The sequence below is a fragment of the Lissotriton vulgaris genome, chromosome 8 (genome assembly GCF_964263255.1).
Source record: "Lissotriton vulgaris chromosome 8, aLisVul1.2, whole genome shotgun sequence".
NCBI lineage: Eukaryota > Metazoa > Chordata > Amphibia > Caudata > Salamandridae > Lissotriton > Lissotriton vulgaris.
The window spans coordinates 376,923,844-376,995,932 of NC_141696.1; positions in this window are offsets into that span (position 1 = coordinate 376,923,844).

The following is a 72,089-nucleotide window of genomic DNA, read 5'->3' on the forward strand; positions in this document are numbered from 1 at the left end:
CCCATAGCACAATGGAAAAAGGGGATGTCTAGTACGCCTTGACAAATTAGTAGGCATGGAGGCTTGGAATAACTAATAATAATTAGAATATGACCAGTTCACTTAGTCTCTTTGCACCTTCCCCTTTCCTGCATCACTAAGACATGATTATTCCTGCAGCACTCTCTTGCAGGGTCTATGCATCTTTAAGGGACCTATTGGTAGCAGAGAGATAATAGGAACATGTAAAAAGCGATAAAAATATTATGCCAAACTGTCTTCTCTTTTGTATAACCGTGTAGTGTGTTTTTTTTTCTTTGGTGGGTTTTTTATGCTTTGTAATTGGAAATGTGTTGAAATGTGTTTGGATATAGTGTGCTGTAACACTTGGTATAACATTTATTTGTATAAGAAAAACCTTTTTAAATAAAATTAAAAAATAAAATTATGTTTGGATCGTAGGAGTGCCGGAGAAAGTGCAGGGGACAAGCATGGATCTCTTTGTAGAAGAGTTGTTGGCTAAAACTGTTCTCCAGGTTAACCCTTCAAAGTTCTTTTCAGTGGAGCAGGCACATAAATTCCATCTTGTGGAGAAGTGCGGCTCAATGTGGAGAAGTGTGGCTCAATGATTGGAGCGGCAGACCCTGATGCAGAGGTCTAGCCCGGGACCAGGGTTCAATTCCCCGCCTCGGCGGGCCTTGGGCTCAAAATTCCACGGACCTGATCATTCTCGCCTCGGTGCCTATTCCAGTCATGGAGTCCTACTCTGCAACTCTGGGCAATAGCTTGCTTAATCTCCACAACGGCCCCCACAATGCTATGAATGCTTGGCCTCCACCTTGGGGGTGACCAGGAGTGGACGCCTCACAGGGAAAGCCAGGATGGGTTCAACAGCGGTATTTGTACATGCGCCTTGAGACCCTTGCGGGTGAGTAGTGCGCTATACAAGTATCAATTTACATTTACATTTTACATTTACATTACCTACTGCAACCTGGGGTGAGTCCGAGCCGGATCATTGCATGGCTGAGGAACACAGATGTCATTCTCCGGGCAGCAAGGAAGCATGGTCCCTGGACAATTGAAGGCCATGAGGTGTGTTCATACCCAGATTACACTAATTTGGTTCAGCAACAGAGAGGGGTGTTGGTGCCTGTTAAGAGGGTGTTGTGCCAGCTAGAAATCTAGTATGGCCTCCTCTACCCAGCAAAACTGTAGGTGGTACATGAGTGGCGGACTTACTTCTTGGCCACAGGGCTGTAGGCTTGCATGATGCTTGAGGTGCGGTATCTCTGGTCGAGCTCTCCACCTGGGACAGAGAGTGAGAAAGGTTGGAAGAGGGTGCAGTTGAGACGAAGGAACAATAGGAGTCCCGGTGTGGATACACTAACCAAAGAACAGGTGGAGACGGAGCAAGAGCAAACTGTCAAAGAGGTCCAGGGTTGCAGGGATGTTCTCAACAATAATAGATAGATACCTCTTGTCTCGGAGATGAAGGGTAGCACCTCAGAACAAACTGAGACTGAATTAGAGACAGATGATGACCACCTGCCCTCTGTGACACCAATGACGTCTGACCACATGTGTTTAGAGTGTCTCTGATTGGTGACAAGATCTGATTAGAACAACAACGGCTCTTGGGTAGGGCAATCGTGGTGGGCTTCTTGCTTCAGACTAGAGGCTGCCTACAGTGGATAATTGAATAATGGATGAAGCTGCACGAGAGACCAGGAGCTACGCCTCTGAGACAGTAGCATCAGTTTTGATTTAATATGATTTTTGTTTGAGGTTTATACGTACCGTGAATTGAAGGTGGCGGTTAGTTTTACAATAACTACACTGCAAGGTAAGGAGGGGGTAGGTCTAGGGGTACTCCACAACACTTTGACACAACATTTTTTTTTTTTTTTTTTTAAATCTTATATAGCGCGCAGCTACCCTAGGGCATCCCGGCGCTTCAAGACAACATCGGATGGTAAAAGGAACAGCATCGAGGCGTTAAGCTGGAAACAGGAAGGTTTTAAGACCCTTGCGGAAACGCAGTGTGCAGGGCTCAGCTCGGAGTTTTTGGGGAAGCGAGTTCCAGAGCTTTGCCGTGTTAAATGAAAATCTTCTCCCACCAGTGCGGGCCTTTTTGACTCTGGGCACCATCAAGAGATGTTTTGTGTCTGACCGCAGCGTTCTGCCAGCTTTGTAGGGAGTCACTAGATTTTTTAAAATAAGGGGACCTTTGCCTGCAAGAATTTTATGAGCGGTACAGAGTGCTTTAAAAGTCACTCTCTCCGCACGGGGAGCCAATGCAGCGCCTTCAATGCTGGTTTCGCAGATTGTGTCCTCGGAATGTCCGTGAGCAGCCTTGCCGCTGCATTTTGGACCTGTTGAAGAGTCTTAAAGGTTGATTCAGGGGCGCCTAAGAAGATGGCGTTGCAATAATCGAGTCTAGATGTTATGAGACCCTGAATCAGCAGCTTCCTCGATGTTACCGGAAGTAGGGGGAAGATTTTCCGAGCGGACCTGAGCAGGGCATAGCATACTCCTGCTGTTTTCTTGGCTTGGGTGCGGAAAGACAAGTCTGGTTCCAGCCAGACTCCAAGGCTTTTGATCGCATCCTTGGGGGCCGGGGGATCGCCCATACATCCCGGCCAACTAAGCGGCGGGAGAAGGGTAGTTTTACTCCCCAGCAGCAGTATTTCCGTTTTTGAGCCGTTTAACTTAAGGGAGGAATCTCCCATCCAAGTGTGAACATCTGCCAAGCAGGAGTTCAAGATGTCAGGATTGTCGGCCAGATGTGATAAGGAAACCACTAGCTGCGTATCATCAGCGTAGCTGACGATTTTGATGTCGTATGGGGATACTACGTCCTCCAGGGGGGCCATATATACATTAAATAATGTAGGGCTCAATGACGAGCCCTGTGGCACTCCACACTGGAGGGGAATGGATTTGGATCTCTCGGGGCCATCCCACACCTGGTAGGAACGATTCGAAAGAAAAGATCTCAGCCACTGCAGGGCCGCCCCGGAGACCCCTACCTCAGCCAGCCGTCGGATCAACACCTGATGGTTCACAGTGTCGAACGCCGCGCTTAGGTCCAGGAGGATCACCGCCACTGACCCTCCTGAGTCAAGGATGCATCTTGCCTCCTCGACTACTGCCAAGAGGGCCGTGTCTGTGCCCTGCCCTGGGCGGAATCCAGTTTGTGATGGTCGAAGGAGTCCATTCGACTCCAAAAAGGCTGACAACTGCCTGTTGACCAATCGTTCAGCAACTTTGCCGAGGCCCGGCAACATGGGTCGGAAGAGGTCTCAGATCAGTCACCTACTGAGGAATTGTCTCTTATGGGGGAGTGACTTACCATGACTAAGATTCAAGCACTGGCACTGCTAACCTGTAATGTTAATGGGCTGGGTAAAAAGTTCAAGAGGAGTTAGTTTGACGTGTATCTGCAGAAGACACATCTTATTGGTGAACAGCATTGTAGCATGGGGAGGGGAAGTTACAAGCAGATAGGACACCTACAGGACTCCTCAAGCTTTAGGGGTGTTGATTCTGATTAGGAAGAAACTCCAGTTTCATGTGATGGATACACCAGGGTGTTACACTGTAGTCCTGGCAGAATACAAGGGAGAAGTACTGTTACTGATCAATGTCTATGCCCCCCCGGCCTTCATTCAGCAACATTACAGCATGTGGGTGCTGTTCTATTGGAAGCTTCCTCGGCACTGAAGATGGTAGGTAGATATTTCAGTTTGGTATTTAAAACGCATTTGGACAGGCTGAGCTCCAGGGTAGAAAGGGAAGCCACTAAGGGGAAATTAGGATTCACGTGGGCTCAGGGATTATGCGATGTTTGGGTGACTCCCCACACTGACTAGAGGAAATATTTGTTTTACTCCGGAGCACACAACATGTTCTTGAGACTTGATTAGTTTTTTTACTGCAAGTGACTCACTCCTTAAATTTAGCGCAACTACATATCTAGCTTATGGAATCACTCGCTGCTATGAGTGACACTGTCCACTAACATTCAAAGACCCAGGGGGATGTGGAAAATGGAGACATGGCGTCTATCTAACGTACAGGCGGTCAAATGCTTAGACAAAACATTTTTCATATATATTATTATAAAATAAAGCACCTGTGAGTAGCCTAGTCACGTTATGAGAGGCTTACAAGGCCATGATCAGGGGAGTCATGCTCACCGGGGAAATAGTGGATCGATGGAAAAGACGGGCTAGATTGACTACCTTGAAGGGAGAGGGAATATGTGGAGGCCCTATCTCCCCCTGGCAAGGAGGCCATGGATCTAAAGAGAGCAGAGCTTCAGGTAGGGGCTAACTCTGAGGCCAAATGTTACACCTCACAAAACAAAACAGAATATATGAACGGAGAACAAGGCACACAAATTGTTAGAATGGATTGGAGGTAAGGAAATGCAAAGTACTGCGGTTAGAGCGTTATGCATGGACATTGGGGACACAGTGAGGGGCAGTAGGGAGATAGTTGATGGATTCTCTAGATATTATGACACCTTTTACAATACCCACTTGTGGGCCCGTGAACAGGAAGTGTTGAACATTATTAATGACTGTCCTTTGAGATAATTGGACAGGGAGCAGGCAAGAGTTCTAGAGGCCGACATGGTGCAGGAAGTTTCCTCTTCCGTGGGCCAACTGCAATATGGGAAAGCCCCGGGACCGAATGGGTTCCCGGTTGAACTGTTTTGAAAATGGCCCTGTTGCATGCGGCCATTGTAAAGGCGTTCCAAGAGGAAGAGCTACCAGATGACATGCGGTCAGACACAGTAGTACTTATTAGTACTTATCCAAAAGGCAGGGAAGTCCAGAGTTAGATGTGAATCGTACCTGTGCATATTACTGGTGAACACTGATGTTAAGATTCTACCAAACTACTAGCGACCAGGCTTAGAGCGGTGGTGGTAAAGTTGGTACACCCGGACCAGAATGGGTTTATGCCTGGCCACTCGATCAGGCGGAACATGAGATGTCTACATAACAACCTAGTGGTTCCTTAAAGATATATTTTTTCATATCATATGTTTTACATTTTTAATACAAGGCTAAATTTGTGCATTACACTTTTGACCTCTTTCAATGTACTTTTAAACTTGCACTAGGCACTTTAATGAACTTGAATGTCTAAATAAAGTATTTTTCATTCAAACTTTGCATATCTGAAGATTAAGTCTAACAATTTATTCTGCCCGCAGATCAAGCTTTAAATTATATGGGAACAGATTTCTGGTTTCACCCTAAGACAAATTGTGGAAAAAAAATCCCCATATCCTTCTTCTCTGGATATTCTCGTCCACTGTGCTTCTGAAACACCTGTAACGATCTTTCATAGTACTCATGAACTGTTTCTTTTGGCTCTTGGGTAGTTCTTTTCATTTTAACCCAATCCATATCTTTGGGTGAAAAGTCTACCTTTCACAAAGGTAATCAAAGCCTCAAATTTCTCCATCACCACAGAAGATGGTGCATTTGTTCTAACATTCCTTACTGGTTCCTTTTTTGGCCATTGAGCGGCTGTTTATATTCAGCCCATAAATCAGCAGGTACCACAATTTCGAAAAATGTTTTCAAATCTGTCCATAACATTTTTACAATTTTTATAAACCTTTCCACTTGTGCATACCACAGCACTGGCTTGTCTCTTAATTTTGGAAAATGATTTATAAATGCTGCCAAATCACCTCGACTCCATGGAACTTGTACATACATTCATACTGCAATTTCTCTGAGTGGGTATGCTGACTTTTCTCTCATTCTCCACATCTTGCTTTCCTGCTATAGCTGCTTCTCTCTCTTTTTTTCATGTTTCTTTGTCAATTTGATTTCTAATTTCTCAGTCTCGCTCCACCTTCGAATGCATTTAACTAGCTCCATACTGTGTAAATGCATTCCTAAAATTTGCATGTTCTCTATTGCTGGATCATTTAGTTGGCTTGGCTTATTTGTAAGTGACATATTTGTTAAGTTAAGCAATTTATTATGCACTAAGGTGTCACATGGCTAGGTTAGGCCCGGGAAGAAATGCTGCAATTTTTACGTATACACATTTCTTAAATTGCCTTCATTTCGACACAATGGCTTTTGACACAAATTTGCTTGTATGACAGTGCAGGATTACTTTCTCTGAAACAAGATTGCTTAAAATTTCACTTCGTAAGTACACTATCACATCACCTTGAACATTTATTACAAGACCTAGACAAATATTATGCAAATGTTTGTTATTGGTCCATGAAAATGTCTTCACCATATGATATCAAAACTCTGAACTGTGCCCTTCTGAAAAATCAACAATGGTTAACTCACAATCACCTTATGCAAAATACACTCTATACAGATTTTCTCCTGATTGCCCCCCACAATCTCCCTGCCCTCATCCAAGAATGGCTCAAACAACTAATGGCTCTCAACTACGCTCCACATGTTGTTGACTCCACTAGATCATTAGGCATAACACTGAACAAATACCTGAACATGCAAGGCCACATCTGTGCAACCACTAGAGGAGCCAATCACCAATTCAACAAATTAAGGAAAATCAAACTGTTCCTGCCTCCCAATGATACGCAGGTAACAGTCCAATACCTAGTTATCTCCTGTTTAAATTATGGAAGTGTGACCCTGGCAGGGCAACCAAAAACTGGCCCTTTAAGGGCTACTCTGAACTCTGCTGTCACTCATCACGGGATCAAGAAAACGTGATCACATCACCCCAGATCTAATACAACTCAATTAGCTCTCTCTCAAATCAAAGATTCAGTTCAAGAAAGCCTGTTTGACTCAATAAGTGCTTCATTATAACACCCCACTTTACCTGGCAAAAAAGTGTGAACTATCTGGTGTGAATCGTTCCCTAAGAAGTTCTAACACTCTACTGTTGAAACCACAAAAATTCTAAAAGAAGAGAACTTCTCCGGTCTAGCCCCGAGAATATGGTACTCTCTTCCACCGAAAACCAGATCTAATCCTTCGACCTCCTCATTCAATAAAGAAGTCAAACGAGTACAACAACAACAATAGACTTGAAGGCACCTTGCACTAGCAAAAACGGAACGGAGAGTTTTCAAACCCTAAGCACCCAGAGACTTGCCGGTCAGAAACCTTCCGCCCAGTGACCAGAGCACCCTCGTCGAAACGTCCGCCCTGCTGCTGCATCCAGGCTGAGTCCTCCTGCTGCCGCACTGCAAATCCATCAGCGGCAGCAGTAGAGAGAAACTCGCCTTCCCAGGGGGCCGTGACAGCGCGCAGAGGAGCGCATCATCTACAAGCGCCAGGCGGCGCTACAAAACGGGGGCAAGCCCGGCCATCCAGGCACCTTGCACTAGCAAAAACGGAACGGAGAGTTTTCAAACCCTAAGCACCCAGAGACTTGCCGGTCAGAAACCTTCCGCCCAGTGACCAGAGCACCCTCGTCGAAACGTCCGCCCTGCTGCTGCATCCAGGCTGAGTCCTCCTGCTGCCGCACTGCAAATCCATCAGCGGCAGCAGTAGAGAGAAACTCGCCTTCCCAGGGGGCTGTGACAGCGCGCAGAGGAGCGCATCATCTACAAGCGCCAGGCGGCGCTACAAAACGGGGGCAAGCCCGGCCATCCAGGCACCTTGCACTAGCAAAAACGGAACGGAGAGTTTTCAAACCCTAAGCACCCAGAGACTTACCGGTCAGAAACCTTCCGCCCAGTGACCAGAGCACCCTCGTCGAAACGTCCGCCCTGCTGCTGCATCCAGGCTGAGTCCTCCTGCTGCCGCACTGCAAATCCATCAGCGGCAGCAGTAGAGAGAAACTCGCCTTCCCAGGGGGCCGTGACAGCGCGCAGAGGAGCGCATCATCTACAAGCGCCAGGCGGCGCTACAAAACGGGGGCAAGCCCGCAACGCGGGACGCGAGCGGGACGCCCGGACGAAGCCCGGACAAAGGGCGGGCCGTCTGTGGCCGTCCGAGGACGTAGAGGTCGGGTTGGGTCCCACCCCTTAACATCTAAGCCATCCAAACAAGTAGGATATTGATTTTTCTTTATATCATTCGCTATTATCTATCTTGTCCTACTGTACATTTTGGGAATACCAGTAGACATTCACTGTCTGTCATTTGAGATCTACAAGTAACTATACCTAACTGTTACAACCTAACAACTTACAATATGACCACGAGAGGCAGCAGAAGTAAGACAGCTGCGGGAGCAGCGGCTGTTCTAGGGCCAATAGACAGCTTCATAACCAGAACACATGACGCCATTGACCTTAGCATCTCACTTCTACAGCGAAGAGTATCACAAGATCTGAGTATCGCCAAACGCTCCTCTCTAGGAAACATCAAATTTGCTACAACTCCTGGCAAATCTAACACAACCAACTCAGAAACCATCCAGGAAACTCAAAATAACCCCTGCATACTGACAAATGAGGTTGATCTTTCTGTGTCAGACACCTCTACTAATTGTGACTTAAGCACAGACCTAGAGAGATCCCCAGCGCTTAATGTGGCTTTAACACCTGAAATTGTGGATGATACACAAGTAAATGATTTAACTCGTACACAAGGGGGAGCAATTCCGAAATTAACTAACCAACTGACTTCAGCTGCCCCTGGGCCTCAAAAGAATAATCATCGTGGGAGACAGCAGAAAAGAAAGAAGACATCCAATCAAATACATCAACCCTCAGGGATCTCACATACAAACGTAGGAGAGGAACATAGGGACAAGCAAGAAACCACCATAGGCAGCGATCACCTGATTGAGCGAATAGGGGACCTTCTCAGTATATACCTGTCACCAGTCGAAACTAGACTTGCTTGACTGGAAAAACAAATTGGAGAACTAATATCCCTAAACACTAAACTCGTACCTACTGTGCCTCAAAACACTATAGCACCCCGAAATTCTAAAACAAATAGTAGTAAAGCAAATATCTCCCAACCAAAACCGAACCTTACTTCAGCAACTGTCCCGAAACAGAACCCCCCTAGCAATAATTTAACAGCTGCAAATAAACCTCCAACATCCAACAGCATGTCTGCTACCCCTAATACGAACATCCAACCAACTAACCAGCTAGCGAATTCCCATGTACCACCTCAACAAGGATCACAGGTATCTACGCAATCTAATCACATGGCCGCAAACATTCAACAGCCAAAGATACCGTATGAACAACCATACAGGTCACGACAAATCCCTAAACGCATTACCCTCCCCCCTGAATGTGGAGCCTACGTAATCGTATTGGTAAACGTACCAACACTCAAACAAGAACAGAGTGAAACTACATCATCCCTGAAAAACAAAATAATACATTGGTTAAGTCTAAACTGTAACTTTCCAATAGAATGCGCCGGGGAAATCTCCCACACTCAAAGAGTAGGCTGGATAGGCCCCCTACGGAAAAAATTCGAGGGGGACTGTGTAGCGATTACTTTTAGAAATCCTCAGTGGGCCGAAAAGACACTAGCCAAAGCTCCCCCACCATCTACATGGGAATTTAATACAACTCTTCTCCCATTGGGCTACTTCTACAGGCACTTACTAAATACAAACAATAACATCTTGCCTAACCCTATGAATGCGTTCCCAAAAGACCCCTTTCCTTCCGATTCTTTTCTTTCCACTCCATTCCAGAATCCTAAATTTCTTTATCCAATAGGATCGGTACAGTGGCACCAGAGTCAAACACTCATACCTCCTGCTATTCATCCCTATCTCTCTGAAATCTCTTATCGAGAGAATGGAGACAACCGATGGAGGCAGGCGGCCTTACCGCTAGCCACTCCTTATAATATTCCGACCTACAACAGGTTTAATGCTCTTTCTGGGTTAGATATTAACGACTGACTCCCCGACTTGCACTCGAACAGAGACCTCTCACAACCCTCTAATACAGAGATGACTCTACCATCTATAACATGTATTTTCCCTGAAAAAAAGCCAACCCAGTCTACTTTAACTCCTGATACAGCTAACTGTCCAATAACAAAACATCATAAGATAGATGCTTTGGTAACGGAGCTACCGGCCTCCGCTACCCAGGAGGCTGTAGATCTGACACCTGATATAAGCAATGCTGCTAACTCCTCATCAAATACCGTGCAGATCCATTTCATATTTTGGAATATTGCAGGCCTTTCCGCAAAAAAGACAAACCCTGATTTCCTGAGACAGATCAATTTGAGCGGTTGTATCTGCCTTCAGGAAACTTGGGCTATAACCCCAATACACATGGTGGGCTTTAAAACTTATTGGTCACCTGCAAAGAAATCAATCTCTGGCAGAAACAGTGGAGGCTTGGTTACCTATATTACAAACACCCTTCCTGTGGATGAGGTACTCCCCCTAAGACTCGATGTGAACTTTCAGATCATAGTAATAAAGGTCACTAAACAAAGACTTTATCTAATTGTCAATTTCTATAATAATCTATCTGAGGTAGATATGATTTCTCTTCTCCCAGAGATTTCGGCAATTCTACAAGAACAACGTACAAAATATATTAAACAGACATTCACGGTAATCTGGGGAGGAGATTTCAATCTTCACCTATGTACTATTGCAATAACAATAAATGTGGGATCAGTAACGAGGCTGACGTAAATCTCACGCATTTCACGCACTCTAATGTGGGGGAAATAATGACTGAACTCATGGCTGAATTAGATCTCAGCTTCGCTAACGAAATAAAAACTCCACCTGTCTCTTTCCAGCCCACATTTAATGGAAGAGGTCTAACAAGCCTTATAGACTTTATACTAATCACAACATCCGCAGGACGTGCCATAGAAGAATTTGAGGTCCTTAAAAATCCTTTGAGTGACCATTTTCCAATAGCTATGGGTCTTGCTGAAATAAAAATAAATAAATCATATGATACCATGACCGCCTTAAACCAACGTGAGCTAGCATTAGGCTCCTTGAACGGCTATACACTGAAGTGGGGTAGTATTGATAAGGAAACAACAACCAGAAAAATAGTCACACACAATCAAGTTGACATTATAAACTGCCTGGACCCCACTACACAACCAAGGGAAGTCATAAAGAGCTTCCTGGTAATCCTAAAAAGTATACAAAAGGAACTAACCAGGACGTACAAACTAAACCCTAACACAAAGAAAGGCTGGTTCAACACAGCATGCACAAAAGCATCTTCATCTTTAAAGGAAGCCCTGAATAGTGACCATAGGGACAAAGCCAAAATTAGCAGACTTAGAAAGGAGTATACGGTTGCCCTAAATAATAGGAAAAAAGAATTAAAAGCCGAACTATGGTTCCGCCTTACCCAAAGCTCAGAACTAAAAGACAGTACTACGTTCTGGCAAGTAGTCCGTTCCCCATTTTTAACAGATAAAGACAATTCCCCCTCTATTGATGTCGCAATAAGCGACCAAGAATGGGTGAGACACTTTACAAAAGTCTTCTCTAAAGACCAGATAGAAGACATAGACCAACCTGAACCTACGTTACACATCATTTACCCAATAAATCTTCAGCTCTCTCATGAAGAGGTTCAAAAAGCTTTAAAATCCTCAAAAACAGCCAAAGCCCCTGGACCGGACGGCGTTCCCGTCGATATTTTCAAACACCTCCCAGATTTATGGACTCCCCTATTAACCAACGTCCTCAATGCCACTACTGAAGTGGGCCTTCTAGATTCTTGGAGAACATCGACGTTGGTACCAATATTCAAAAAAGGAGATCGAAACAGTCCATCATGCTACAGACCGATCTCCCTCCTGGACTCGCTAGGAAAGATGGTAGGAAGAATACTCCTTGAGCGTCTCCAGGAATGGGCCACTGACCATAGAATCATTTCAGACCTACAATATGGTTTCCGGGAGGGGCTAGGAACCGTTGACCAGGCCCTAAATCTGTCTTTATTGGCGGGCAAATATGTGGAAGCTAAAGGCTCTACTCTTCACATGGTATATGTAGATCTCTCCGCAGCGTTTGATTGCGTGGCACATTCAACGCTGTGGAGCATCATCTTGAAGATGGGAGCTCCTACTCCAATAGTGGACTTTCTTCGAGAATTGTACACAGGTACTACAGGCAGGGTAAGATTCGGGTGAGAGGCGAGCTCACGGACACCTTTAGGGTGGAAAAGGGGGTCAGGCAGGGGTGTGTACTGGCCCCCTTTCTATTCACCCTTTATACGAATGGCTTGGAGGCTGCCATGCTCCAAGGCAGCAAAGATCTTCCTTTGATAGCACGTCGGCAGATACCAGCGCTCCTATATGCCGACGATGCTGTCATTTTAGCAAGAACGCCAATTGAACTACAACAGGCTTTGAATAGATACTCCATCTTCATGGCAAGCCTGAATCTGAAGCTAAACGTAAAAAAAACTTACACAATGCATGCAGGGGAGAAAAGAAACGCAAAAAATAGGAAACTGTATGTACAGGGTGAACATGTGGATAGGACTACAACCTATCCCTACTTAGGGATTGTTATTGATGAAAAATTCAACTGGAATCCAGCTGTCATCGCAAGGAAACTGTCATTTCTTCGAGAGACATCATCTCTAAAAAGCTTCTCACAAAGACTGGGGCAGCGACCACCTAAAGAACTGTTACAAATTTATAACTCAAAATGCATAAGTACGGCAACATACGGGGCGGGGATATGGGGTTTTGCAAATGTGGACTCAATACAAAAAATTGAGAACTCTTTTTTGAGATATCTGCTGGCGGTACCAAAAAGTTGTTCGACCTTTGCCTGCCACACAGAGCTTGGCATTGACTACGTCACTGACATTATAAAACTACAGCCAATAATGCTGTGGCGTAGAATATGGGTCACTGAGCAGTGTCAATTGACTAGGGCGATCATCCAAGACATCCTAAAACTGGATCAATGTAAGAAAATCAAATGGCTGTCCTACGTCAAAGCGCTACTAACAGATTTAGGTTACAGGAAGTATTTTGATCATCCACTATTGATAAAAGAAATCCCAAAAAAGAACTTAAAAAGGGAATGTCTTCTTTATCTGGGTCAGGTACGATTACTATCGGAGATCCACAAACCATCTGTCCAACACTCATTACTAGCGCAGACTGTGTTTAATGCAGAACCCTATTTGAACTTCAAACTAACACAATATGAAAAAATGCTGCTCACCCGTTTCAGATTTGATCTCTTTCATTTAATGGTCGCATTTCCAAAGCAAAATGTCTGGTCATCTACATTTTCTATGTGCCCCTGTGATCTGCAGTCCCCACAAACAACTATCCACACACTGTTATTTTGTAAGTTTTTTACTGAACCGCGTAAACGTTGGATATTGCCCATCCTGAAATTCTGGGGCCTACGACAGTGTCGTCCTGCATACCTGGCACTTCAGTACCTTGAAAACGTAAATTATGCCAAAGCGATTGCACTTTTTCTCAAGTTTTGTATACGTCATCGTACAAATCTCTGAGCATAAACTATACCGCTGCTTTGCACAACTGAAAGAAAGCTAGCTAACAGGAAAACAGTAGGTTAATTTAAAACTGAAAAGCTTACATAAACTGAGATGTTGCTGCTCGCTTTAGTTACTTTTTAACAAACGCATTTTTTAATGATTTTATATCTTGTAATACTTGTATTTTACTCATTGTGAACTTTTATGGTGTTTTTCTTAAAACTACCGAATAAAGTTATTATTGAATTGAATTGAATTGACTTGAAGCCACTCAAACTGACTAATTCTTGTTTGCAGCCCTGGCCTCCCATTCTACTATGCAGTTTTATGACTTTATATCTACTATGTTGCTTGTTTTTCTGTTTTGCATTTTTATATGTTTAACCTCTTATATGTACAGTATTCACTATTTACAAATTTACTTGTTTAACTTGTCTTCTTCTCTATACAGGACTCATATACACTGACGGGTCATTTCACGCTATATAAAAGTTCTAAAATAAATAAACATGCTATTACAAAGACAATAAACAATGTCAGCCTTGCTGAAGCCTCAACACAGACGCATGGATGTGGTTATAAATACACATGCATTTCCATGCGCAAATTAGAGGAGCACTCTGCTGTCATTGCGAAGTCGTCGCTGTGTCGGAGTCTCAGCCCATCTGTTTTCTGTTTATCCTCTGCGAGGAGGGATGTCCAACTTGTGACCAAGACGGAGACCTGCATACCTTGCCTTCAGGTAATGGGAACTTAGATCATCCAGTAGGGGATTCTTGGTAGAACACCCATCCTAGGCAACTAAGTTAGTGAGCACATTGTAGGAGTACACTATACTCAGTATTTACATTTTAGTATATATAAACTGTTTTCGCACAATGGTGGAATCATTTATACTTTTCGCTGTACTTATATTGCTAATCACTTGCATCTGCTTCTGTGTTTTGATTATTGCAGTACATATATTTTATACAAGAATCACAATGGTTAAATAAATATTGAAAACACCCCTTTGTGTGTTTCTTGTGTATCTCTCTGAGCGAGCGCAAGTGACTGAGAAAAATGGTTCTAGATCTTTTACTACAAATCCTTGGGGAGTCAGGATGGCATGTTCTAAGGTTCCCCAAACCATTTGTCACCTTGCCAGGTTTAAGGGTACTTATGGTGGCACTGTGAGCTAGCAGGTCTATATGTCAACATATTCTGAGGGGGTGCATGGAATCAGTCTGGCAGCATCCCAAAGTTTCTGTTGTCCAACAAACGAACAGTTCCTACTGATAAAGTAGAAAGCATATGACAAAGGCTGCAGTTAGCATAACCTCCTTACACGGGTAAATTAACTCCTTCCGCTAATATTTTTCAATGTATTCAAATTCCAAACACCCCCTTAATATTTCTTCCAACTCCACTTTTAATTTAGAAATGTTTAAAGACTTTTCTTTTTTAGTATCTGTCCTTTCTTGTGCCTCTGGGCTTTCTACTTTTTCTTACTTCTGCTGCTTCTTCCAACCAAGCTGGAAGATATCCCTTTTCAGTTGAGCCAATATCACTAGGGGCCATAGGGGTTGTAAAAATGAACGTTCTCCTATCTATTAAAGCTTCCACTGTTAGCGGAGGCTTCCACACAACAATTTGAGAAGTGTACAAAGTCGGAGAAAATCCTGTGGTAGGTACACCTCTAGCGGCTTGTGGAATTTCGGGCCTTAAATCCATATTTGAAGGAGCAATTGCATTGACTCTAGCCACTGATTGGACATTTACAGGTTATTTGGGCTGTGCTACAAACTGTGGATATATTAGTCAAAGTCTGGACTGTACCTTTAGGCCGAGTCACAACTGGTGGAATAACTTGAAGTATCTGTACGGGTAGTTTAGTCTCGGTGACACCTGGATCTACACGAGCAGTTGCCACTTTACCCCTTGTACTGGCACTTGATCCTCTGGTAACAGTAGGGTGGCATATGGTTGAGGTCTCGAGGATAACATCTGCTCTAAAATCTCATCTCGTGAGTCAGTATCTGTCTCTTTCTTTTCTTTCTTCTTGAGATCCCTCTTTTGTCCTGTCTTATTTGCTCCTGTAGTAATAGCTGGATACAATCAAGCTCCCTCTATTACAGACTTTCTCCATCTATGCTGTTCTTTGTCCCATTTAAGCATGGGCGAATTTTGCGAATCTCGCGTTCGCGAATTTTGCGGATTTGCGAACTCGCAATCCGCAAAATCCGCGAATTCTCACGAATTTGCGGATTTTTTTTGTGTGTTTGCGCGGGTTTCTGCCAGTTCGCGAGGGTTTTGTACAATTTCGCAAATTGCGAACTTACCTGTCGGGTCGCAAGTTTTGCAAACTTGTTGTTTCTACGTGTCCAGCCTGTTTGGGACACTCTTCTTCATCACTGCCACTCTCTGTCACCACTGCCACTCTCTGACTACTCATGCCACCCTCTGGCCCACCCATGCCACCCTCTGTTTCATCACAGCACCCTCTGGTTGTCCAGTCAGTGTACATTATTGTGGCAACGCAAGCACACCTTCCCTGCCTCAAGTGACCTGAATTAATTTGGGGCTGATTAATGTGTCACAGAATATTTTTTTAGCTGGCACCTGCTTCCTTAGTGCTTCCTGATTAGTGATCTTTTGCACTTGCTAAGTGCTTTCATTGTTGCAAAATTAGTTACAACACCTGCCCTGCCCCAATTGAAAATAATGAATTAGGGGCTGATTAATGGATTTGAACTTCCAGCCTGGCTCCTGCTTGTCTCCCTTAGCTGTAATTCAGGACCTTTGTGGCATATGTGTAACTATTCTGAGGTTCAGAGCAGGGTCACATAATAGTTGCAACTGGCAACTGAACTCTGGAGGGGCCCCTTAGGAAGCACTACAGGAAATGGCTACTAATGATGAGCCTGAACTTTTGAACCTGGTAAGTAGTTTCAGTTTTGCTAAGATCGTATTTCTGCAATTTTGCACTTATTTGCGGGGCGCGAAGTTGTACTGGGAAGCCGCGAACTCACGCGAACAGTGCGAGCAAAATCCGCTGCTCGCGGATTTGCGGATTTTGCGGGAGATTCGTGAATCTCGCGGATTGCGAATTTACCGAAAATCTGCAAAATCCGCGAGCGAAACGGATTTTCCGCCCATACTTAGTCCCATTGTGCATCTGCATGGTTACACACTGCTCTCTTTGACCTTCTCGGTTCTTTTTCGCTTTCTTTGTCCCTTGCAATTCTCTCACATACACTCAAAGCTTCATATTTGGTACGTCTCGGTGTTGGCTTCATTTCGTACAATTTTCCTTTCAGACTGTCAAGAATTCTGGTATTAAATGTTCCATATCGAGGGAAGCTCAATGCACCTTCTTTCTCAGTGATCTTACTCCTTTTGCAACACCAAATACAAGTGCTTAAACCATGCTTAGATCCCACAATGTAGGCAGACGTTCCTTCAGGAGGTGCCTCTTCTCCTTTTGGTACTAGAGGTATAACATCTCCCTTTACAAAATTATTGATTTCTTTAAAACATTTCATTTTCACAATTCAATGAGAACAAGGCAATTTTCAACTTAATGTTATTGTTCCATTCAATATATGTCAAATTTCAATAAACCTATCCTATTACTGCTGTCAATTTCTCAAATTTAAAAAATCAAATTAGTATTGTCCAATTCCAGAGCAAAACTCCTACATCACCAACCAATCCCAGAGTGAAAGTACACCAACAAACCAACCAATCCCAGTATGAAACAAAATGACGTATAACCTCAATCTTTACAGCGTTTCACCTTCCTTTACAATTTCCTCTCACATTTTCAACAATATTCTTCAATAACACGACAAAACATATTCTTGGTTACTGTACTCAAGAAAGGAAAGTATTACAATCACTCAGGAATATTTTCCAAAATACGGAACTCGTACCCCGCGATTTTTGTCAAAATAAAATTGGGGGGGGGGCCTTGGGGGTCCTTGTGGGACCCCCTGAGAAGGCTTAGGGGGTCAGGGTGTTTCTACCCTGCCCCCTTTTTGCGCTCTACATGTTTGTTTTTCTGCTTTCTTGTGCCCCAGTCTACCGAGGCACAAGATGGCTGCCAACACTTTCTGGTTTGGAGTGTTGACAGACAATTAGAATTCAGCTCGTGCTCGGGAAGGTACAGAGTACAGTAAGCTTACCGTATGCACCTCTAAATATACTTATGATTTTACTTTTGATTTTCTCAGGAACTACTGAACGGATTTACATCATTTAACAAAAGGCCCATCTGCGAACAGAACTCCACCTTTTTGCCAACTTTAGTGTAATTCCGTTCAGCCGTTCGGGCTATAGCCCCGACTAAAGTTCCTTTGGAAAATTGCATGGGGAAAACACATTTTGGGACCCCCTTTTTTCTCAGGCCCCGCTTCACAAATCACCCCCAAACTTTCAGGGAAGGAGCGGAGCAGGCCATTTTCTTGGAGAAATTCGCGAAGATTCGTCCACCGGCGGCAAAGTTATTCCAAATAGAATGTTACAGATTTCCTATGGAAACTAGGTTTTAACTATAACTACCTACTGGCGACCGCCAGTAGGTAATATATATATATATATATATATATATATATATATATATATATATATATATATATATATATATATATATATATATATATATATATATATATATATATATATATATATATATATATATATATATATATATATATATATATATATATATATATATATATATATATATATATATATTCACTGAAAAAACCATAGGTTATAGACCATATATAGTTAGGAATTAGCATTTACAAAACCTTATTTTACTCACACAAAACCATTGAAATTCGCATATATAGTTAGTTGCACTAACTATATATCGCACACCCGCAATCCACTGCTGATCATGTCACATATTACATCATTCATGACATGGTCAGTGACATCACTGATGACATCACTGATGACATCTCAAATGACATCACTGATGAAATCACTGATGACATCTCAAATGACATCACTGATGACATCACTGATGACATCTCATTTGACATTACTGATCACATCACTTATGACATCATTCATGTGATAATACGATGAACCTCTTCGGACTCTAATATAACCTTAGATACACTCAGTGTAAACAGACACTCACAGACTGTCACTCATCCATGGAGGTACTCACACACCTAGTCAGTCATGCAAAGAATCAATCACACCTCCATTTCCTCAACTATACAGTTATACACACCTTACTTATTCAAACATATACTAACACATATTTACTCTCTTATACAATCCCTGATACAAGTTCACAATGATACATACAGCCACTCACACATTCACTGGCTCTTATGCACAGTTATTTATATATGTCAACTCTCACATGTACTGTGTTTTACATATGTACTTACTTTGACATGTAGCACTGAGATATCCATTCACTCACCAATACACTCATGCACACAGTCAACCGCCCATACAGCTGTTTCCACATGCACTTTTGAACCCATACATCTAGTGAATCAACTGCTCACACATCTATGCACAGAGTCATACACCTCCCAGCCATCCACACACACACTCAGTCTCCCATACAAATACTTGGGCAACCAATCAATAGCCCATATAGTTACTCATATAACTACTGATCAACACATGCACCAGTTTACAGAACAACAGACATAATGATGCACAAATTAAGACAGTTTAGTCACTAACCCATGCACTCAGTGAGACACATTTAATCACTCACTCATACAGTCAGTCATGCACCTACTAAATCCTTCATCCAGACACTTATACATCCACTCATTCTTCAATATGTAAGACATATTTTAACTTTACAGAAACATACAGTCACTGGATGTTGTCATCAGTGATGTCATCAGTGATGTCATTTGAGATGTCATCAGTGATGTCATCAGTGATGTCCCTGACCATGTCATGAATGATGTAATATGTGACATGATCAGCAGTGGATTGAGGGTGCGCGATATATAGTTAGTGCAGCTAACTATATATGCGAATTTCAATGGTTTTGTGTGAGTAAAATAAGGTTTTGTAAATGCTAATTCCTAACTATATATGGTCTATAACCTATAGTTTTTTCAGTGAATTTCAATGGTTTTTTGATAGCAAATATCAAAAGCTGTAAAATGTATTCTTCTTTTAAAGGAAAAATATATTTTATATGTATTTAATATATTTTTTTTATGTATATAAATTTTTTGAGGGAACGAATTTATCAACTATCATGCTGAAGAAGAGTGTGGGGAAAAAAACCAAAGAGGAAAGAACAATCAGTTCAAAAATACAATTGCTTTAAAGCATGAAGTGCTTTTCCACACATTTACATTTAAATAACCCATATTAGAACATACAAAATATCTACAGAGGAGACGGTGTACATTGAATTTTAGACTCTTCATTGGTACCTACATGTTGGTACTTACATCACCCACAGAACACAACAGCTCTATTCAGAGCTACCCTACATCAAAGCACTCTAAAATATTATTTTACTATTTCCCTTGGTTTTCCCCTTGTTACGCTTTCCGGAACGCTACCCGGTGCGCGGACCGGGCGCTAACCGTGCGAAAATTTGAAAAAAAGGGTATTTTTTTTACATATATGGGCCTCCTCAGCCACCCTCAGAAAACCTAGGGGGTCAGGATATGTCTCCCGTGCCCCCTTATACCCATTCCCAACATTGTTTATCCTCCATCTTGTGACTAAATTCGTCCGAAACACAAGATGGCGGACTCCCGTTACGCTACCGGTGAGCTTACCCGGTTCGCGTACCGGGTAGCGCTTCCACCGCGAAAAATCGAAAAAAAAAATATTTTATTTTTTTGCACCGCGGGGCCCTTTAATAGCCCCCACATCAATCCTAGGGGGTCAGGAGCGGTCTACCTTGCCCCCTTTCATTCATTTCCCCCTTTGTTTATTTCCACCTCTTGTCTCTCGATCCTACCGAGAGACAAGATGGCGGCCGCTCCGGACTGTTTAGAATGTTGACAGTCACCAGAGAGCCAATCCGCTTCTCCTCGCGAAGTTCAGTTACGCGTCTGGTACGCGAACCGGGGCGCTAACCGGGACGCTGTCACAGATGTATATATTTTTTTGAACGTTAATTTCTCAAAATCCACTGGAGCACATATCTTGAGACCTCGCAAAGGCACATCGGGCAAACAGTCTCTACAATTTTGCCAAGTTTCATAGAAATCCATTCCCCTGTTCGAGCTAAAAGTGAGTTCAACCGCCCCATGGAAAACTCAATGTTAAAAACACGTTTTGGGACCCCCCTTTTTTCTCGGCCCCCGCTTGACGAAACCCCCCCCAAACTTTCAGGGGACGCTCAGAAACAAAATGTGCCATTTTTCCTGAAAATTTCAGCCAATTCCATCCATCAACGCCAAAGTTATTCAACATAGAATTTTCAGAAATCCCTATTAAAAAAAATCCTAACTATATATACCTACTTGCGACCGCCAGTAGGTAATATATACCTATATATATGTATATATATATATATGAAGAAAAGACCACTCATTGCTCAGTGATCCAAGGACACAGCGGGGATTGTTGAAGGAGCCCTTTATTCACTGAAGGTTGGGCAGCATAATGCCTTTCGGCGTTTCCGCCTTCCTCAGACGCCGCTCACAACTAGTAAGGTGCCTTTTACCTCCTTGAGAATTCTACGGTGCTCCCTATGTAGAAAGCACAGCTGACCCTGCTTGATTGAATACAGCTGCAGTCAAGTCTGAGACTACAGCTCCCAGCATGCAGTATCCTGGTAAGTGAAAAGGCAGGGTTCACATTGAGCGCTGTGAATACCGTGTTAAGGGGGGGCCATGTAGCGGCAGGCATCTTCCAATAATTGCAATGTCCGGGTTCCCTCAAGTCCCCACACGCCCCATCCGCGATTGCAGGACACGTCGGGCCATAGAGAAATCTGTGTTCAGTCTTCTCCCCCGTGTAGTTCACGGTCCGCACCCGGCAGAATAACCCTGTGTGGCCCGGTCTCGTGGAGGTCCTGGGTATTCAATACCTTGAAAGAGCAGAGTTTGGTTCCAGAAAGCTCCCAGGGCACTTGAAAGGGCGGGTCCTAGTACCGCGTTCTTCTGGCTTCACGCGGAAAATATGAAGAAAAGACCACTCATTGCTCAGTGATCCAAGGACACAGCGGGGATTGTTGAAGGAGCCCTTTATTCACTGAAGGTTGCGCAGCATAATGCATTTCGGCGTTTCCGCCTTCCTCAGACGCCGCTCACAACTAGTAAGGTGCCTTTTACCTCCTTGAGAATTCTACGGTGCTCCCTATGTAGAAAGCACAGCTGACCCTGCTTGATTGGATACAGCTGCAGTCAAGTCTGAGACTCCAGCTCCCAGCATGCAGTATCCTGGTAAGTGCAAAGGCAGGGTTCACATTGAGCGCTGTGAGTACCGTGTCAAGGGGGGCCATGTAGCGGCAGGCATCTTCCAATAATTGCAATGTCCGGGTTCCCTCAAGTCCCCACACGCCCCATCCGCGATTGCAGGACACGTCGGGCCATAGAGAAATCTGTGTTCAGTCTTCTCCCCCGTGTAGTTCACGGTCCGCACCCGGGAGAAAAACCCTGTGTGCCCGGTCTCGTGGAGGTCCTGGGTATTCAATACCTTGAAAGAGCAGAGTTTGGTGCCAGAAAGCTCCCAGGGCACTTGAAAGGGCGGGTCCTAGTACCGCATCCTTCTGGCTTCACGTGGAAAATATGAAGAAAAGACCACTCATTGCTCAGTGATCCAAGGACACAGCGGGGATTGTTGAAGGAGCCCTTTATTCACTGAAGGTTGTGCAGCATAATGCATTTCGGCGTTTCCGCCTTCCTCAGATGCCGCTCACAACTAGTAAGGTGCCTTTTACCTCCTTGAGAATTCTACGGTGCTCCCTATGTAGAAAGCACAGCTGACCCTGCTTGATTGGATACAGCTGCAGTCAAGTCTGAGACTACAGCTCCCAGCATGCAGTATCCTGGTAAGTGCAAAGGCAGGGTTCACATTGAGCGCTGTGAATACCATGTCAAGGGGGGCCATGTAGCGGCAGGCATCTTCCAATAATTGCAATGTCCGGGTTCCCTCAAGTCCCCACACGCCCCATCCGCAATTGCAGGACACGTCGGGCCATAGAGAAATCTGTGTTCAGTCTTCTCCCCCGTGTAGTTCACGGTCCGCACCCGGCAGAAAAACCCTGTGTGGCCCGGTCTCGTGGAGGTCCTGGGTATTCAATACCTTGAAAGAGCAGAGTTTGGTGCCAGAAAGCTCCCAGGGCACTTGAAAGGGCGGGTCCTAGTACCGCGTTCTTCTGGCTTCACGGGGAAAATATGAAGAAAAGACCACTCATTGCTCAGTGATCCAAGGACACAGCGGGGATTGTTGAAGGAGCCCTTTATTCACTGAGGGTTGCGCAGCATAATGCATTTCAGCGTTTCCGCCTTCCTCAGACGCCACTCACAACTAGTAAGGTGCCTTTTACCTCCTTGAGAATTCTACGGTGCTCCCTATGTAGAAAGCACAGCTGACCCTGCTTGATTGGATACAGCTGCAGTCAAGTTTGAGACTACAGCTCCCAGCATGCAGTATCCTGGTAAGTGCAAAGGCAGGGTTCACATTGAGCGCTGTGAATACCGTGTCAAGGGGGGCCATGTAGCGGCAGGCATCTTCCAATAATTGCAATGTCCGGGTTCCCTCAAGTCCCCACACGCCCCATCCGCGATTGCAGGACACGTCAGGCCATAGAGAAATCTGTGTTCAGTCTTCTCCCCCGTGTAGTTCACGGTCCGCACCCGGCAGAAAAACCCTGTGTGGCCCGGTCTCGTGGAGGTCCTGGGTATTCAATACCTTGAAAGAGCAGAGTTTGGTGCCAGAAAGCTCCCAGGTCACTTGAAAGGGCGGGTCCTAGTACCACGTTCTTCTGGCTTCACGCGGAAAATATGAAGAAAAGACCACTCATTGCTCAGTGATCCAAGGACACAGCGGGGATTGTTGAAGGAGCCCTTTATTCACTGAAGGTTGCGCAGCATAATGCATTTCGGCGTTTCCGCCTTCCTCACACGCCGCTCACAACTAGTAAGGTGCCTTTTACCTCCTATATATAGATAACATTTCTATGGCAAAATGAAACCCCTCATTTTGTTCCTTTTCAAATTAAATGTATTAAGTGTTACCACTTTATTCCAATCAAGATGACTTCAGGTGTGCCATACTTTTGTCATAAGTAAGACTGTTAGCGTTCTAGTTGTTCTTTAGAACACTCTGGGACATTCTGTCATTGGGCTATAGTTGGGCTACATCTGGCTGATATTTGGACTACATTTGGGCTCTTTTGTCTCTGGTGGCCATCTTGGGAGACTGCATATCTGAATTTTTTTAATGAAATATAAGAGGATTTGAGAAGTCACTCAAAATGTGCCCTAATTTTTCTTTCTTCAGCACTAATCATAATTTCTATGGCAAAATGAACCCTCTCATTTTGTTCCTTTGCAAATTAAATGTTTTAACTGTTAACACTTTATTCCAATCAAGATGACTTCAGGTGTGCCATACTTTTGTCATAAGTAAGACTGTTAGCGCTCTAGTTGTTCTTTAGAACACTCTGGGACATTCTGTCACTGGGCTATAGTTGGGCTACATCTGGCTGATATTTGGGCTACATTTGTTTTTTTTTGTCTCTGGTGGCCATCTTTGGGCTACATTGAGCTACATTGGGCTACATTTGGGATCTAACATATATATAGCCCAATGTACCCCAATATATATTTTTCAAAGTTAATTTTCGTAAAAACCACTGGAGCATATATCTTGAGACATAGCAAAGGCACATCGGGCTACCAGTCCCAACAATTTTGCCAAGTTTTGTGGAAATCCATTCAGCCGTTCGAGCTAAAAGTGAGTCCAACCGCCCTATGGAAAACATAATGTTAAAAACACGTTTTGGGACCCCCCTTTTTTCTCGGCCCCGCTTGACGAAACCCCTCCAAACTTTCAGGGGACGCTCAGAAACAAAATGTGCCATTTTCCTGAAAATTTCAGCCAATTCCGTCCATCAACGCCAAAGTTATTCAACATAGAATTTTCAGAAATCCCTATTCAAAAAAAATCCTATATATATATATATAACCCCCCCCAGCAGTGCACTGAGAGGCGCATTTGCAGAGTGGTAAAAGAAGGGGGCATGGCCTCCGACCACCTCTCAGCAATCCCACTGTGGACCCTCAGCTGGAAAGGGGACTTCATACACCAACCGGGAGCATAATGGAAAAAGGGGGCATGCTCTCCAGGGGGGTTGATGGCTTTGGTATTTTTGATTCTTTTTAAGAAGGGGGGCTGCGTGCCCCCACTTCCCTGGACCATTTGGCGCCCAAGGGACCCCATACCCTGGGGCCAGCCCCTTTTTTCATTTTTTACATAAAAATATGGGAGGGGGCTGTGGGTCCCATTCCCAGGCTGATTTCTGCCCCGGGTACCAACTCCCCCTCCTTATTCTTTTTTTTTCTTTAAAGGGAGGGGGGCATTGGCCCCCCTCCCGTACCATTTTTGGTTTGGGCACCCCATCCATGGGGCCAGGATTCTTTGTTGGGGACCACGGGGGGAGCCTGAAGGCCCCCACAGTCCCTGCCGGCGTCATGCCTCCTGCAGAAGCCGGCATTGCTTTTACACACAGGTAGATGCTGCTGACATGCCGCTCCCTTTGTGTAAAAGCAAAGTGTGCTTCGCTTTGAACAAGCAAGAGCATTTCCAAAATGTTCTCACTTGTTCAAATCAGAGCACACTGTTTTCTATAGCAGGGTGGGAGCGGTGCTCCGTCCATGCCTTAGCAAACGGCAGTGTACCGGGGTGGGCACCCCAGGACTTTGCTGAAGACCGACCTGAGGGTTGGTGGTCCCCAGAGCCATCTAGGGAACCTGGAGGAGGCCTGTGCAGTCCCCCTCCTTTGTTCAGTTTTGCCCCGGGAGGTGGTGATCCTTGGGGCTTGGGGTCCACAACAGAACCTCCTAATTAATGCACTTGTGCCCGCATTATTAAAAAAAACAAAGTGTGTGCCCCGGGGCGGTGGTGGTCCCCGGGGCTGAGGGCAAGTTCAGTGGGCTCACCTGCATTCACAATGAAAAGTGGCCTAGGGAGGTGGCAGTTCTTGAGGCTTAGATAAGCCTAGGAGGGGGGCCCAGGCACCTCCCTCCTTAATTTGCCATTTGCCCCCGGGACCTAGCCCACCCAAGGTTTATTTTAAAACAAGTGTGGGAGTCTTTGCTTGCTTTTTTAAAAATGTTGTCACAGATTCGTGGATCTGCGGCAAAATAAAAAAATAAAAATGCTTTTTACCACTGTCAGGCTCCATCAGAGATCCCTCCACCATATATGGTGGGGTCAGGATATTCCTACCCCACCCCCTTTCCTTTTTTTAAAACTTTAGGTCGAGTCCCAAAATGGCTACCAACACTTCCTTGTTGAAGTGTTGGCAGCCAATCAGATTATAGCGGGATTCGCAAGTCCCTGCAAGGACTTGTGTCCCCTGATGTATATATTTTTTAATGATAGTTATTTCAAAAACGGATTTATATCAAATCACAAAAACCAGGCTTTTTGAACCAAGATTTAGATTTCTGCCAAATTTGGTGTAATTCTATTCAGCAGTTTGGGCTGTAGTCGTGTTAAAAAAAATGAAAAACACACATTGACTTAACATAGGGAAATGCGTTTTGCGACCTCCCTTTTTTCGCAGAGATTCCTCAAGCGGCACCAACGTTTTTTTTTATGGAAACTTTGGTCCTAACTATAGCTACCTACTTGCGACCGGCAGTAAGTATTATATATATTTACATACTGAAACTGCTGGGTAATATATATTACCTAGTGGCGGTCGCCATATATATTATCCAGCAATGGAAGTTGCCAATTTGTAGTTATAGGTATGACAATGTTTCATATGAAAAGCATTTCTGGTTTGCCTATAACTTGGGCTCCATCTGGCAAACTTCACAAAACGTTCTAAAAACAGGCTCATCCATCTCAGCTCTATCCTGCTCGAAAGTTTTGGGTTCAGGTGGAGGGTCCTTAAATGCGTTTTCCCCATTCATTTTTCCATAGGAAAACTGAACAGTGATACTGCAAAAACTGCTAAATGGAATTACAACAAAGTTCAATTCTGTGCTATAGTAGAACCACAAAGACATACATTTTGTGTACAAAAACTTCAGAATCTTTATTATAATTTTTTTTTGTTTAAAAAAGTATTCGATACATTATAAGACATGAATTCATCACAAATGATTAAAAACAATATCCGTCTATTCATTTGTGCCTAGATTTCGGTGTTTTTTTTGGTCAAATTCATAGGCAAAAAGATACACAGATCAACACACTTTCCAGGACATCAATTGCAATAAGAAATAATAATAAAATATACACAATTAATACATCCCCAACGGGGTAGTCGAAGCGTTTTGGTGGTTGTGGCAATAAGCCCCACCTTCCTCAGGACAATTCTGATGTACACATATATCTCTTAAAATATCCCTTTCTGCACAGGACATCTATGTGAAGTAAAACTTCTTTGGCGGCTTATTAAAGTCTTGCTCTTTTATTTTTAGGCAAGGTACTTAATTTTGCTTGCGGTATATATCCTTTTTCATTTCTGGCAGTTACGTTCAATTCTGCCCTTAGGTAATCAAGATTTGGGTATACATCGGTGGAGGCGTGATATAACTAGCAACACGAGCCCCCTGCAAGAAGGACAATTGAAGGAAGTCCAATTCGCAGCAGAAGTAACATGGGTTTAACCACATCAGGAACTCAGACCTGATACCAAAAGAGTTGGAATCAGCAAAATTTCAATGCAAAAAACGGTCAACTAAGAATACCAATTCCTGAAAGAACTCAAGAAAAATAAAATAAATAAATTCAAAATCATTGTGACAACCTAACAGAAGACTACACCGATGTAAACGTCTGATTACCCTAACTAAGGGCAGAATTGAACGTAACTGCCAGAAATGAAAAAGGATATATACCGCAAGCAAAATTAAGTACCTTGCCTAAAAATAAAAGAGCAAGACTTTAATAAGCCGCCAAAGAAGTTTTACTTCACATAGATGTCCTGTGCAGAAAGGGATATTTTAAGAGATATATGTGTACATCAGAATTGTCCTGAGGAAGGTGGGGCTTATTGCCACAACCACCGAAACGCTTCGACTACCCCGTTGGGGATGTATTAATTGTGTATATTTTATTATTTTTTCTTATTGCAATTGATGTCTTGGAAAGTGTGTTGATCTGTGTATCTTTTTGCCTATGAATTTGACCCAAAAAAATACCGAAATCTAGGCACAAATGAATAGACGGATATTGTTTTTAATCATTTGTGATGAATTCATGTCTTATAATGTATCGAATACTTTTTTAAACAAAAAAAATTTATAATAAAGATTCTGAAGTTTTTGTACACAAAATGTATGTCTTTGTGGTTCTACTATAGCACAGAATTGATGAATAGGCTGAGTGACAATATAGTGAGATGAGTGAATGACTTGGTTCCCCATTTGAATCAAAAACCCAGGGAACACTCAATTCCTTTTTTGCATTATTACCCTGTTCCTGTGGGTGTGACCAAAAGGGTACTCTCTTTCTTTTTTAACTATTACAACAAAGTTGACAGAAAGGTATGTCTTGGTCCAGAAAGTATGCTTTTTGTGATTTGGTTTAAATCAGTTCAGTAGTTTTGGAGAAATTAAAGTTGAAAAAATATTGATAGTTCACTCCACAGAGGATCTATGGAGCCGACAGATCTCAAGATAACTTCTGGCTTACCACGACAAATGTTCATGTGAAGGAGCAGGAGCATATTGCAATGTTATCCTCCTGCGAGCTAAGCTTATAGAAGTTGCAAACTGGAGAAGACAGCTTTCTTATTATGCCAAAGCCTAAAGAACTGGATGTAACGCTAGCTGATTGTGTCTTTGTTTGCCTTTCTGTAGGGCGTGTTGCAATTGTTGTAGGGTTGATGGTGGTCGCATATTTCTGGGCTCTTGCAGATATGGAAGCCGGCAGTGTTGGTGGAACCATATGCCTCTGAACAGGTTGAAAAGAGGTGATCTGTACCTCTTTTTTGCCACACTGATGTTCACTGGCTCATCATCACCTCCTTCCTCACTGGCAAGGCTTTCAGGACCCTTCCTTTTTCCTTGTCTCTCGGACTCAGCTGGGATCTAAGTAGGAATTGCTCCTTTTAAACCATACTTTTAGCACTAGTAGTTGGCTCCTAGCACTAGGAGCAGAAGCACTTAGAAGTTGAGGACTCAGCCTAGAAAGCAAGATGGCGTGCCTAGAAAGCAAGATGGCGTCTGGCTGACGGCGGCGGGTCAGATCACCCCAGATACCGGGAGATTAATTGTGGTTTTATGCGGTGAATCACCCGGAAAAAATACCTTACATCACCAAGCAGAACAATTCCTACCTGATGACAGACGGCGCAGAAGATTTTTTCGTGGCGACAGAGAGGCTGGTATCGGCAATCCTGCTCTCTGTGTCAGCAGTGCTTGTGGAGCTGCGAGAGCACAGAGGAAGAGCCAGTAGAGTCCACGGTGGAGCCGGCGAAGTTGGAGGCGGAGCCAGCCAAAGCCGAGGTCGAGGACCCCAGAGCCAGAGCCGGAGCTTCAATGGCGGAGATCAGAGTCGCGGACCAGGACTGGCGGGACTGGCGGGACTGGAAACTCGAACTGTACAAGATGCACTGGGGGTCAAGCCTGAGATTAGCAGCATTGGCGAGCAGCGGGAGCACAGAGGAAGAGCCTGTGGAGTCTACGGGGCCGGCGGACTTGGAGGCGGAGACAATCAAAGCCGAGGTCGACTAGCGGGACTAGTGGCCCAATCTGTACAAGGTGCAGTGGGGGTCAAGCCTGGGACTAGTGATACTGGCACAACAGAAACGGCGGAGGCAGTCACGATGGCACCCAAGAATACCCTTTGAGGACGAGGAAAGACCCTTGAGCCTGAGCAGGAGGGAGTACCCCAAAAGACAGTATTACAGACAAAAGATCTTGGCAAGGAGTCGAGGAAGGGCAAGAATAACCAAGGTGAGCCAGCAGAAACGCTTAAGGGAGCGGATTTGGGGGCATGGAATAATACAAGGGGGAGAGGACCTAAACCAGGGGAGGTGAACACTAGCACGCGAAAGAATATTACTGGCTATTTTTTCCCTGCTAATCAGTCTGGTCAGTCAAAGAAAGGCACATTGCTAACAGACAATGATAGCACAAGCCTAAGAGGGGCACGCGAAAGAATATTACTGGCTATTTTTTCCCTGCTAATCAGTCTGGTCAGTCAAAGAAAGGCACATTGCTAACAGACAATGATAGCACAAGCCTAAGAGGGAAGAAAGATGTGCTAACTAGCCCCCAACAGACCTTAATTACAGGAGCCTCCCCAACATGCCCAGCTGCCCTCACGGAGCTAGCACAAAAAGCGCAAAAAGAGAATGTACTAAGAGTGGAATGGGGGGACAGTGAAATAGATATAGAGGTCCTTGCAAGTAACATGGAGAGATGTGCAGAGGATTCCGTTACTCAACCCATCGAACGAGCCCAGGAACAGCTAACCCAGCAGGTCATAATAGAGCCAGGCTCAAACAGAGCATCTGTTGATCTCCTAAATGAAGACCAAAGGATTACGAAGGCATTAATTCAGGAGATCCTCGCCAGCAGCGGAACTAGCGGAGCCGATGACAATCCAGAACCTGGGGATAATTTTTTCTGCGTGACTGACGGATCAGAACCTACTACCTCCGAGACGGAGGGCAGTGAAAAAGGCTCACGGCCTAGCTCACTCATTAGCTCAGAGGTTGGAGCTGGGGCCGGGCTGAGAGATAAGGATGCAGCAGTAAGGGAGAAAAAAAGGCTGACACGGAGACAAAGAGACTCCCTCTCCCAGGAAAGAATAGAACAGCCTCGGCAAAGTAGAGCATGCTCCGATGCAGCCCTTAAATGGGATTATTCAGCTCCCAGGAATGTTTACCCAGAACATCCTCCACAGGATGCAACAAGAACAGATGATGAAGCCCCTTCTCTACGTACAATCTTGGAGTCTATACAACAATTTCAGGAAGAAGCAAGAACAGAGGGGAAAAAGAACAGGCTGGCTACCAAGAATCTACAAGGAGCCGTAAGAAAGGTGGCAAAAATCTGTACTGACACGAATGCTAGGTTGGCGCAACTGGAAGAATGCACAAGCCAGCTGGAAGATTGCCAGGCTAAAGACACAGCTAGACTAAATTCATATGATAAGCAATATTTGGACGTGCAGTGGATATTGGAAGAGTTGGCGAATAGACAAAGACGGAACAACCTTAGAGTCCTGGGAATCGATGAAGGGGCAGAAGGAGATGATATTAGGGCTTTTGCTTTAAAATTAATGAAGGGTGCCTTCCCGGAACTGACCCAGTGGGAGTGGGAAAAAGAAATACAAAGAGTCCATAGTTTTCTACTGGCCCTCAAGAAAAATCATGCTAGATCACAGGAAAGAGCACCAAGACCTAGAGCTATTTTGATATATTTCGGGAACTACTTGCTAAGAGAGGAAGTCTATACTAAGGCTCGCCCAAACGCCAGAAGATCTTACGATAACCAGACCGTTTTCACCATCCCGGATTTTTGCCATCTCACAGTCGAGAGACAATGGCGATTGAGGGAATTGATAGAACCGTGTCGACAGACATACCTCAGGCATACCTCATGAACCCGGCAAGGCTCAAAATTATCTATAAGAATAACACAAGGGTGTTCTTCTCTGAAATCCAGGCCAAAGTCTATATGGACACATTAAAATCAGAAAATGGAAACGGAAATGCAGAGACCCGGCAGGAAGTAGAAGAGGATTGATAAACTGTGTAATTTATATGCATACCAATATGGATATTGATTCTCTATGACAAGATTTGGCAGATATAGGCTGTTAAAAGAAGACTGAACGGCATTGAGGGGGATGCGGGCGGGGAGGTGGTATAGTATTACACATAACAGGGGAACTTTTCTGATATAGAAGCAGAGTGTTGGGGGTGATTTTAAGGGTAAGCACTATGGAGAGAAAGGTATAAAAATGTCTTCTTTTTCGAGCACCTGGCATCTGGTGGACGTCTGCCAGGCACCATCACAGAGACCTTAAGTCTGCTTGCTTTCATTTGCAGGGGCGTGGGAGGAGGGAGGGGAATCAGGAGGAAGGAGACATCTCAAGGGGGGGGGGGTGGGTCTTCGGGGTAAAAGAGGGAAAAATCATCATTAGCAGTGAATGAAAAAAATCAGAGTAGGGTACATATGAAGAGAGAAGGTGAATTTAAACAAACTTCATGCGGATACTTACTTTAAACATATGTGGCTTGAACGATGCAGGGTAACGCAGGGATTTGAAGGAATATCTGAAAACTGTACGCGCTGACATAATATGCTTGCAGAAAATGCATGTAGAGGCCTCCCGCAAGGATTTATTAGAGCAGTTGGGCCATCAACTTTTAACATATACCACGCAAGGAATTAGAACAAGAGGGGTGGCGATATTAGCTCGAGCTAAGATGATAACGGCAAAAATACCTCTTTCAGATAAATTCGGGCGTTGGGCCAAGGTAGAATGGCAAATACAGGGATGGAACTTTACTTTATGTTCTATTTATGCCCACACAACAGATGACCCAGAAATATTGAACCAAGTCAGCACCCAGATGGCGTCTTGGCCTCTCCCAATAATAATGTGCGGGGATCTAAATATCAATGGTCTAAATGGCTTATGGAAAGATCCGGACAGATTTAAAGATCGAAAGAAAAAAAGCCACAAAGCTCTTATCCAATTAATGAGAGATAACGGCCTAATAGATATGTGGGAACAACAGCACTCAGTAGGGGGGGGGGTAGCACATATTACTCAGCACCACACAAAGTCATAGCACGTTTAGATTATTTTTTGGTTTCTTCAACATTGATATCACCTTCTAAGATAAATAGGTTGCCACGGGTAATCTCGGATCATAATCCCCTCATATTAGATGTAGAAATTCCAAATAATCAAATACAAGCCACTAGTTGGTCATTTGAGAGATCCCTTTTACTGGATACAAATTATGTTACACATATGGAATGGTGGCTTAAAGAGTTTTTAGAAATAAACAGAGGGTCTGCACAACTTGGGATAGTTTGGGATGCATTTAAATCAGGGGGAAACCATGAGCTATTCTATCAAGCGCAATAAGGCAGAAAAATTAGGGATGGAGGAAAAGATGAGACTGATCACGTCATTGGAGGAAGAACTAGTCCAGGCCATAGGTCGTAAGGCAGATCTCAATGAGATACTACAGAAACTCGCCTTAGCAAAAGCAGCAGTGGGGGGTTTAATTGCTTCTAAATCAGCAGCAACATTTTTAGCCTGGAAGCAGGAACAGTACAAGTATAGTGAACAAATAGGGCGTCTGTTGGCAATCAAAACTAGGCAAGTGTCTACTAGAGGGGATATTTCAGAATTAACATCAAACACGGGGGCAATAGCTACTACACCTAATGAGATCTGTCTGATCTTCCAAGATTTTTATCAAAAGCAATACAATGCAGATAGGGGGGGGACTAGAGAAGAAATAGATCAGTATCTGGAGTCAACATCTATGGAAAAATTGGGATCGGCAGATAAAGAGGCAATGGAGGTATGTTTCTCGCACGAGGAGATACAGGGAGCGGTCAGTGACTTATCTGCCGGGAAGGCGGTGGGCCCAGACCTTATCCCATTAGAATTTTATAAAACATTTCTGCCTGTTATACAAGAGGATATATATAATCTTCTGACCCAAATTCAAAAGGGCGCTGAACCCCCACCATCTTGGGGAGAGGCTACAATGGTCGTATTCCTGAAGAAAAACAAACCGCCATCCCAAACTGGCTCTTACAGGCCAATTAGCCTTATGAATAGCGACACAAAAATCTATTCAAAGATTTTAGCAATTCGACTGAGCTCTAAAATCGGGAAGATAATTTCGCCCAGGCAGCACAGGTTTATACCTGGCAGGGGTACCGCGGACCACATCAGAAGAGTTTGTACGCCCTTCGATGGTACAGCAGCCTCACAAGACCCTATGGCCCTCATCTTATTAGACGCCGAAAAGGCCTTTGATAGGGTCTCGTGGGGCTTCTTATCGGCTGCATTAGAGAGAGCTAATGTAGGCAAGGGGTGTATAAGAGCATTATATATAGATCCGAAGATTAGACATAGAGTAATGGGCGAGGTAAGTGGAGCAATAAACATCGGACTAGGGACACGGCAGGGTTGTCCCTGCTCCCCGTTACTCTTCGCTTTCTATATCGACTCCTTTATAAGAAGAATAGATTGTAATAGAAACATCTTACCGGTAATATTAAATGGGCATGAGACCAAAATCTTAGGTTATGCCGATGATCTGGCGATTACATCCTCTGAACCAATGTCGGCGATGGTAGAAATAGAACGGGAGGCAGATATTTTCGGGGCATTATCAGGGTATAAGCTGAATCAAGGGAAGACAGAAATTGAGGTAAATAGAAAAATCACATGGGTAGATCAAAGAGTGACAGACTCAGTGGTCTACTTGGGTATAACGATAAAGGCAGATTTAGCGAATTTAGTGGAGACGAACCTTACCCCAGTGCTTAAGAAGGCAAGAAAAGATTTGGACAAAATGAATAAAAAAATTTTTTTAAAAAGAAGTTGGGGACTCAGGTTTCACTGTCAGCTGATTCCTTCAGAGTTCTCTCCCTATCAGTATTGGGTGTGATGTCTTCTGCAGCACTTGCAAGCAAAGCAACAGAAAGGTCAGTGAAACTTGGGCAATACGAAGAATCTAGCCATTAAAACACAAGTGAAGTCATCATCATCCTCATCCCAAATGCTTAATGAAAATCTACCCAAAACATGCATAATTTACTTTTTTGATATGACAACATTACACAGTAAAGGTTAGTTTGTGATACTCCAGAGCCAACGGATCTGTGTAGGAGGCAGGGGTTACAGGGAAAACATATAATAAATACATTAAATATGCTGGAGCCTATTTTGACTCTATGGGAGGCAGGGTCAAAATTGAAAATATATATATATATATTAGATATTGTTGTGCCATGCCAGGGCCCAGGGGGACTTTATTGGAGGCAGGCAAAAAAAAATACCTTAAATTACTGCTGGTACCCCACCAGGGCCTACAGAGACTCTATGGGAGGCAGGCAAAAAAAATCAAAGAAAAATGTATTAAATAAATGTAGGTACCCTACCAGGGCCCTAGTGGACTCTATGGGAGGCAGGATAGTATCCAAAAAATAAACAAAAACAACACTGCCCTACAAGCAGCCACAAGAACAAATGTATACAGCAGACAAAAGAAAAAATAACAAATGACACATATTACTTTTCTATCAGTGGTCCTAGAAAATACCTTTTAAAAATTGGAGTAGAGGGATAGAAGCACACACAGGCTGCATAAAATGTTGGGAGCTAGCGCATCCACTACATGGCCACTGAAGAACGAAGCATGGAAAACAAAGACAAAATGGCCACTAAACACTTGTAATAACTGGCTCCATAAAATGGTGGTTTCACACACACACACAGACACACTACAACAAATTTCCACATTCCCAGCAAATAAGAGGCATGGACAACAAAGAACACATGGCAGCCTATGACAAACACACACCACCTACACGAATTGGCCACAGGACCAGCACAGACATAGGCAAGGAGAACAAAGGAGACAGTTGCCCTATCCTGCCCAGAGCGCCTCCCTCTCACAAAAATAGCTTTTAGCATTGCAATGAAAGCATTGCACAGATAATATTTACCAGATGTGTCTGGGCCCACACATGAAAATGCCTTTTATCCACCAGCCTGAAATCAGCAATGGCAAAAACTAAAATGATATTCACTTAATAAAAAAATCCCATCCACGTTATCAACAATGTCACACATACACAAAGTTACACAAAATGGTGGTGTGGACAAGAAGAAGGTAGGTTTGAAAAAGGAAGATGTCTGACTACTTGGACCTGGACTTCAGGAGCTACCCTCATACTATCCAGCAACAGGAACATGCAGACAAAAAACAAAATAACCTACTTTGTGCATATAGGCAAATCCAGTCACAATCCTCTCAATGTGTTTTAAAAGATTATAGCACAGCAGCCGTGAGAATGTAAATAATACAACAAAAATACCCCGGAGGATTAGGGCAGGGAAAAGTTGGCACCAAATAGTAAAACAACATCAAAGTAAAATGGTAAACAAATCAGTATACAATTCTTAAACACACACAAGAACATGTAGAAAAAGTATATTCAGCCCTAGGCCTCCACCATCAAAAAAGTGCAATCATTTCCCCTTAATCCCACATTGCCCCCTCCTCCAGCTCAAACACCAGACCACTTACTAACAAAGTTACAAAAAATAAAAAATAAAACAAAAAGGATTGAAAAATACTGGTGCATGCCCTCCCTCAAACAACAAACATTTTCCAAAGTGCTGCATTGAACTTACTTTATTTCTCTCCAAAAAATAAGATTCCAATTGTGTGGATACAGCAGTGATTGTAGACAAAGAGGGAGAGTGATGCTTTCCCTCCAAAAGGCGAATCTAAAGTGACCAAGGGCATGACAAATCAGAAGGAGAAATCTTCAATACAGGAAGAGGAAGTTACTACTGTATGTATGTATCTATGCTGTAATGCAGCTTGCATGGAGAACAGGGAAAGGGCGCATGACTGTTTTGGGCTGTCCTGGAGGGCCGACCAAACAGTCATTGCGCACTTAGGAGTGTTCTACCACTCTTCCCCTGCTCTGCAGCCCTTCCCCAACCACTCGCGCATGCTGCCACAGCAGGAGGACAAAATAAAATGATAATAACGTTACGTTATTATCATTGTATTTTTTCCTTTCTTTTGCTGTTTTCTGGCAGTGGGGCAACGCTCCTCCGCCTTAGCGGTGGAGCAGCCACTGTCTGTTAATCCATAATAGATGTTGTAATAACTGATATGCCCCTAAAAGCGGATATATTTTTGTGACTACAAACCTGAATGATAATATGCTTTGCACAGTAATGCATTTATATGTTCATCACACTACTTCTAGGTTTCAACAGGTTTCTACATTCTTAATTATTTATAAGATGCATGACTCATTTATGATTGGCTACTTATACCCAACCGCTTTCGTATATTGCATTCCTTACCTTTGCATTGTTAAGCCTTTTCATGCTATTTGTCCTTCATATATAGCAAGGAAATGTTACCTGTTTTTACATTGTTATTGCATTTTCTCTAAGATCTGGACTCCTTGGTTTAACTACAAGTGTAAAATGAAATGATAGATAAATAGAATTGAGACATTCAACTGACTTTGATATAAATAAAGGGCAAATGGTAAATATTTTTTTAAAAAGAGATATTGGTCTAGACCAAACGGCCATCATGTGCGAAGATTTTGGAATGGCGGACTGCCTACAGGCAAGGGTGGAAAATACAGGGGGATCTCTTTCAATATGATGTGTAGAAGTGAAACCAAAACAGCAACAGCTCAAAAGACATTTGGGACTAGCAAAGAGGGGCAGTAGTAGTCTGATGTCAAACACATATCTGAAGGGGTCCATGATGTTGATGGTGGTCTGCAGACCTAATGTCATGCCAATATTTGAGTAGCTTAGTGACGTTTTGGTGGGAGTTATTTATTAGGTACTTTTTTTTTTTCTGCATAATGCATATAATTTTTCATTAGTCTTACTTTCAACAAGTCAAGCTACAGCCCAAACCCCTTACTACCACTGCAAATAACAACTCTGTGTGAAGGCACACTTGTTATAAATAGACGACTTCGGTTTCAACGCTTGAGCGTGAAAACCTCCATGAAAAGCATTCACGTTTGAAGGATAAACACAGTTTGCACTTAACAGACAGGTTAAAAGAAAATTAAGCTTGTCTTAATTAACATTCCAAAAATGTTCTTCGTATCATGTTTTCCAGAGGTTGAAGCTAAACTCAACATAAATTGCAGAACCATGGGCCAATAACGTAGTTTTAGCATGTGACACTGCTGTGCTTTATGGAACAAGGTGTAATTTTCGGGGTGTTGTCATTTTCTGTTTCACTTTCCTTACATACAGTTTAAAGATGTTTATGTACAAACATCCCTTGATATATGATCTTATTGATTCTGGCCAATATAGTTCAGGAAATACTGTAACGATCAGTGTGGATTTCTCCAGTGAAAACATGCCTCCCTTTTAGTGGTATGTTATGAATACAACTTTCAAATTCATATGATTGAAACTATTCTCTCATGCTATCTTCTACTTGTTGGGCTCTTCCTTTCAAATGTTATAGGTCTGACTACATAGGGCAGCTGAATGCTGACATAATGGTACCTTCTCTTTAAAATATGCATAAAAAAGGCTATGACTCCACCCATAGGAGTATAATCCTCTCACCTACTGCTGTTGGCTAGTTGGGGTATTATTTCACCTACCAGAAAGTAAATGTAATGAAATGTATTTCAGCCTATGTTACATCAGAAAACTACACTTAGTTATCACAGTTAATCACCATTATTTATTTCCTATATGCATTCCATATAGAAAGTGATGCCCTTTGCTACTATTTCCCAGCATTTTACAATAGCTAATAACATGCACGTTAATGTAATAAACAAGCAGTTTGAAAGTGTTGGTAGCATTAAAGCTAGGCCTATTGACCATGTTAATGATTTTTCTGCCTCATTGCCTAAAAGAGACCTATTGGCTATTTGAGTTACCATTCTAACTCCCAAGAAGTAATTCCATTGACATGCATTAGACCATTTTACATCTGAAAATGACACTCAATCAGCACACTGTTAATCAACATTTATTTCCTGTATGTATTCCATATAGAAAGCAGCACTTTTTGCTATTTGTTCCTAGGATTTGGCAAATCCCAACAGCATGCGCTTTAACGGGATAAACAGCCTCTGTGCAAGCAACCCATGTAAAGAGAGTTTGTGAATGTCTGAATTATATGTGTTGACACATTAAAGTAAGTCCTATTGGGTTTGCTAATGCTTTTTCCTTACCCCATTGGTTTTGTTAATGCCTTTTCCTTCCCCTAGTGTCTTAAAGAGAATCAGCATTGCAGCCTTAGCAGGTCATTCCAAGTACCGAGGAATACAGTTTCCACATAATGGGCCTCATTTATGAGGCCCCTTGCGCCATCGGAACTTCACTTTTCATGAAGTTCCGTGGCGCAGAAGCCTGCGTGGTATTTATCAGGCAGCAGTACGCCAGTTTTTGTGGCGTACTGCTGCCTGATAAATATCAGTCCCTTTAACGCAGTGTTCTGCGTTAAAGGGGCGTGCAATGGGTGTTGCTGGGGGCGTTCCCAGCAACATCCATGGCCTTTTGACACTGCCCCAGATTTACGAGAAATCGTAACTCTGAAGCAGTGCCAAAAGCTTACGTCTCCCCAGGGGAGGCGTAAGAGAGGCGCAACAGGGAGAAATGTCTTTATTTCTCCTCGTATTTCCTTTTTCTATGTGTGCTGCATTCTGCAGCACACATAGAAAGAGGAAAAGCCTCTTGTGATTATTTTTGTACAGAAAGGTTTCCCTTCCTGTACAAAAATAATCTTCCCCGCAACGCAGGCACCCTTTCACCATTGTGCAAGGGTGCCTGCGCTGGCGCAGGCAGCCCATTGTGCGCCGGCGGAGGGGAAAAGGACAGGAATGCGCCGTATCTTATAGATACGGCGCATTTCTGCCCTTTTCTTTTGCCGTAGGAAAGCGCAGCAGGAAGGCCTGCTGCGCTTACCTACGGCAAAAAGTCATAAATGAGGCCCAATGTTTTTTTCCGGTTTAATATTATCACCCCTTCTGTTTTTTCCCCACTAGGAATGCAGGATAACCTGCCGTATTAAAGACTGAGCATCCGAGTAAGGTATACTTCCCCCATTTCTGACCAGTTAAATCCGTGCAATCTTCTCTAGTTCTTTCTATCAATATCTGTTGCAAAGTTCTTGTGTGTGCGTTAATTTCGCACTTCACGCCTAACTAGATTCGGTGCAAACCCTATTTGAGTGCAAATCTGTATTGTCTACATCTGAGAATGACCATCAAAATCTGAATACGAAATAATGACAGAAAATTCTAGAAATGCTCTCTGTGAACTCATTTCCTTTTTGGAAACTGTCAGCATTAGTGATTTGTAGCACATAGTTTCAAAAGCAAACAATCCATTCGCAGAGTAAACTATGGCTCTTTAACAGTCTCTGTGACCCCCCCACACAGTCCTTCATCACAAATCAGTACCCCAGAGGGAGGCCCCAGGTCATGTTAAAGTTAAAAGATGAAGCTGCAGTGTTTATGAATATTCTGAAATTGTAACAAACAGAAAGTAATGTCTTAACGTGTGCAGGTGGCACTTGGTAAAAGTATCCATTCATTGAGAATTCTATTTTGCTTTGATGAACAAATTAGGCACATTAACCCTTTCTATGCTGATGACGGAACCGCTCCGTCATCAGCTGCGGTGGCGCTGTGCTGATGACAGAGCGGTTCCGTCATGGCCCGGCCGCCGCGCCTGCGTGGCGCGATTCCGCGCCTGCGCTGGGCGTTCTATTGAGCGGGAGGGGCCATGACGGAACCGCTCCGTCATCAGCACAGCCCCACCGCGGCTGGTGACGGAGCGGTTCCGTCACCAGAATGCGGCCACCGCGCGGCCGCCCCGCCCCCTTAGCACTGCGACGGAATAGCCGCCCCAGTGAAGGGGTTAAACTCAGAACACACGACCAGTCAGCGACCCAATGCGAGGTGCCTGAAGTTGTATGGTAAAACCTGGTCTCTATGACGTCATTAATTACAGTTTGTTCCAAGTCGCATATCCTCTGACTACCTTTTCAGAAGCACACTTTTCGCCTCTCAGTACCACATGGCACCTGTGGTCAGGGTATGCTCACACTTTCCTCTTATAGCTTTTTTGTTTACTTTTTGCAAAACAGTTCTTGGAGACCTGCATCATGTAACTGGAAGTACAACAAAAATGTTCATTATACTGCCTCTCAAGCAGAGCACTGGAAACGTGGCCCATGATCCTGCATTGGACAACTGGGGAAAATCATCCCTAATCTAATGGGATTACATTATTTTTCAAATATTGCACCAGATATGTCAACAGTTAACCTTTGAAATCAAGAACACCAAACAAAGAAAAAGTGCCGCTCTGAGTAAAGTTCTAGTTTCATACCAATTTTCCTGTTATTCTGTTCAGCGGTTTTTGCTGTAGTGGAGAGACCAACGTTTGCAATTGGAGTTAAAATGGAAAGAACACATTTGTGACCCCTTTTTAGTTTTCATTGGTGGCAGGATTTCACAAATCTTGACGTGCTGCAGCTTAGTCACTGGAGATATTTGATTGGAAAGTTCTTTGCAGATTCATCAAATGGTTCTAGGGTTATAAGAAAATCAATGAATGGCTTTATAATGGAATCTGGGACCTGATCATAACCACAGAGTTCACTGACTGTGGAATACATAGGGAGTTGACAAAATCAATTCTGTAGTTATTTTAACATCACACCCCCTTTGGAACTACATTCATTTAACTTTTTACACCATTTAACAAAAGTTAAACCATGCCTAGATTCAATAAGCCACTTTGACCCAGCCTTGTGATTTTCACAAAGATCCATTAAGGGTGTCAAAAGATGTAAGGAGTTTTAAAAGTGATAAATCCAATGTTAATTCTCTTAAGGAACAATTGTGGCCATACAGCAACAAGTGCAATGTGGATTTTCACAAAATGCGGATGAGAGTAAGTGGCCTGCTGCAACCAATTATCCTTTTTACTTTTGTGAAATCTATTTAGTATTTTTTTCAAAAGAGACAAAATACTGTGAGTCAAACGAGGCCAAAAAATAAGGCAAAAATATAGAGGCATCTTGATAGTTGTAAATAAAATCTTGGTTCTGCAAAATCTTTTAATCAAAGTTGAAAAAGAAAAAAAATCTGATTGAACAAAGAAACAATTTTACTTTTGCAGTTTGATTGGTCGGATTAAGCTTAACATTTTTATTGGAGTCTCCATTCTTGGGTCCAAAAAATAACCACAAATCTCTCATTGTAGGAAAAACTGTGAGGGCTCTACATGCCAGGAGGAGCATTCCCAGACTCCAGGAAGGATGTGGGTGGTATTCACGATGGTTATATACTATATCCCCAAAAATAAAAAAAATGCTGAGGGATGTGCCATATTGTATGTACCTCAGATTACATTTGGATTCCAAGAGTTTAATGAGCTGGCCGCAACTGCATATCTGCTGTTTCATTTTAGATCCTAAGATTTGCTGAGCTTAAAAAAAACACAATGCACCTGCTCATAGCCAAATGCTGTGTTATTTGAGCTCTGTGGAGATGTGAGCCATACACAAAGCCTGGCCATATGCAGAGAATCTTAGGATAGTAAATTTTAAAAATACATATGAATAGATAAGGGAGTATTTTTCTCTTTGCTCGAGGTGGGATCCAAGGATTCTCGAACGAACCATGGATTTTCACAATTGTTTGCGATGAGTGAAAATGTTTATTGTACTTACCATTACACAATGCAAGGTATCTGTTAATGTCATCAGATCCTGCCATGCAGTGAAAAATGTGTGTTAGGAAGCAGGAGATGGGGACTATCAGAAACTGTTTGGGGGCCATAGCTCAAGCACAAGTTGCAAGGTCACAACCCTGGGAGTTGGGCAGGTTTACCAAAGATATCCCAGGGCCTGGCTTACTACAATACTGCAACTGGCTGCCAAATGCACCCTTTCTGCCATTGACTCTCAGGGTAGCCCGAGCGAGCAGTCTAAGGCTTCTCAGGTAGGTAGTGTGGGGGTAGAGAACAAGAAAATAAACAGGTGAAACAACAGACACAAAAAGTACTGCTTAGTCCTGTGCATGTCTTTGTAAAATGAAGTGTACTTTAATAATACAGCAAACCAAAATACTACCCATAGGAAATAATTTCTAGTTACATAATTATAGAACCAGTGCGATGGGGTTCTAAACACACAGCATAGTCCTATGTTCTGTGTAATATGGTGCAAGCAACTTCCCTGAATCTGTGACCCATAAACCAGTCCATAAATGTCTCACTACAAAGATTCTTTACGGTGATTCAGTTCCACTAGGCTAAATTACCAGCTGGAAGATTAGCAGTGAGTGTCACCGTTTGCTCAAGTTCATGTTGCTAATCTTACCTGATGAACCAGGCACTTGTAACAGAATGCTTCAACAAACCTAAAATGCTTGTTACATTTTTTTGAAAGATGTATGTTGTCTACAATGGTTTATAATATTGCCCTAGCTGAGAGATTCCTCCTGTGTTGCAGAATGACATTCATGCTGAAGTCTAAAGATTCTTGCAAGCCTACACTTCTAATATGATTCATAGCAGTTTGCGGCCATTGTTTTTGTATAGCTCAATATAAGTGAAGTGTGGCCAGGAAGGGTTGGGGGCGACAGGTAATCAAGGGCCTCTCAACACTGTACTTAATTCATAACAGAGTAAGTTCTGGAACCCAGAGTATGTGCCAATGCTATAGAGCAGTAGTTCCCAAACTTTTGACTCCTGAGGACCCCCATTGAGTCACCACTGGAAGCCGGGGACCCCCAAGCAATTTGTATGAGTTACATTACAAATATTAAAACAGTAATTCTAACAAAATGCACGTGTGCACACAAAATAAATACTCGAAGTACTAAGGATTTTGGGGCCAGATGTACGACCATTTCATTTATCGCCTCGCAATTGGCGACACATTGCGAGTGGCAAATTGGGAATCGCTAAATGAAATGTACAACAATGTTTTTAACACTGTTTGGGATTCCCAATGGGGTCGCAAATTGCGAGGGTGATTAATATTAATGGCCTCTCGCAATTTGCGAGCCCATTGGGAATGCCAGCCATCCCAGGTATGGTGGCCTGCTGGGCTCTGCAGGCCACTATGTCTGGGACTTCTTTAAATAAAGCAGTTTAAAAAAAATGCAGCCCGTTTACCATGCATTTAAAAAAAAAAAGAAAATGAAACATTTGTTTCATTTTCTAAGGGCAGGCAGAGGTCCCTGGGACCACTGCCTGCCCTTAAAAAATAATTTTGAATGCATTTGCAAAGGGGAAGGGGTCCCCTGGGGACCCCTTCCCACTTGCGAATGCATTACCATCTACTTGAAGTAGGTGGGAATTGCGAGTGTTTTGCGACCGCAACACATTTATACATGGTTTTTGAGGCTCACTATTTGGAAGGGAAAGCCCCTTCCAAATAGCAAGTTTCAAAACCTATTTAGCAAATCGCAAACACAATGCGACTCTGTTTTAAAGGGTGCTAACCAGTGAGCACGCATTATGAAGACACATTGAATAAGACGAAGGAGACACTCGAGGAAAATATGGTGTGCAACCCGTTTTCATACAATGTTGTTAACGCTTGCCCCACCGGGTTAGCACCCTTTAAAACAAAGGAACTTTGAAAAAGTATTTGAAAAAGTATCTGAAATCTTCATGCAAGGCGGAACAATTTGGTTCATGGAGCAAGTTTATTTTCAAGGTTGTCAGACGAACAAGAAAAATAACTATTCGAGACATTGGACGTATTATTTACATTACTGACATTTTTTCCATTAATGTTTTCATCAGATGGCACTATTTTTAGAGACGTAAGTCATTAATAGCTACGGAACAACAAAACGATGTTGCAGGATGTAAATTAAGGGGATTATGGGAGTTGTAGTACTTTGAGGCAGTTATGGGTGGCTCAGGTGAAGGCAATGGTGTAGGATTAAGGGGAGGGCACAGGAAATGAGGGCGGAAGGTTTTATTTAAAGGAGGGTGTTATTTGAGAAGGTGAAGCTTCCGTTTCATGAGAGGGGAAGATGATTACGTTCTAGCAGGTATGTGAGGGGACACTGTTATTGTGTGTAAAAAGTTGAGGGTAATGGAGGAGGTGAGCTAATGGGAAGGAGTATTTTGTGAGAAGAGGGAATGCAGCTGGGAGGTTCCAGAAGATTTCTAAGGGAAGGAGAGGAACGAGGTGGTGAGAACGGGTAGTAAATGCATAAAGAGCAGAAAGGGTAGGGAGGTAGTTTAGAACGAGGTTTGAGAGGGGAGGCTGAAAAGGTTATGGTTGGGAACTAATGAGCAAGGGGATAGAATGTAGGGAAAGGGTCCAGTTACCACACGGAAGAGGGAAATTGAGCATAATATATAAAGTAACAAGTTTTGGTAGCGAGGAGAAATGAGTAGATTAATCTACAGAATGAGCTGAAGTTTATATATTTGAAAATGATGTTTTAAGTATGTCCTATTGTTATTTACAGTTTACCCTGACGAAGGACCCGACGGGTCCGAAATGCATTGGTGACAATAAACCGCTTGAAATGAATCTTGCTTTTGTACGTGTTTTTGGGAAGAGAGGTTCGGATGGCCCACCAGAACATGAGAAACTTGGGAAATTCGCAGTCCCTTGCATGACGATAGTTCAAAAAGAAAACGAAAGGATGAAATATTGCGCATTAAATAAGGATGCAAAGATAATTAAGGATTAAGCGCAGATGCAAATGCTGAATAAAAAGCTGTCGCCACTGGATTAGGGTTTAAAAAAAAGCCCCATAATGTTGATGTTTTTTCACATATGTCATGCATTTGTGTGCATCCGACACATCTGTAGTCAAAATGCACACACAGGCATCGATATATTTGTGAAAAGTACTCAGCACTGAAGCAAGCTCTGCACCTCCACACTACCAGCCCTATGGTCAACTTGTAATATGGTAGTCTTTGGACCGTGGGCTGCTGGGGGGGGCAGACATAGTCCTCCGGCTGTCGGACCACCAAACTCGTAATAAGGCCCTTGTGGGTTACCTCATTAATATACGTGAGGGAGGTCAGATTGTGATCCACTACGAATGGTGAATTTGAAAACCAACCTAATAATACATAAGTCAGTTTGAAAAATCTCATGTATTCTCAATATTCGTGTACAATTTGCTACCACTTGTTATGCAAATAAAATATTAGTCCAATTAGCTCACACTGGTTTGCTCTGTTTGATAGATGGACATGAATGCATATATAAATATATATAAACCTTTATTGAAATCACATATACACTGCACCGCAAAATTTCATTGTAAAGTGAGAACCCCAGCTAGGAGACCAAAGGAGGGCACAATAAGGTATGATAGCTCTAAATATGATGGGCCAGAACCACAAAGGTAAACTTACCTTTTGGTGAAAGTTTTCAATTGTTTGCTTTTCACAAATGTAGTTTACTAGCAGTATCTTTACAACTGCAGATTCTCCACACATAAAAAAGATAGGACAGGTCAGTCCTGGCTTTAAATGAAGTCACCGGGCTTGTACAGTACTTGTTAGTTGGTGCAATCAACCGGAATAAATGAGTGGTTTGTTCATGTAGTGTGAAGGATGCACTCACCATGGGCCTTCTTCACTTGGTATATCATGCTGTGGGACACGTTTCTCATTTCACCTGGATGGAGCTGTTCATATACCTTTGTGCTCACAATCATGCTATTTATTAATTCCTTTATTTTTTGGAAACAATGTGCCGAAGTGTAAATCATGTTGATTTTCTTGTGTTTTAGTATTTTATTTAATTTTCAAGTTTTGTGCCTCGAGTTGTCTTAAAGTAGAATTCTTATCTTAAGCATTTTAAATCCCAACCTCCTCCATAACAAGTTCTTCAGGGCCTTTTTTCCTGTGATGTTTAAAAGTCATAGGGAAGAGATCATTTTCGTGAAAGATTCGAGCACATGGCAGCCTGGAGCTGCCATTATAATACACCTAAAAGAACTTTAATTATCCACTATTTAATGATCCCATTCGGCAGTGACCATGCAAACCCTGGCAGTCTCGCTTAACAAGTTGTGTAATGGAGGCAAGGTCAGTCTATCAGTCAAAGCGTCATGCACCTCTTGTTGCAAAATTGTTCTTGGAGGGATTTGTGGGCAACTGAGCATGGTTAACACTTTAGTGTACCGAAGGATCATTGCACAGCAGTCTGGAGAAATGGGCGCTTCCAGCTGGCTTTTGACGCCAGTATTTAAAGAAATTGTTTTTCTTTTCAGTACCGCGAAATAAGGAGACTGCTGTGGATTGATAAATAGAGAAATATAATTGAGTTGGAAACGTTTTTTAAGAGATTCACATTTAAGAGCAAAATTTGGCCCCAACTTTGTTCAGAGTCACACAAAGCGTGCATAGCCAATGAACGCTGCGGTCCCAAGCTTGTGTGAGAAACAAAATAATGACCCTTTTACAAGCATTTGGATAGTGGACTCAAAGTCTCAAATAGAAATTATCATGCTAAAGTTTCCACCTATAAAGTGTAAGTTTCCAGTAATAAACTCTTGGACGCGTGCTTACAACACATTGGTTTTGAGCTGACGGAAAAGTACCTGGTAGTAAAGTCGCACTAATGCATAACATTGTAAAACTGTCATTTTAAATTCCTAATGTGCAGCAGAACTCGTAATAAACAAATAAAAAAGTTTTTCTTTAAAAGGAGAGTTTTATTTTTTTAATGTACACAAAATTAATTTATTAGCCTAAGAATTCGTATAGATTATCATGAAAGTGATTTTTTTTGTTATTTAAGAACGGTTATGATTAGTCTAATATTTAACTAACGCGTATGGATAATAATTCCTGGCACACATTCCAAGAATTCGGGATTTCCATTTTGGCTACATATCTATTGATATTAACAGTTGCAAGACATTAAAATTTGTGATAGAAAATGAATTTAAATATAATTCAATATTCCACCGAATTATAAGAGCCTGATAACAAAATGACTGTAGAATGTTGCTGAAGCTAAAAAGTAAACCAAAGTACTTTCCAAAACCTCTGGTGAGCCCAAGTGAGGTAACATTGTGATCATAACTAGGCAGGATTCCAACAGCCTGCTGATACACTATGTTACTTCCCTTCAGGAAATGAGCCAACGTTATTGTTTAAAGAACTTTCACTGCCCTGATAGAATCAGGATTAAACAATAATTCACTAAGAGGAAAAGTACGGAGTGTTATTGCTTCCGTATTGCCTGAAATGACATGCTTTTCACATGCTGCCAACAACACATGGGAATGTATAGCTGGTCAAAGCTCTAGTGTACTGGTACTTAACCCTGGGTCAGCACATTGCTGGGGCAACCGATGTCTACTCAGGGGGTCTGCAACTATTTAGTAAATGTAATAATATTAGCATATTAATTAAGTATCAATTAAAAAAAGCAAAACTGAAAATTTTAAAATGCTCTGTAAATGTCAAGCAATATGAAAATGGAGGCTACAAATTAAACTGGTATCAATAGCTTAATTTGTGGAAGAAGAGCAAGCATAGCAAATGGTATTCGGGGCCTTATTATCTGTTTGGTGGTCCGTGAATCACCGCACTCGAGGTTGCAGTCCAACCACCACAAGCTCGGTGGTCCGACAGTCGTATTCCCAGACAGGCGGGTTGTTGTTGCAAAGACTGCGGCTGAAACGCCGATAAGACCAGCTACACCACAGCTTACTGGGGTTGCGGTCAGGGAAAAGTTGCAGCATTCGGGCCATAATGAGGAGTTTCACCACCATACGCATTACAAGTTGGCTTTCTGACAAGCGTACTCCGGCGGTGGGGCTGCCGCCTTCAAGTAGTGTAAACAAAGGATTGGGGTGCATGCTCACCCCTCTCTTGTTCTACTCATCAGAGTTCAATGTGGATCCCATTCTCTCGGTCCACCTTCACAGCAGCATCTTCACCCTGAAAAAGTACGACCCTGTTTGGAGCGAAATACAGGTAAGTCCATTTTGTAAATGGTTGCAGCACGGTACTGTTGTGGGGAATTTGTAACTGGAAGTGGAGAAAAAACTGTTGTCAGAGGAGTGAAACGAGGAGCAGGCTAAGAGAGGAACAATGTGAGGGCTAAAAGAGGACCAGGGAATGAGGGGTATGTATTGAGCAAATGTTCTCAAGCATCGGGCCTTGAAAGAAGATATTAGGGTACAAAAGCGCACAGCTCTGAGTGCTCAGCTACTGTTATGTATGTTATGTTAAATGAAACTTATAGAGCGCACTGACACCGGAGGTTTCTTGGCGCCGATTGACAAAGTGAGTGAGTAGAAGGTCTGGGGAGGCAGAGTTAGCCTGATGAGGGGAAGAGGAGGGTTTTGAGCAGTTTCCTGAAATGAAGGAGGGTAGGGCTGGACTTGATGGAGAGAGGGAGAGGGTTCCAGAAAGCAGGGGCTAGGTGGGCAAAGCGACTGCCACCAAATTTCTTGGTTTTGACTTTGGGGGCGACTAACAGATGGAGATGGGCTGATCAGAGGTTGCGCGTAGGTCGGTGTGGGGTGATGAGTGTGTTCAGAAAAACGGGGCTGGTGCAGTGGAGGGCTTTGAACGTGAGGCAACCAAGTTTGAAGGCCATCCTTTGTTCTATGGGCAACCAGTGGAGTCTATGGAGCAAGGGTTTTACCGATTGCCACTTGGGAGTTTTGTAGATGAGGCGGGCCGCCTGGTTCTGTACTACCTGGAGGTGACGTGACAATGATTGCGGAAGTCCATAGTACAGGGAGTTGGTGAAGTCCAGGCGGGATAGTACCAGGGAGAGGATAACCTGGACCAGTGCGGCGTGAGGCAGTAGGCGTCTGACTTTACGGATTTTCCAGAGCTGGTGCATACAAGAGGAGATCACAGCGCTCAATTGGGCTTTGAGGGAGAGCTCGGCGTCGATGATCACACCCAGACTTTTCACCGATTTGACCGGGACTGGGGGGGGGGCCTAGCTCGACGGGCCAGAACTGCGGGCCCCAATGGCCAAGGCTGGATCCAGGGAGGAGCAGCTCGGTTTTCTCTGGATTTAATTTTAGTTGGTTGTAATTCATCCACTGTTGGATGTGGATCATGGCGGCATGGAAGTTGCTGATGGCATTAGGGGAGTGGAGTGGGAAGACGATCTGCAAGTCATCAGCGTAGTTGTACACTGTGATGTCCCAGTTCTGAATTGAGTGAATCAAGGGCAGGATGTAAAGGTTGAAAAATAGGGGCGAGAGGGAGGAACCTTGGGGGACTCCACAGGTCGTAGGGGTTTTGTCCGCTGTGAATGGACCGAGGTGGACGGCCTGTGTTCTCCCAGTCAGGAAGGACTCAATCCATTTAAGAGCGGGACCCTGGATGCCTGCTTGTCCGACATGGTGGAGAAGGATGTTGTGGTCCACCATGTCGAACGCGGCCGACAGATCCAGGAGTGCGAGGGCTTGGGGGATCCCTGCATCAGCATTCCTCCTCAGTGTGTCTAGGACTGCTAGGATGACGGCCTCAGTGGAGTGGGCCGGCCCAAAACCAGCCTGGTTAGGCTCGAGGTGGCAGGAGGTCTCGATGAAGCTTGAGAGACATCGGGTGACGTGGGCCTCCATTAGCTTGGAGAAGTAGGGTAGGAGGGAAATGGGACGGTAGTTAAAGGGTTCCGTGGGGTCCACACCAGGTTTCTTGAGGAGGGGCACTAAGATGGCCTCCTTAAAGGATCTGGGGACGATATCACTGCTGAGAGAGCCGTTCAGCAGGGGTAGGATGCAGTCGGGTGGATTGAGACAAATATTCCGCAAGACCGAGGGAGGACAACAGTCATTCGGGGAGCCCGATTTGAGCCGGGTCGCGAGTTCCGCTAACGTGTTGGAGTTGAGGATGGGGAATTGGGTGAGGGTCAGTGAATTGTTGGGGGAGATGTCCAGGGGTTGAGTCTGAGGAAGAGGGGGTATTGAGTCCTTAATTTTCGTGATTTTTACGATGAAGAAGAGATTGAGGGCATCACAGGTCTCTTGGGTGGGGGTCTGAGCTGGGAGGGTTCTGTCGTCTGTGGTTAGTTCATTCATAATTTTGAAGACCTCCTTTGATTTATTGTCCGCTGACGAGAGCCTGTTTAAGAAATGCTCCGACTTGGCTAGGGTGATAGCAGATTTATATTCCTTGCGTGCAGCAGTGTATAGCAATCTAGCTGGGTCAGAGTAGTTGCGTCTCCAGGTCCGTTCCAGCAGACACACCTTCAGCTTATGCTGCTTAAGGTCGTCAGAGAACCATCTATGAGAGTTGTGGTGTCTGGTGCAAGGGAATTTAGTTAGGGGGGCGAATTGGTCACTGGCCGACTTTAGCCAGATGCTAATGTCACCTTCCATTACGTCCATGTTGGGAGGGGAAATGATGATTGGACGAGTATCGGCCAGAGTTGTGAGGAAGCCTTGGGATTCATATGAACTCCATTTACGTGAGAGACTGCCATCCATCAGAGGGGCAGAGGCCCTGCCAGCGACAGTGATGGTGGTGTCAACTAGGTAGTGGTCTGACCAGACGCAAGGGGAGATAGATGGTTGAGATAATGCTAGATTATGGGTCCATATCTGGTCGAGGATGTGGCCTTTGATGTGGGTTGGTGAGAAGACTTGTTGGGTTAGGTTCAAACTATTAAGGACTTCAAAGAGTTCTGTGGCATGAGGACCGGCGTTGACGTCATTGAACCAATAGTTAAAGTCGCCGAAGAGAGCGAGTCTAGAATGCAGTGTCAGCAGATTGGACATCTGTTCGCTCATGGTGGTAGAGAAAGATGGCATGGGGTGTGGGGGCCGATATTGGAGTAGAAGCGTTAGGGCGCCCGCATCAGTTTTCAGACTGATGAGCAGATTATCTACCTCAGGAAGGGTGAGGGAAGACGAGGAGATCAGGTTAAGGTGCTTCGATATAATGGCTGCCACTCCACCCTCAGGCCGATCCCCAGGGCGGTCGGCATGGAGGATATAGTAGTCGGGGGGAAGGGCCTCTAGGATGTCAGGGAGGGAGTCTGCGGTTAGCCAGGTTTCTGTGAGCAGGAGTATGTCGGGTTTGTTATTGGACAGCAGGATGTAAATATCATCTTGGTGTTTTACCAAGGAGCGAGTGTTCAGATATGTCACTCTGACGGAAGTGTCACTCTTGGCCAGTTTTGCCAGGAGTTTACAGCGGCTGGGTGTGTGTGAGACTGAACGCGCGAGGCCAGCTGTGTTTATGCACCTGATGGTTGCAGGAGATGGTGGGGGATAGGGGTGCTGTAGCTCTCTGAGGGATTTGGCTGAATAGGAGATGGGTTGCTCAGCATTGTTGGCCCTTGGGCCCGGTCTGGCGCGGACGGGCACAGACCGGCTTACCTTAGGTGCATCTTCGGCGCGCGTCCGGCGCGCCCGCTGCGCTCGTCTGCTGCGCTTCTGGGGAGGGGGGAACATTTTATACTAGTCAAGGTGGGAGGGCCAAGCAATTGTTCTGCTCGCCCTTTGACTCACCCAAGATGGCGGTGGGAGTAGGAGGAGCAGCATCTAATCGGCTGCTGGAGCCTCGTATGAGAGCGCCAGCGTGGGCAGGAGATAGGGAGTGCCTCGTGAGGGATTGATGTATTCAAGTCACAACAATCACAGCCAATACAATTTTTTAAAAAGATCGCAACAACAAGTAAAATTTCTACAGTTTAAAATCACGGCGTCCCCGGCTTTCCGCCTCAGGGACCTTACGCTAGGTTGGTTGGTCTGTCAAGTAATGGGAATGACAGGGCGCGCAGCGCTTTTATACTAGTCAGGGTGGGAGGGCCGAGCAATTGTTCTGCTCACCCTCTGACTCACCAAAGATGGCTGTGGGAGTAGGAGGAGCAGCGCCTAATCGGCTGCTGGAGCCTCGTATGAGAGCGCTAGCGTGGGCAGGAGGTAGGGAGTGCCTCGTGAGGGATTGATGTATTCAAGTCACAACAATCACAGCCAATGCAATGTTTTTAATAAGTCGCAACAACAAGTAAAATTTCTACAGTTTAAAATCACGGCATCCCCGGCTTTCCGCCTTGGGGACCTTACGCTAGGTTGGTTTAACTGTCAAGTAATGGGAATGACAGAGCGCACGGCGCTTTTATACTAGTCAAGGTGGGAGGGCCGAGCAATTGTTCAGCTCGCCCTCTGACTCACCCAAGATGGCGGTGGGAGTAGGAGGAGCAGGGCCTAATCGGCTGCTGGAGCCTTGTATGACAGCGCTAGCGTGGGCAGGAGGTAGGGAGTGCCTCGTGAGGGATTGATGTATTCAAGTCACAACAATCACAGCCAATACAATTTTTTAAAAAGATTGCAACAAATAAAATTTCTACAGTTTAAAATCACGGCGTCCCCGGCTTTCCGCCTCAGGGACCTTACGCTAGGTTGGTTGGTCTGTCAAGTAAGCATGTGAGCATTTTAATGGGGTTTGTGGAGCTGTTCAATTTACTTGGAATAACAGATTATTATTATTTTTTTTTAGTTTTATATAGCGCCAACTAGACCCGAGACATCGGGAATCAGAGCGCTTTACATGACCACCAGTTTCGTTACAGATGAGCACATTAATTTTTGTTAGGCACGGGGAGATTAAGTGATTTGCCCAGAATCACAGGATGTTGAGCTTCGTTGCCGAGACTCGAACCTGGTTCCCCAGGTCCAAGGTCCACCGCTCTAGCCGTAAGGCTACATCCTCTCCCCAAATTAGGATTAGTGAGCACTTATATAAAATGTTGGAAGCTGAAAATTTTGTGACTAAGATCTGGTGACAGAGGTCTCAAAATGTGAGAGAGATCCATCGGCAGGCACCAGCGCAGCAGCATGGTCTACATCTGATTGGTGGTCGAGTCCACCCAAAGCAGCTACAACTACTGACTCGAATGCCACTCTTTATCCCAATTTCATAACACTCATGATCATTTAGAGGCTTGAAATGCAGCAGGAGTGATGAAAAGGCAGAGCGTCTACTTTTAACCACTCAAGGTAAAAGGCTAGTGTGTTACTATATTAACTGTGAGGATTTCTTTTCGTAAAATAAAATGCACAACTCGATGGCATGTTTCAGTGGATCCAAACAGTTTACTGGTTTGCTCACATAATCTTAATTGTGCTAACGTGGAAAAATGGCCACTGGTAGATTAAGGCGAACACATATTTTCTGTGTATAATAAGTTGTTTTGGCAGATCTTTTGCTGGGTTTATGTATTTAGTTTTGTTGTTGTCGTATTTTAATCGACATGTGTACCAGTGGCCGCTCCTCGAGGGATGCAACGAGTGCAATGTAATTCGATTTATTTATTTATTTCTTTACTTAACTCCGTTCGGCCGTATGCCGGAGTTTACTACCCCCCCACCCTGCCCCTCCACCGCCTCACGGCCCCGCAGCACTCCCTCGAGGACCGGCGACTGATGTGTACTATAGGATGGGAGGCAAATAATAGATGCAGAATAGCCGTGAATAGTTTTTGGTGGTCCCCTCCCAGAAGGACAGGCACAATCGCTCTAGTCTGCACACCCCTAGGGTCAGGGAAGTGAGCAGGGAAGGAATGGGACACAAAGCAGGTACTCCCACGGGGACTATGGCAGGAGTGCTGATGTCATGCCTGCCCTGCTATGCATTCTTCAAGCATCAAAAACAGCAATTCAGAATTTTCATCCCTGACCTCAGAATTTTTGACATACGAGAAAGGCAGCATTGGAACACATATTTCAGCTATTTCTGTCGAAAAAGAGTACCAACAAGCATAAACTGTTGCACAATAGTGAAACAGCATTTGCATAAAGACAGTCAGTGTGCAACAAATACACTGATTACAGTTTTCTCCATCCATGGACACAAGTGGAAGCATGTAATGGGTCCAGCTACTTTCTGCTGTTTAATCCATTTCTTGAACTACTCCACTCCAACTGATTTAATCTATGGGTGCTATGCCACCAGGCCAAAGGATACATATATTATTTACACAGAACACTGAAATTCCCAACATAACTGATTTTTCCTGTATATTTTTTAAGTTGGTGGCTTTAAATAAATAGTGAAGAGGCAGGTTTGCAGCCCCTGGCATTGTTACCAGACTCATTGTGTATGCTGCGCGCTTCGCAAAGATTGTCTTTGACATTCACCAATATCTCCACGCCGCAATTTAATACATCCATACCATTTGAATGATTTGCAGGCGTATTAGAAGTAATATTTAGCCAGATGGTAGACGATATTTTTCCAGAATGAGTTTCTTTGATGGGTTTAGTGATATAAACTTGAGGGATCAGAAGGCCTGGTGATTGCCTCTAAATTTAGCAGAACCTATCCAGAAAGCAAACGTTAAGTGCATCAAACTAAAGAACTCTAAAGGCATTACTACTCCCAAGAGGCCGGGTACATTTTCGCACAATAAATTAAACTTTACTCTGGCATGCTAATGTGTCACCAATATAATGATGCAGCTTGAAGCACACGCAGTACAGTTTGTTATTCTCCTGTATCTAAAGGTTGTTCTAGGTCATAGAAGCAAATTGCCAGTTCAGGTGGAAATCTAACCCGTTTGAAGGCAAGAGCCACGATCAGCGAGGGTACGTTTGTAAAGCAGTAGGGAAAACGCTTACACTTATAAAGAACATGTATTCGGAGTGGCAATTGTTTTGGCTTTTTGGGGAGTGAAGGGATTGTGAAAAAACCTCACCAACATACAGTGGACATAGACATGGCCAGCTGGAGGGCAAGCTTCCCTGATGCCCCAAGCGAACCAGCACAGGCGTGTACATATATCAGACACGGAAAAAGCAGCTGCCATCAGTGCATTTTACTCTTGTGTACACATAGGGGCATATTCACAAGCCCTATCGCTACCACAAAGTCACTTTCACTGACGTTATGGTGGCGATAGGGGCCTCGCCTTATTCAGAAGGTAGCGTTAAGCCACTTAATGTGGCTTAAAGCTGTCTTGTGAATAAGGCCCCCTTTCACGCTGTGTTTAGCGTGAAAGAGGCGTGCAGTGGGTGTTGTGGTGGGCATTCCACTGTAACACCCATTGATTCACAAGGGCAGCGTAAATAGGAGGCAGCGCCATAATTAAGGCCAGGAAAACCCTGGTCTTAAGTTGGCGAAGCGAGGATAAATGCTTTATTTCTACTCGTTTTTGCCTTTTCCATGTGTGCTGCCTTGTGCAGCACACATGGAAAAAGCAAAATGCCATGGTTTGTGTATGTACAGGAAGGTGTGCCTTCCTGTACATAAACAAACCATTTCAAATGCCGTTATGTAACTTGCATGTGTGTTGCATGAAGCAGCACACATGTAAGTTACAAACTGGCATTTTAGGTTTGTTTATGTGCAGGAAGGGGCACCTTCTTGTACATAAACAAACCTCCTTGCTTGCTGACAGCCTTGCACTCTGGTGCAAGGGTGCCTGCATTGGTGCTAAGTTGTGAAACTTAGCGCCATCACAGGGGGGAAACGCAAGGCTGCACCATATCCTTGTGAATATGATGCAGCCTTACGTTCCGAAGTGGAGGAGAGATGCGTAAAGCCAAGAAGGCTAACGCCTCTCGCCCCCACTTCCTTGTGAATATGCCCCATAGTGGTTATAGCCAGGGTCACTGGAATTATGCAATTGTGTGGCCGCAGTGTTTTTCACATAATTATGGACTTGCAGAATTTGCCAAATAATCCATTATCTGCTGCTCAGCTGCATAAGCATAATGTGCATATTTTTTTAAAAAATGTTTCTCGCTCAAATATTTCAAAAGCTACTAAAAACGCATGTTGCTTGCAGTGGAGGGCCCTGTGCAAAGGTTGACTGGTCACCTCTCTATTGCTTTTTGCTACATTTGAGTGTTAAACTTCTACTAATGTTGGGCAACTATGCCCAAACCGTGTTAACAAGTGAAAAAAAGACTAAATAATAAAGAATATTATCACAAAATATGCTGCATTACGCTGCCTATTTTGCATTTCCGTGCCACATAGGGGTCAATTCCGATTCGGGAAAATAAAACGTCCGGTAATAAATGGATAATAAATGTATTGCTGTAAATAATGCTATAGTGGATAGGCACATCTGATACAGTGAAATATTTATGCTTTACAACCTGAGGGGTATAAAAGGCACAACATAGGCTAGTCCAAAACTGCTGAACCTGCTCTTGATAGGTAGGATCAGAAACTCGCTTCTCATTTAATCGGTGACCTGCTTGCTGCAGGACATATTATAATACTGGTAACCATGTCAATATTATGGGTCCTTAGTGGTATTAGTTTTTGTCTGCCATACGAAATGAAAGAATGTCTGAGAAAAAGATGCACTATCATCCTAAGGGAAAAAAACAAGCTGAGTAAATAAGAAGGGCATTCGGTTTGAAATAACCAATACTGACTTTCAAAGTGAGTCTAAAAGGGTAGAGTCCCTTTCCAAATCAATCACCAGGAATTGCAACTGCTAGGTCATGCTTAAGTTTCACCTACGAATCGGCATTACATTTTTGCAGACAATTAGCATATTTAGCTATGTTTTGGTATGCAAAGTTTCAGGCTGATTCACCAAGGTGGCAAAATGCTAAATGTAGAAAGGAGGGTCAAAAGTGAAGTTCTCCATTTTTGCTCCTATAAGGATGTTTTCTGTCCACCACCGTAACAGCCACTGAACAGAAACACACTAAACTAGGGGCCATATTATCAAGAAAGGGCGGTACATTATCGCCGCTTTTATCGGCAGGAAACTACAGTTAAAGCGGTGATATTGGGCTTGATAATAGGCCCTTGTGAATTCCCATAGAAGTCCAGGTTAACACCAGAACCTAGGCTTCTATGGGAATTCACAAGGGCATATTATCAAGCCCATTATCGCCGCTTTAGCGGCACTTTCCTGCCGATAAAAGTGGCCATAATGTATCGTCCCTGCTTGATAATATGACCCAAGAATTTTACACCAAACAGACCATTTTTTTTGGTTTTGGTGTAAAAATGCTGAGGATTCATTAGGCACTCTACATCTCTGGCAGGAGGTCCTATATATTCGGTTGGTATTAAGACCTGCCACGTGCCTAAACATGCGTCTGGCAACAGTGATTGTTATGACCTATTGCTCATTCTTCAGTTAGCACTCAGCCTTTGGTCTTCTAATTTTTGTTAATCTCTTCCTCCTTTGCTTCCTCAGTCTCTAGCACTCCAGTGAGTTTTATACTTACATTGTTCTGATACACTCATCACTTGCCAACTTGCTGTGCCACAAGCTTGGGTTCCTATATAAAAGACAATGGTCACTATTAAATGATGAGATATCCAGTCATTAAAGAAATCTCGCGTTTGACTTTATAATCCTTTATCAACATAAAAGAATATCACCAAACAATATATAGCATGGTACAATGAGGTGAAGTCTTAAAAGGGAAGACAGGATTAAATCTTTCCAAATTTAAGTATATTCAGATTGTTAGTTGGTCACATTCCTATAACTCGCAAGCCTCAGCTCAAGGTAGAGTTCCAGTTGGGGGTGGCAACCAGCTTGAGTCTCTACTTTTGGACAAACCATCTGGCAAAAAAGAGGTATCTCTGTGGTACAATTTGATACAAGAGGAGTCTGACGGGGAATTCCAGCTACCCGAGTTGTTGTGGGGCTCTTCTCTTGACTTCTGTAACCTAAAAGATCGGTGGTCTACATCATTTAAGGTCCTATGAGATATTGTGAAGCCCGCATGGTTGTGTAGGAACCACCTTTATACACTTCACAGAGCATATTACTCGCCACAAAGATTGTCAAAATTCGTCCAAGGTTCCTCAGTAGCCTGTGCCAGATCTGGTTTAATAAATGCCACCGATGCCCATATTTTTTTGAATGCCCCTCTGTTTCGGCCTTCTGGGACTCCATCAGTAATTTGCTTACGACAACTTTGGGCCTTCAAATTTCGATTGATCTCCCTCTTGCAATTTTGGGAGTGACTGATGGAGTGCGGAGTCCTGCGAAAAATCTTCTCTTTTACTCCATCTTATTAGCTAGAAGGGAGATCTGTGAAAGTTGGAAAGACCATCATCCACCTACACTTTTAGACTGGCGAGCTTCGGTCCTACAAGTGTCCAAACTTGACTTGGAAAGATCTGGGAACCGTAACAAAAGATCCTTTTGGCATTTGCATAAATGGAATTAACCGTCCAGGTTTTTTTTTCATTTTCCCCCTGTCCAATGATTATGCTGCTGTGGTTTACTTCCTTTTGTGTGCCTGTCCTAAGGTTGGCTCCCCAGGTATGATGGCAGTATTGTCCACGTCTATATGGTTTCGATTCGCAGGTTTTGAATGGACTTTTGCTTGCTGAAGGGTGACGGAACAGGAATATCATATAACCCTTGCCAGTTATTTACTGAGACAGCGCAAAGGATTAAATCAACCTGTTATATATGAAATCATGGTGGAAAATGAGGACAAAAAATAAAAGAAAAAAAAATGAGGTGAAGAGGTCATGCTCGGTGTTAAAAGGTGAAATTTACAGATTCTTATGAGAAACATAGAAGTACGGTCCACAAAACATAATTTGCAAATAATTGATCGATCCCCCTTATTAGTTGATGGCATTTTGATCTCTAAGGATACTGGGATCATCATGAGTTTGAGAAATAATTACCTAAGTGTAGGGGGCAGGGTGGCGGGTCAAAGACAGAAAGGGGAACATGAGTAAAGTATTCCAGTATATACAGACACATTATATACATAACCAATTCAGGTATTTGGCCAACACATCTTGGGGCATATTACCAACAACTAGCGATAATTATCTAGCAGAGCGGCCATCTACTTGCCCGAGAGCCCAGCTGATGCGAGAAGTCCACGAAAGCCGCCCCTCCCATTTGACGCACTGAGAGAGACGCTGTCTTTTTCTCCAGCCGAGAAAATCCAGCTCCGGTGTTTCCAGCCTACCCTTGCGGGTGGCTGGGAGATCGAGTCCTGAGGAAAGAGATACCAGACCTCCCACATTCTATTACCAAGGTACGGAGCTGACTAAACCCTTAAGAGTATTCTTGATGCAGATTCTTGGCAAAACAATCTTAAACAACTTAACTTAAACTGCTACTTACTAATCACTTCCCAAGTATTAGGCTTACGTCAGGTACACCGGGGTAGGCTTAGTTAGAAGCACCAGTTGAGTACGTTAGTCAATGTATTAACGTATGTATATATTTTTTCCATTTTAAAGTATCATATGGCTAAGAAACCATATCAATGCTTTTACAGTATGATTTCCTAATACTACTTTTACTGTACGCACTTTACTTTATCATAAGTATTGCAATTGTGGCAATTTATTTCTCTTGCATGAGAAAGAAGACTGCTCAATAAATAACACCTTTTATTGAAAACGCCCGTTTCTCTATTTCTCTGCACTCTGGTGAAACTAAGTATGCACTGTTGACTGAGCGAAATAGCTGTCTATTGTTTTCACACAACTCTAGAGATACACTCTTATTCTGAGGGAGCAAAGTTGTCATGTTTATGCGGTTGTCGGAAACTAAATCTCTTCTTGTCTGAGCCAGGGAAGTTCATCCCTCCTATTCATTCAAGAAAATTTCCAGGGACCTCTGAGCTAGCTGGCGCAAACCTAAATTAAGTTTAACATAGTCAGTGGAAACCTAGAAGACCTCAATCCTACGTCTACACTGCTGTTTATGTAAAAAAAAAAATACTGGCCAAACACCCCAACAACACAGAGACGCTTCACGCTCCCTGTCCACAAACCAATACTGAAACTTTCATTAAGATTCCGGAAATCTCTAAGGATGAGATAAAATCCTTATTAAACACCACGAAAACAGGGTCCCCTCTTGACCTTCTTCCCCCCAGAGTGATGAACATGCTCTCCACCTATCTCAGTCCCTCTATTCAGAGAGTCCTGAACCTCTCCTATACAGAAGGCAAACTTCCCCAACAATGGAAAGAGGCAGTGGTGAATCCTATTCGTAAAAATACCGCCTCCCCATGGACAGAACTCTCCAACCTCCGTCCCATCTCCTTGTTGCCCCTCCTGAGTAAATTGGCCGAAAAACATGTTAACATCCACTTGTCCAGGTTCATTGAGGCGACAGGGGGCCTGGACCACTCCCAATCTGGGTTTAGGCCCAACTACAGCACCGAATCTGCTCTCCTCACTGTGACCGATAACATCAAGATGTCACAGGATAGAGGAGGCTCAATGATTCTGGTGCTGTTAGACCTGTCGGCCGCATTTGATACGGTGTCCCATAAGATCCTCACGAGCCGTCTACAGGGTGTGGGCATAGGAGGTCAAGCCCTCTCTTGGCTGGAGAGTTTTCTGTCCGGGCGCTCACAATCCGTCAGCCTGGGACCATACCGCTCTGCTTCCAGAGCGCTCACGAAGGGGGTGCCACAGGGCTCATGCCTAAGCCCCACATTGTTCAATGTGTACGTGGCCCCCCTCGCTGAGATTGTGAGAAAATATGGATTCACCCCGGTGTCTTACGCTGACGACACCCAGCTCCTCTATCCTTTCCATTCCTTCAACTCCAACGTCAGGGACAACTTTGCAGAAGGAATGAGGGCCATCTCTAATTGGATGGCTGTCAACCGCCTCCAATGCAACGTTGGAAAAACGGAGCTAATGCTTTTCGGGAAAGCATCCTTACTGTGGTCCCCCGACTAGTGGCCCCTTGACTTGGGACCAGTACCCACCCCTAAACTTACAGTAAAAAATCTAGGGGTGAAACTGGATCGGGACCTTACCATGAAGGAACACGTGAATGCAGTTGCTGGGTCTTGCTTTCACACCATCGGCCTATTAAGAAGAGTCTTCCCCTACCTTTCTGACAGCTACAGAAAGACCCTAGTGCAGACTATGGTGATCAGTAAAATTGATTACTGTAATGGACTCCTTATTCAAGCAAATGAGAGTGCCATAAATCGCCTCCAAGTAGTCCAAAACACTGCAGCAAGACTGGTTCTGAATGCCCCCCCCAGAACTCCCTCCAAACCCCTGCTGCGTGAACTGCACTGGCTGCCAATAAGACAACGCACCAAATTCAAGATCTGCTGCCTTGTCCACAAGTGCTTGTTCGGGAAAGGTCCTGACTACCTGGTCCAAAAGCTACCTGTCTATAAACCTGACAGAGCCTTGCGGTCAAGCAATCAACTGCTACTCAAAACCCCTCTTGTTAAAAAAACCAGACAAGGGGGCAGAGCATTCTCTTTGGTAGGGCCCAAGCTCTGGAACAACCTCCCAGCTGACCTCAGACATACCGACAATCACTTCTCTTTCAGGAAGAAACTAAAAACTGTATTTTTCCAGGAAGACTAAATACTCCTAAACATCAGTGTTCATCCACATTCTCTGTTCTATAGCAACTACTCCATCCTGCGAGCAAAGCGCGGAGATACCTCATAAGGGGTCGATTCTTGCGCTATACAAGAACATAAAATAAAATAAAATAAATTCCAATGTGCAGAGCCTATTGGGAAAATAGGAACTACACTACAGAGCTAGCCATCTACTTTTGTGGTTATCCATAGGGCTAAGTGAAGAGGGGACGCTGAATCAAGCTATTTGTAATGACTGCCTAGCGTGTGATAAGGGCCTTAGTATCCCATGGCTATCATCTATCCCTCCACTATCCTTTTCATTGTAAATAACAGACTAACATGTTCACCGTTCAATTTAATTTCATAGTACCGTGGACTAATTCACCACTAATCTCTTTTTGGTTCTGGAGTAGCGTGCTCCTCGCCAAAAAGCACTTCAACACCTCATCAGGGGTAGCAAGCTCTATATAAATGCAAACTTTTCCCTCTTCTATCCCTCCGCTATCCTTCTTAATCCAAATAACAGACTAACCAATCCACCGCTCAAATTAATTTCATATTTCACTATACTAATTCACCACTAATCCTTTTGGGTTCCGGAGTAGCAGGCTACACACCTAAAAAGCACTTTGGCACCTCGTCGGGCACAGTAAGCGCTATGTAAATGCAATTACAATACCATACAATAAAATATGTGGAAAAGAAACATTTAATAGAATACGGCTGCCTCATACCTTTGCTTCCCTTTGGGCTTTCAGAAAAGTGTTAGCATGTGCCAATGCCTTTGTCTCCGAAGATCTGCTCAAACAATGTTAGACTTTCTTTTCTTTTGTAAATTCTGAATAAAGTATACAAAACAATGTTTAATCCCGTTTCTCAGACTGCGTAATTTTAGGCAGTGTAGTCCTGCTATTGTATTGTATTGATATTGCATTTATATAGCACTTACTACCCCTGACGAGGCGTCAAATCGCTTTTTTGGCGAGTAGTGCGCTACTCCGGGACCCATAGAGGATTAGTGTTGAATTAGTAGAGTGAAACATGCAAGAACATTTTAAGTGGTGGATAGGTTGGTCAGTTATTTGGATTTGGAATGATAGCAGAAGGATAGAGGAGGAGAAAGGTTTATATTTATATAGCGCTTGTTGACGCACTCTATTCAGGAAGGGTTAGTGGTGAATTAATTAAGCATGGGCGAATTTTGCGAATCTGGCGTTCGCGAATTTGCGTATTTGCGAACTCGCAATCCGCAAAATCTGCGAATTCTCGTGAATTTGCATTTTTTGTTTTTGTTCGCAAGGGTTTCTGCCAGTTTGCGAGGATTTTGTACCAGTTCGCAATTGCGAACTTACTTGTCGGCACGCAACGGTCGCGACTATGTTGTTTCTACGTCTGGTTCATCATCACAGGTTCACAGCACCCTCTGTTTCAACACTGCCACCCTCTGTTTCACCCATGCCACCCCAATTATTTTACATGTTTATACAAAGTAATACACAAAGATAGGTACATATCTATAGTGAAAAAAATGCTTGTATACAGAGGGATATGCTGTAAATTTCTGTTTGCGTATGGTGCTTATGTGGGGAAGAGCCAAATCTTGAGTAGTTTTCTGAAGATAAGGTGGTTGTCGGTAGACCTTATATTGGGGGGTAAAGAGTTACATAGTTTGGCTGCTTGAACAGAGAAGGATGTGCCACCCATGTTATTTTTCTTGTATAGTGGGGTTTTGAGGCGAGATGCTCCTTTAGAGCAGAGGTTCCTTTGTTGAATGTGTTTGGTGATTTTATTCCTGATGAAGAGCGGTCCCCTTCCATGTATTGCTTAGTGGGTGATAAAAAGCAGCTTGAACGTGAATCTTCTGGCAACCGGTAAGCAATGAAGGGCTTTCATGGCAGGGGAGATGTGATCTCGCGACTTGATATGCAAGAGTAGCCTGGCAGCCGAGTTCTGAATCTGTTGTGGTCTTTTCATGGTCGTTAAAGGTGATCCATGGTAGAGGCTATTGGCGTAATCGAGTTTGGACAGAACAAGGGAGATGGTAGCTTGGACCTTGTGTGGAAATTCCGAATGAGGGAAAATTTGTTGCAGCGTTTTTATAGTAGCAAAGCTTGATCTTGCTAGTTTATCCACTTGGACATTCATCAACAGCTTGGAGTCCATGGTCATTCTGAGGTTTCTTACTTCCTTCGATACTTTAGGCAGTGATCCCAGTTCATCAGGCCATGCGGCAAGCGGGTTCTAATGTTTCCAATCGCCACACATGAGTATTTCGTTTTTTGAAGCATTCAATTTGAGATGGCTCCAGGTCATCCACTGATCCACGGCTCTGAGACAGCTGAAAATTTGTGATTTTCCAATGTCATTGGGGCATTCCAGTTGAAGGAGTATTTGCGTGTCATCTGCATAGTTATATCACTTGAGTTGAAATTTATTGATCAGTACTGGTAATGACTTAATGTAGATGTTGAAAAGCATGTGCGAGATGATAGAACCTTGAGGGACCCCTGCGTTTGTGAAGTATGGTTTGGACGAGAAAGGTGGGGTATGGATGACATTAGTTCTGTTTCGAAGGTAGGACGCTATCCAGTCTAAAGCAGTTCCCTCTATGCCGGCTCCATAGAGTCTTTGTTTCAGAGTGTCATGGTCAACCGTGTCAAAGGCAACTGAGAGGTCCAAGAGGAGTAGAGCAGCAACCCTGTTGCGGTCAACTGTATTATTTAGGTCATCCAAGATGGCAAGGAGGGCAGATTCAGTGCCTCTTCCCGGACGGAATCCTGTTTGGAAGTCTGAAAGTATTTCATTCTCTTCAATGAATTGTGACATCTGGGTGAATGCTGCTCTTTCTACCAGTTTGCCCAGGAACGGTCCATTTGTAATGGCACTGTAGTTGTCAGGGTTTAGAGGGTCCAAGTTTGTTTTCTTCAGTAAAGGGCGTATTTATGACTTTTTGAGTTCTTCTTGAAATATTCCAGTAGTTAAGGAATTGTTGATGATTCTTCTTACTTGAGTGGCAGCAGAGGTTGTTAAAAGAATTGTCTTGAAAGTTTGTGGCGGACAGGGGTCAGAAGGGTTGCCTGCAGGCCTGCTTGCTCTGACCAGGTCCATAAATTCATCATGTGAGATGTGTCAGAAGGAACGGAGAGGCTTGATTAGAGCATTCTTGGATTGTTGTTTTGTACAAGGGTTAGTGCTGGTGCTTTGTTTCTGTTTTAAGTACGATTACAATGTGTCTGCTTTGTCCGTGTAATGATTTCCCAGTTTGTCTGTGAAATCTTGAGTAACAGGATGAGTTCCTTCTAGGCAATTTGGTTTGTGAAATTCATTGAGTATTTTATAGAATTCTTTATTTGCACATTTGGCGTTTTGAATTCTGTCTGAAAGTACCTTTTCTTAGCTTTTTTGATAGCAGACTTGTATAATTTGTTAATTTTCTGTATGTGCAGTTTGTCTTGTTTGGCGTTTGTTTTGAGCCAGGTACGTTGCAGTTTTCTAATTTGTTGTTTTATGTCTTTTATTTCTATGTTTTTCCAAGGCGCTTTTTTTCTTTTGTTCTGTGTGTGGTTTTGAGTGGTATCAGGATGTCAAAAGATTCCTGTAACAGAATTTATGCTTTCCAGATTTGTACTGGATGTTAGTTGTGTTTCCAAATGTTCCAAATTGAGTTTGATTAACGGCCGATAGGTGGGTGGATGTAAGGTAGTTTTAGGGGAGTCGCTTAGCGTTGTTTTATGTTGGAAGGCAAGCAAGTGGTGGTCTGACCATGTGACTGGAGTTATAGTTTCAAAGGTAACTAGTTCAGTATTAGCAAAAATTACATCTGGGATATGTCCAACGGTGTGTGTCAGATTGTGGACAATCTGATGCAGGGTCAATGCATCTAGGCCGGTGATTATAGTTTTTGGATGGGTCATATTGAGTTTATCAAACCAAATGTTAAGGTCACCCAGAACGCATAGGTTGGAGTGTATTGTTATCAGGTTTGAAACTGTGTCTAGAAGTGCGTCTGGGAATGTTGCCTTGCTAGGTTGAGGTCTGTAAAGGAGCAGGAAGTTACAGGAGGAAGACGGTGTAGGATTGCATCTTGTTAGAAGAGCCTCACAGTTCTTTATGGCGATGTTGCAAATTTTAGTGACATGTATTGTTTGTCTGAGTACAACAGCTAGATCACCTTCTTTTTTGGCTATACGATTTTGGGTGATTATTTGATAGCCTAGAGGAATGGCTTTATGCAGGACTGGAGCCATATCTTCTCCCAACCATGATTTGGTTATGAATAGTATGTCTGGTTTTGCATCAGTGAGAAGGTCGTAGATGTGATGCTTGTTTTTAGAGAGGGATCAAGTATTTATTAGTAGACTGTTTAGTGAGTGGTCTTTGGTGATAGTGGGACTTTGTTTGGTAGAAGAGTGATCAGTATTGGGTGGGTTTGTAGCAGGTGTGTTTTTAGTGCTAGTGTTAGCTGTATTAGGATAGCAATCGTGTAGATGTTCTGTATCGTGTTCCTCATCCAGCATGCTAAGAAGGCATTTTGATGGGTCTGCATGTGTATGTGTTGAAGATGGTGTTTGAGAGTGAGTTGGAGTGCTGTATTGCTTTTGTGGTGTAACATTGTTGTGAAGTAGACATGGGGAAGCAAAGTTGTGAGGTGTGGCATGTTGCTTATATTTTTTGCGTGTGTTTAAGGCGGAAGGTGTATGAGTCAGGGGAGGTGGTGCAGTATGTGGGTCATGTAGTAATGTTCTAAATTGTCCAATGGATGAGAAGAGAGGGGCTGTATTGCTGTATCTCTGTTAGGTGTGGTGGAAGAGTGAAAGCATGGCATTGGAGTTTGTTCCTTTGTGTGGTTTGAAAGGTGGGTATATATTTGTATTTTGTGATGGTAAATATTATGAGGTGTTGAGCTTTGAAGATCTTGTTGTGCTGGTGTGTGTCATATGTTTTGCTTTTGAGGAGTAGTGAAAAAGGGTGCTGATGTATATGTTTCATGCAATGGATTTGGATGTGTAGTATTCTTTGTTAGAGGAGGATGTGACGTAGAGGGGGTGGTGATGTGTTTATGAGTAGAGTGTATGTTGTGTGTAAGAGGGAATGAAGTAGAGGTGAGAGTGTTTATCTTAGACTGGTTTATTGCAAGAGTTACAAAGTGTGGTGGTGTGCAGTGTGTGTGTTGTGTGTTAGTGTTATTATGGTAGAAGGGAGAGGAGGGTGTTTGTTGGACAACTGATGGAAGGATGATTATACATTTGTTAGTGATAAAAGGTGGTATGTTAGGTGTAATTACAGCGGGAAGAATGTTTCTGAATGGTACGTAGTTATGTATGTGTTGATTGGCGTTGTGTTAGTGATGATTGTATTGGTTAGTGGTATAGGATAGAGTTGTGTACTGTTTGTAGGTGATGGTGGATATGTGTGGTAGTTGGGATAGTGAGGTTGTAGATGTGGTTTGGTTGGTTTTGTAGTGCAGGCTGGTACATTAACCTGTGCATAGTGTTTTGTGTGGTGTACATTTGGTGTGAGTGTGTTGCTCTGTTTGTGGATGTGGATGGTGTGGGCTGGGTATTGCTAAATGAGAAGAAGGGCAGCATTCATGGCCCTAGTCCCGACCAGTCTTGAACAGGCTCAAACATGAAACTGCCCTTGTCCTCTCTGCCCTTAACAGGCTCAAACAGGAAACTACCCTTGTCCTCTCTGCCCTTAACAGGCTCAAACAGGAAACTGCCCTTTTCCTTTCTGCCCTTCGCCTCGACGCCCGGGCTGAGATGCCCTAAGCCTGGCATTTTTTATAGCCCTAGTAATCAGGTGACCCCTTCAGCCAATGGGAACCCTAGCCCTAACACTGTCCAATCACAACACTAGCCCTAAAATCTGGAACCAATAGGAGACCAGGACCTTACAGCCAATCTTAGCCTTAGTCAAAGCAACCAATCAGTTCAAAAACCCTGATCTTTACATCCAATAAAGGCCCTAGCCCTACCAGTAGTCCCAAAACAAGTCCATGCAACCAATGGCACAGGTAGCCCTAGTCCCTACTTCCAAAAGAAATCCTAACCCTACTCTAAGTCCCACACCTAGTCCAGCAACCAATCACACCAGAAGCCCTAATTGCTACTTCCAATTAAAGGTATAACCCTAGCCCCACCCTACTCCCAACAACCAATAACATAGGAAGCCCTAGTACCTACTTCCAATAGAAATCCTAACCCTAGCCCTAGTCCCAACCCTACAATGATTGAATCACAGACCCAGAAACCAATCAGAACCCTCAAATACCCAACCAATGAGGACATTAATCCTAATCCAATAGAAACACCAGATACAACCACCAATCAGTGTAGACATGTACCAACCACTAGCAGACCATATAAGGTCCCAGTGACCTCATACAAGGTTTGCTGGCCAGGGAGTTGGAAGCTGCTTCTCCTGTTCAGTATCTCCTAGGAGACAGACAGGCTCAATCCACACTTTGGCCTTCAGCAGGTAAGGGCCTCACTAACTTGAAATCTAACAATACTGTTTGAATAAAGCTTTACTCCCCCTGCTGGCCAAAAAATGAAGTGCACAGGCCCTAGTAAAACACAGTTTAAACAGCTCACAGAGGGACCCTCTGATGTAGAAAAATCCCTGTTGCTGGGGGGTGGGGGGGGGCAGAGGGGCTGGTTTCACTGGCTTGTGCACAGAAAATGGAGTGCACTGTTTTAACATACAGGTCTTAGCACAGAGCAAAGGAGAAATTTGGAGAGAAAACAGAATTGTCACCAAGGAATGAGAGGGCCAAACTACAGAGGTTGGACTGCAAATCCCACAATTCAACACTCTAAATGGAGGCAATCATGGGCAGGGAAAACCACAAATTTAAAACACAACACAGCTGATAAAATATGCAATTACAGGCAGGCGAAAACTACAATTTTTTACTGTAACAACCACAGGCATAGACAGTAAACACAGAAAGTGAAAATCATTGTTTAAACAACTTTTTGCTTGGGAAGATACAGCACCAGTCTGTCTTCTTACCATTTCCTGGACTCTGCTCACTGCAATCTGGGACACAGGTGAGCTGTAGTTGGGCGGAAAATCCGTTCCGCTCGCGGATTTTGCGGATTTTCGGGAAATCCGCAATCCGCGAGATTTGCGAATCTCCCGCAAAATCCGCGAGCAGCGGATTTTGCTCGCACTGCTCGCACTGTTCGCGTGAGTTCGCGTGAGTTCGCGCCCCGCGAATAAGTGCAAAATTGCAGAAATACGATTTTAGCAAAACTGAAAGTAACTACTTACCAGGTTCAAAAGTTCAGGCTCATCATTAGTAGCCATTTCCTGTAGTGCTTCCTGAGGGGCCCCTCCAGAGTTCAGTTGCCAGTTGAAACTATTATGTGACCCTGCTCTGAACCTCAGAATAGTTACACATATGCCACAAAGGTCCTGAATTACAGCTAAGGGAGACAAGCAGGAGCCAGGCTGGAAGTTAAAATCCATTAATCAGCCCCTAATTCATTATTGTCAGTTGGGGCAGGGCAGGTGTTGTAACTAATTTTGCAACAATGAAAGCACTTAGCAAGTGCAAAAGATCACTAATCAGGGCGCACTAAGGAAGCAGGTGCCAGCTAAAAAAATATTCTGTGACACATTAATCAGCCCCAAATTAATTCAGGTCACTTGAGGCAGGGAAGGTGTGCTTTGCTTTGCCGAAAATAATGTACACTGGACAACCAGAGGGTGTGGTGATGAAACAGAGGGTGGCATGGGTGGGCCAGAGGGTGGCATGAGTAGTCAGAGAGTGGCAGTGGTGACAGAGAGTGGCAGTGATGAAGAAGAGTGTCCCAAACAGGCTGGACACGTAGAAACAACAAGTTCGCGAAACTTGCAACCCGACAGGTAAGTTCGCAATTTGCGAAAGTGTACAAAACCCTCGCGAACTGGCAGAAACACGGGCGAACACAAAAAAAAAATCCGCAAATTCGCGGGAATTCGCGGATTTTGCGGATTGCGAATCCGCAAATCCGCAAAATTCGCGAACGCGAGATCCGCAAAATTCTGAGCTGCAACCACAAGATGGAGGCTTCCTACAGCAACTGGTGGATGTTGACTGCTGTCCTTATGTAGTGTCTTTCCTGAGATTTGCTGCACGGTCACGTAGCACTATGCTCTTTAAGAGATCCATAAATTTCCTTTATCTCATTCTTATTGTATTGTTTTTATTCCGCATGAATTTGCTATATCTTTATGTGAATTAACATGTTTTCGTATGCATTGTGACACAGGCAATTGTGTCTTTTATGAGAGATCTACATAGTTGCCTTACAGGGGTGGTTAGATATGGACCTGACAGGGAATGCTCCCAGTCCTTTGAACATATAAAAGCCACCTGCCCTGGCTGCATTCTTGCCCCGTTTTATTTATCATGCACATGAATTGGCTAGAGGAGGTGCTCATCAACATTTGTTTCGATCTCCCCAAAGTTGGTAGAAGAGCTATTTCAGTACTCATATGCCGATGATGCAGTTTTAATTGATCGTACATCTAGGAACCTCCAATGACTTTTAGACACATTTATTGATTTTATGAATATTTTGGACTTATCCACACATTTTAAGAAATCACATTTTATGGTGGTAGGCCGCAAGAACACAAAATCTTGTAATCACTCAGGACGGGGGCAGACTTTAACCAGAGAGGAAAGTTTATCTTATCTAGTTATTTTACTCAATTTGGGACTCAGTTGGAAACCTCTACTCACGAAAAACAAAGGTACTCTACAAAGAGTCATCTCGAGGTAATACGAATTTGCCAGAGGCATTGAGAATAAACCCCCAAACTCTTATTAGAAGTATAGAAGGCTAAATGCTTCCCGATTGCCACTTTTGGCTGTGAAATCTCGGGTATGCTAATATCGACTGTGTCCAGGTAATAGAAAATAAGTTGTAAGAATCTTACTGGCAGTTGGCCAGGAAATTCCCACTGAAATTCTTCATAAAAAACTGGGCATGTCCTTCATTGCAAATTGTATTCACGTTTACTGTGGTGTTCTGTATGGCATAAGGAGGATTTACATTTTAATAGGCTCACACTCCAGGGTTGTTTGCTTTTAGGTAATGCAGCCCAAATCCCATGGCTACAATATGTTAAGAAATCATTTTATGAATTAGGGCGACCAGGTCTATTTACCAATCCTAGGTACATAGTGAAAAATGTCTAGCGTGTGAGGTTCCATGAGAATCGTAATAACGTTTTGGGTCTGATCGGATATGGATGAGTTTGGTATCTACGAACCGCAAATGACGAGTTTAGTAGGTGTACTTGCTTTCGCTACACTACTCAGAAGGGTTTGTCTTATTTACGGGTTTCTTCATCTGAACCCTCGGGTTCCATTTTAGATACGGCATCCATTTTGTTTCTTGCCCTCACGTAGCCGGCGAACCACCAATGTCCGCCTGATGACCCTGGGACTCCCAAGCTCTTGCGGAAGATGCATATCCCTTTGAGTGTGTCTTTGGCTCCGCTCGAGGCTCATCTTGCCGTGCCGGTCTATTGTTTCAGCCTTGCATGCGCTAGGCTCGAATCCTTTGATCCTGTGATCATGCTTCCGATATTGCCCCCACACTCTTTTCAATCTGTTGTCTGTCTTTTGCACCTGTTTCTGTCCCTTCTCTTTGCTCGTTTACAACCAGAATGGAATGTGCCTAATGGTGGGATAGCATGCTTTTACAGTTGGGAACCGGCAATGTTACTGTAATTATGTTCCGGGCTTCTGAAAACATGAATGCGACCCTTTTGAAGTTTACTGTGGGAACTGAGTTGTACTCTTTTGTTCGTATGTTGTGCAATGGCGAATATGTGTATAAAAGGAGCGATCCACTTTTGCAATTCGAAGCAGACTCTCAGAACCTACACTATGTTGTACTTCTAGCGATCTCTGTATCTCTGCAGTAAATAAACGCTGATCTTTGACGCCGAAGGAAGTGTCCCGTGTCTCTGTGATTTGTACGCCAGAACAGGTAACCCACGAAGGTTTCAGGTGTTGTCCCCTGGCACCGCTGGGCCTTAAATAGCCCAGTCCTTCAGTTGGCGCCCATTGTGGGGCGACATCATGTGGTACCGGTCCAAAGCCTGACGATCGTGAGGAACTTCGTGTGAAATCTCCGAGGGAAGGTGCACCCCGCTTCATCGATCCTGTTGTCGAAATAAGTGGTCCGAAGATTTTTCCCGCGAAGATTCCCGCTTCCAGACGGCTGCGATGGACTGATGCCCTGACTGTCGACCTGTTTTGGCGCCTGGCGTAGTCCTTTGTACGGCGAGACGATAGACGGGCCTTCCTGGTGACGCCATTGTTCTTTCAGTTAAGTATTTGTGGGTCGCTCCCAGTCCTTAGGTTAATTCTTTGGTTCCTTTTTGGAACATTTGCTTTGTACTTTGAAACTTGGTCGTTGTTGTTGAAACTTGGTTGTTTGCATGGTTCCATTGCATTTGTGGTTCTTAGTTGTTGATTCTTAGTTGTTGGGTTT